The 72,089-nt window shown below is 43.5% G+C and overlaps 2 protein-coding genes and 1 pseudogene across 2 annotated transcripts; 2 read left to right on the top strand and 1 right to left on the bottom strand.

Moving 5' to 3' along the window:
* Positions 1-3,927: 3,927 nt before the first annotated feature.
* On the bottom strand, positions 3,928-5,026 carry LOC131916580 (olfactory receptor 2C1-like; annotated as a pseudogene).
* Positions 5,027-29,707: 24,681 nt separating this feature from the next.
* Positions 29,708-30,655, top strand: LOC131916073 (putative olfactory receptor 2W6). The gene has a single exon (XM_059269375.1). It carries the CDS (start codon positions 29,711-29,713, stop codon positions 30,653-30,655), a length of 945 nt encoding a protein of 314 aa, XP_059125358.1. The 5' UTR covers positions 29,708-29,710.
* A 12,283-nt stretch (positions 30,656-42,938) lies between these two features.
* LOC131916984 (putative olfactory receptor 2W6) lies at positions 42,939-43,941 on the top strand. The gene is given in 2 exon segments (XM_059270649.1): positions 42,939-43,874; positions 43,876-43,941. Coding segments are annotated over 2 exon segments (1,002 nt in total).
* The last annotated feature ends 28,148 nt before the right edge of the window (positions 43,942-72,089 follow it).

The following is a 72,089-nucleotide window of genomic DNA, read 5'->3' on the forward strand; positions in this document are numbered from 1 at the left end:
GTGTGTGGGCCCATGTGAGCCTTGGCGTGTGTGGGCACGAGTGAGCCTTGGCGTGTGTGGGCACGTGTGAGCCGTGGCGTGTGGGCATGTGTGAGCCGTGGCATGTGTGGGCACATGTGAGCTGTGGTGTGTGTGGGCATGTGTGAGCTGTGGTGTGTGTGGGCATGTGTGAGCCGTGGTGTGTGTGGGCACGTGTGAGCCGTGGCGTGTGCAGAGGTTAGAAGGCCCTTGAGGGTGCTGGTTCTCTCCTGCTGTGTTACTCCCAGGATGGAAGCAGGTTGTCGGGCTTGGCAGCAGGTGTCTAAACCCACGGAGCCATCTCATTGGTCCTGCACTGGCTTTCTTGAACAGTGTTCTCCGTGACCACAGAAGCACACAAGTATGTGTATGGAAAATACGTGTTTGCTTATGTGACACATTGCATTACATAATAGAATTACAAATGGTGTGTATGAAGATCTAACTGCTCTCCATTTCTCATTCCTCCACAGTGTCTGTTTTAGGATTAGAATCCAGACTCGAGGAGGAAATCACAGAGATTCATATTTAATATGCTTACTTAATAAACATGTAGCCGATTTTAAGATGAAAATTTCGTAATAAATAACTATATGTAACTATAAATATATATATGCACACATATATACACATATATGGACCCACCCTTTCCATTTCACAAAGTAGTTTTTTCTTTTGCTGAAAATCTAACCAAAAGTAAGTCTTTTGAAAGGCAAATTTGGATCTCTTTAGTAATAGTTTCCCAACTAAAGAAGAGTCACGGGGCTGGAGAGATGCTTTAATTAGTAAAGTGCTTCTGTGCAAGCCTGGGGACCTGAGTGTGGATTCCCAACACCCATGTAAAAGTTTGGTTATGGCAGCATGTTCCTGTAAACCTTGCTCTGGGAGGTGAGAAAGGGGACTCCCTGGGGCTCCTTGACCATTTCAAGTCATTCTGTAGGTAGAGACTATGGTGGCAGAAGAATGTTTTTGCTTTAGAACATTAGTAAATGTCCTACTGTGTCTTTGTTATAATGATCAAAAGTTGACAATACTGCCGGGTGGTGGTGGCGCACGCCTTTAATCCTAGCACTCGAGAGACAGAGGCAGGTGGATCGAGGCCAGCCTTGGCTACAGAGTGAGTTCCAGGAAAGGCACCAAAGCTACACAGAGAAACCCGTCTCGAAAAACAAACAAACAAACAAAAAAAGTTGACAATACCTATGATGATTAATGTCAATTGTCAGATTGATAGGATTTAGTCACCATGGAAACAAACCTCTGGGCATGTCTGGATATATCAGGGCATGATATAGAATTAAAGGCTCCACCTTTTGAAATTCAAATTCATTTGAAAGGGGAGAACCTAAACTGAAAACGCCCCTGGGTTCTTTGAGGGGTTCTTTGCTCAAAAACAGCGTCCAAGGAAAGTGTTTCCCTAGGGCAGCACACAGGCTGACGGAAACTGTGGTGCAAGGTAGGCAGATGCCATCCAGAGGAGGCAGCAGAACTTGGTGATGTCATCCATGTGGTAATGGGTTTTCAGATATGAAAGACGCAAGATTGAGAGCATCATGGATTTTTCTGCCAGGGTTTGAGAAAACCCCCAAAGCCAGGCAATACGTGACCGGGTTAGAATCATTCAAGGACCATATTGTGAAGGTGTGAAGGACAGTGTGAAACCCAAGTTGCAAGCAATGGAGACCTCAGGGTGTTGAAAAAGCAGAGAGACGCTGCAACTCTGGAGTAGCACTGGCCCAAGAGAGAAGTTATGTCATGCTGCAGGTGGCAGAGATGGAGGGAAAAGACTACCTAAGTCTTTTGAAGCCAAGAGGAGTCCATCATGATTCCCAGATGCTTGATATGGAGCTGCAGGATTTGATGTTCACCCTGCTGGGTTTCAGTCTTGGTCTCACCATTCATTGCTAGGTTCCCACTATTCTGGTTTGAAATGGGAGTGTTTATTTTGTACTATTATATATTGGAAGCATGTAATTTGCTATATTATTATTATTATTATTATTATTATTATTATTATTATACAGAGATTCACAGTTAAGAGATCATGCTGTGTTTCAGATGAAACTTAGATTTAGGACCTTTAAACAATGTTGAAACTGTTAAAGACTGAGATTTTTGAAGTTTGACTGAATGCATTCTGCTTTATAAGATGGCTAAGACAAGAGGTAGAAAGTTTTGGCTTACAAGTGGTGCGTTTGAAAGTCAAATGGGCAAGGGATGGAACTGGGATGGTTAAGCTTGACTGTCACCCTGGCAGTACATAGACTCACCAGGAACAAACCTCGGGCGTATCTGCGAGGGATTTCTAGATTGGGTTAATTGAGGTGGGAAGACCTATTTAAATATGAGATGTACCATCCCCTAGGCTGGGTCCCTGGACTGAATAAAAAGGAGAATGTGAGCTGAGCATCTGAATTCCTCTCTCTCTGCTTCTGCCTGTGGATGTAACATGGCTGGCTATCTCAAGTCCCTGTTGCCATGACTTCTCCACGGATTTCTGAGCAGAAGTAATCTTCTCCTTAAGACGCTTTTGTCAGGTGTTTTATTGCAGCCGCGAGACAAGTAATTAATACAACACCCCAAGGAAAGGAGTCATCCAACACGCTGGCATACAGCTGAAGCTAATTCACTAGGGGCACACCCATGCTCTCTCTTAGATCAAACCCCTGTCCAACTGCTGCTGCTCGGCAGGTATGTGTTAGGTGGGTGGGGCCTCATGGGTATCATATATGTACAAAAAAGGGCCTCTTTCTAGTCTGTGAAAGTATAGTGAAATAGAGAAATTAAGTGGGGCTAAGTGACAAAGTATAAATAGTGAAATGTCACATAAAGGCACTGAGTGATGTTTGTCGTAAATGATTTGAGGAAAGTGAAGCAAATGTATTTTTTAGATTTATTTATTTTATGTATATGATTGTTCTATCTGCACGTATGCCTGCAGCCACCATGTGGTTGCTGAGAATTGAACTCAGGACCTCTGGAAGAGCAGCTGGTTCTCTTAACCTCTGAGCCATCTCTCCAGTCTATGAAGTAAATTTATATTGATGACGTTATAATGATTATGTCACATAGACAATGACGTTTAATTGTGTTAGCATAGATGAGGTAAGGATATGATTACTTGTAGGTTGGCAAAATGTTTGAGGAAAAGGGGAGATATGGGATTCTCAGATAGGAGAGTTTAAAGTAGTTTGAGTAGGTGCCTGGAGAAATCTTATTAAAAAATCTGCTTAAAACTCTTACTTAGATCTTTTTCAAAAACTTTTAGTGCTTTATTACATATATTAATTACATATAATTATTATATATTATATATAATAATGGATTTCATACATGCATTTAATTTATTTTTAATAATATTCATGTCCTTATTACCCTATTTCTATCCCTCTCACTTCCCAATGGTCTTATTCTTCCCAACTGGTCCTCTTCTATTTTCGTGTGGTTTTTTGTTTGTTTGTTTGTTTGTTTTTTGGTGAATCAGTGAGTTCAGTAGGGTTACTAACAGGAACATAGACTATGGAGTATTGACAGGGGTATGGATGACTTACCAGTAGCTACATCACTGAAGAGAATGTATCTGTTCCAAATAATTTCAGAACACATTTTTTAGGGCATATGGTCAAAGAGAAATTACTAGAAGGGTTTATAGACAATGCTTTTCTTTCAGTATTCAGAAGATCTATAGACCATTTCTCCTCTGCAGATAGAAATGTCTGGGAAGGGTCCAGAAAAAGTACCATGACCTTGTCTGAGATTTTAGAAGACAAAGGTTTCTAGTCAAGAGTCTATGTTGTCCTCAGAATGATTTTGAGAGGTGAGAATTCCAACCTAGGCACTGATCTTTTTGGGGAAATAAATCTGCAGCACTAGCTTCAACATGTGGCTGTTCCAGGAGTCAGGCAGAGATCATCTGGCTTTCAAAGACTTCCCCCTACCCCGGGAGGATATGATCTTCCTCCACGTTTCTTTCACATCCTTGTTCCTCAGAGTGTAGATGAGTGGATTGAGCAGCAGCGTGAAGACACAGTAGAAGAAGGAGAGGAACTTGGACTGAGTGTTGTTGCCTGGAGGCTAGAGGTACGTGTACATACCTGGTCCAAAGAACATGGTGACGACTAGCAAGTGGGAACTGCGTGTTCCGAATGCTTTGCGCCTTCCCTCGGCTGAAGGTAACTTCAGCACAGCCCTGGCAATGAAGGTGTGGGAGATGAGCACTGTCAGAGGAGACACTATTCCAAAAGGAAGAGCTCCCAAGGCTAAGGACAGGTCATTTGTAGTGGTGTCACTACATGCCAGTTTAATCAAAGCAGCACCCCACAGAAGAAGTGGTCTAGTGTATTTTCTGCACAAAGGGTGAGGTAAAGGGTGAGTGTACCTTGAACCAGAGAATTGGCCAGGCCACTGGCCCAGCATACAGCTGCCAGCCACACACATGTCCAGAGAGGCATGATGAGAACATATCAGAGGGGACAGCAGATGGCCATATATCGATCAAAAGCCTTGACTGCCAGCAGGGCATATTCAGTGCAGCTGGTCCAATGGAAGAAGTAGGCCTGTGTCACGCAGCTCCAGGAGGCAACTGTCTTTTCTGGGCCCCAGAGATTGACTAGCAGTTGTGGGACAATGGTGCACATGGCACAGAGGTCCAGCACAGAGAGGTTGTCTAGGAAGAAGTACATGGGTGTTTGGAGTCTAGGCTCCACCAGGGAGAGGAAGACAATAGAGCTGTTTCCTATCAGGGTGAAGATGTAAGAGACCAGAAGCACTCCAAAGAGGGGGATCTCCAGCCGTGGATGATCGGATTCACAGAGCTACTGTGAATGTGGTTCTCCAAACGCCATTTTGAGGGTTAGCTTTTAATTCTTTTGAGTATGTGCTCAAAAGTAGAACTTCTGGATTTTATTATATTTTTTTCTGCTGTATTCCAGAATCTTGGTACAATTTTACTTTCCCACCACAAGACAAATGTGCCGGGGAAACTCACATTCCGCCCTTCCATCTGCATTCCATATGCCTACACGGAAAAAGAAACATTTGGAAGGTAAACAAGATGCTTCCTTTTTAATAAGCCCCAAGGCAACAGCTTTGAAACGCCCACTGTATTTGTGACACTGTATTAGTGAGATATTGTCCATAACAATTCCATATATTGCTCAGTAGTTGATTTTCAAGTCCTGTTAGAGTGAAAATATCCAAGATCTGATGAAAATATCTACCCAAAGCCTGACCGAGTCAACTAGGATTCGTGTAAATTTTTTACTCCGCCTCTTTCTCCCCTATTCCTTCTTTCCTCCTTTTAAAATTAACCTCAGCATTCTTCTGTCCTTCAGCACAGTCAGCAAACCCGGTGCTATAACTTCATCTGGAAAGGGTGATGCTTCCCTTTCATCTGGCATATCTCTTTCCCGACCATTTTCGAGGGAAATGCTATTGAACATTTCCTTTAAGTGCAGGTAAGCGAGGAAGGGTAACATATGCGCACAGCTCTGAGAACTCTTCCTACTGGAAGAGGTTATTACATTGGTTATTAAACTGAGTTTATTTTTAGGAAATCAGCTCTCATTTTTACCCCAAATTTTATCATGGCAACGTGAACTTGACACCAAATTCATTTCAGTACATTTCAATATATAATTTTGTTACATTAAATGCATTTATATTGTCATTTAGCTATTTCCACCACCCACCTCTAGAGTCACTACCACCATCAAATTCAATCAATACCGATTGAACAATACCTATCTTCCTGTCTACCACAGTCCCAGAACCCGTCATCAGCCGTTCTAGGTACTTTTTGTGTGATTCCAATTAGTCTAATTATCCTAGAGAAATTTCATTGTATTTGTAACTTCGTCATTGACTTACTTCACTCACACCATCTCATCCAGATTCATCTATGCTCTAGGCTAAGTCAGGACTTCCTACCTTTTAAAGGGCCAATTAACACTAATTATATGTGTTTGCTATACCGTCTTTTGTATTCACCCACACATTCTCCCTCGAGTGTGTCTATATCTTGCTCATTGGAAACAGAGCTACTGTGAATGTGGTTCTCCAAACACCATTTTGAGGGTTAGCTTTTAATTCTTTTGAGTATGTGCTCAAAAGTAGAACTTCTGGATTTTATTATATTTTTTTCTGCTGTATTCCAGAATCTTTGTACAATTTTACTTTCCCACCTCTAGGGACTCTTTTCCCACATTCTCATTAATACTTGTTATTCTCTCATAGCAAAAATATGATGTAAAATCTACCAATCTTTTATTCACAAGTGTCTGCTCTGCAGAGAAACGCCTAGCTGGACTCAGGAAGGAGGCCTCAGATGTCCCAGAGCAAGGTTCAGGAAGTTCCACAGCATGGAATGGAAACCACAGACACAAGGAGGAGGCCGGAGATGACCCAGAATAGTTCCTGACCCTAAGAGGAAGATTAAAGTTGAAGCCTCCAGCCCCAGTACCAGGCCAACAAAGGAAAATGATTTCTCAGCCCTCCAACTTAGTCCTCTCCTGAACATTGTAAATGCCTCTACTGAAGGAAGAGATAGGACTCAACCAGCCAGCTCCAAATGTATAAGCCCCAGTGCAGAAACAAGCAACATGAAACACCAAGATAACATGTCTTCCCCAAAAATTACTAACTCCACAGTAATGCTCCCAGTGAGAATGAAGTGGGAGAACTTCCAGATGAAGAACTCAAAAGAATGCTTGTAACCATGTGATGATATATTGTGTACCCTAATAAACTTGTCTGAGGATCAGAGGACAGAGCCAACCACTAGATTAGACATAGAGGCCAGGCAATGGTGGCCAGTATTGGGAAGCACACTTGCCTTTAATCCCAGGAAGTGACAGCAGGGCGGAGAAAGGTATAAGGTATAAGGCGTGAGGAAACAGGAACTAAGGCAGTTCAGCAGAGACCCTTTCGGGTGAGGACTCAGAGGCTTTCAAGTCTGAGGATTCCTGGAAATAGGCTCGGCTGAGGAGTTGGCGAGGTGAGGTTGGCTGTGGCTTGCTCTGCTTCTCTGATCTTTCAGCTTTCACCCTGATATCTGGCTCTGGGTTTTTTGTTAAAAGACCATCTAAGATTAGAATAACATAACTATGTTCAAAACACAAAAAGAAGCCATGAAAGTACTCTAAGAGAACAAAAACAAAGCTGAATGGAATTTAAAAAATCAACCCTAAATCTAAAAATAGAATCCAACAAAGAAAATTGCTGAAGAAAAATCAAGCTAAAATTATATATATTATATATATTATATATAATATATATATAATATATATGTATATCAGAATAAACGAAAGCTCATCAGAAAATCCTCACCAACAGGATGGACCAGGTGGAGAACAGAGTGTCAAGAGAGCTTGATGACAAGGTAGATCAGCATCCTTCGGCAAAGGTCAATGGTAAATGAAGGAAAACTAAGGTGGCACCAGGAATCAGATTCAACTTAAATCCTTTTCATCATGTATCCACATTAACCTATTTGAATACTCTTTAGAAATTCCAGTCCTCTATCATTCTATCAGTCCATTCTATAATTCCATTATTTTTAAGGTCACATGAACCTTTCAAACCTCAACATATGACACTGGGGCTGATTCTGGTCTGGCTTCTTTTCCCACAAATGAATAGGTAGGTTATATATGGGGATACTCAGATTGGGATCTATAATTAACTTCCATAATATCAGCCTAATTATTTCTCTAAACACCGCCCCACATAAGTGCTCAGGTTAGGATGACCTAGTCTACCTCTTCATAGTACGTGCAGTGACTGCTACCCAGATTGACTTCTAAGTAATACTTTTTTCTATACTCTAAACTTCTTTTTCTTTCTTTCTCTTCCTACAACTACCCAGCACTATCGACTTAGCCTAGATTTTGATTTTTTTGAAGTTATTTTCTGTATCACCATGAAATATATGTCAGAAATTTTATTTCATTGGCTTGTATATCCTAATACTTATTGTGCGGTGACTTAATTTTCCTTGAATGGTTACTGTTCTGTTTTGGTCTGTTATGCATGCTTATGTTTTTAAGTTGACATTTTATTTACCCTGGCTTCTTACAGTACACAAAATCCTACATCCTAACTTCTTGGATATGAAAACCGAATAAGGTCATAATTGGGTTGAAAAGCACAGCCTCCTAGATGTTCTTACATTGTTTTCCTTGATTAAAAAAAAATATATCATTTCCTATACTAGCCCACACTCAGTGAGTGAGAATGTTCTTTATGATCCATTGTGGGACTTGCTAGAGGATAGAAAAATTTACTACAGACAGAAGACCTCAGCTGGCCACTCTTACTTACCTTGAGGGTGAAGGAGGAAGAGGTGCAGAGGGCGGAACCAGCCGTGAGAAGATTGAGGACCGGGTCTAAGAATTCACTCTTAGACAATGAGGGGTTCAAGGAGTAGGAGGCAGACTAGGCAGAAGGCAGGAACGAGAGTGAATTTGACGACACTGGGGGTCTCCTGAGGTTTATCCCTGAGCTCTTCTGAGGCCTGAGTTGTCTCATGGAGATAATTAAGCCAGGGGCTGTGTTTGTACAGAGAAACATTTGGGAGGAGGGAGGGTTCTTTTCATTTATTTTCTTTAGAATCATCATTGCCCTGAAGAATACACCTGAGTAAGCTGCATGCAACAGGACTGAAAGTCTGTAGCCTCCTCACATTGATGGGTTTCCCATCAACGAATGTGACTTGGAAAGTCTGATGTCCACTATAGTGAAGCTCTCTGGAGATATTTCTTGATAGTCCCTATATCAGAAACATATTAGGAAGTTCTTTATTGGGTGAATTTTTATTTTGTCACCATGGGGTAATTTTCTGATATCTTGATGATATATTTTGTTTCACGGTTGTCCTGGATGGTATTTTTTATTTTTGGGCAACTTGACATAAGCTAGAATTGTATAAGGAGATGAACCTCAGCTGAGAAAATGCTTCCATCAGATTGCCTGGAGGCAAGTCTGCAGGGACATTTTCTTTGTTAATGATTGGTGTGGCAGAACAAAGTCTGTTGTGGGCAATGCCATGTCTGGGCAGGTGGTTCTGGGTTGTATATAAAGCAGGATGAGCAAGCCATGAGGAGTAAGTCAGTAAGCCCCATTTATCTGTGGCTCCTGCTTCAGTTTCTGCCTCCAGGCTCCTGTTTTGAGTTCCTGCCCTGACTTCCCTCTGTGATAGAGTGTGACTTGAGAGTTGTAAGAAGCAAGAAACCCTTTACTCCCCAAGTTTTTCATTTGTTTTGTTGGTTGTTTTTTTGTTTTGTTTTTTTTGGTCATGGTATTTTATCACAGCAACAGAAACCTAAGAAAGATAGAAATTGGTACTAGAGGGCTAACTACTGCTGTGGCAGACCTGACCATGTTGTTTTGGGGGAGGATTGTGGAAGGAGTTTGGAACTTTGAGCTAGAAAAGCCAGTGAGTGTTCAGAGCTTAATGAGCTGTCGTAGTAACTTGGAAGTTAATGAGAGCAGCGTGGACAATGGAGACCTGGCTTGTGAAGTTTCAGAGAGAAGCTTGAGAGTCCCCTAAAGATTCTATCAGTACCCTTTGATATTCTGAACTGAGAATCTGTGGTTTTGGTTGGCTATGGCTAAAGATTGTCTGTGATTTAAAAAGAGACCAGCATCATTTAGGCTAAATCTTCTGGGAAGGGTTTCTTCAGGGTCATCACACAGACGTTGTGGCCCAAACAACAACAACTAGCATGATGTGATGACCGTAAGGATGCAGTGGTAGCATGCACAGCTTGATGGTAACCAACAGCCCTCTAGTTGGACTTAAGGCCCACTCAACAAGAGGATAATCATACCTGATATTGGAAACCTAACCAACCACCCAGGACTAGTGAAGCCACTTTACTAGACCAGCACAATCCTTAACTATATTCACAATATTTGTCCTTCTACCCACAGATAACTGCAGTCTTCACCCATCAGGGAAACGTCTCTTTTCAACAGAAGGAGACCACTACAGAAAAACACAACCAATCAAAATGCAGAGGTGTGGAGCCCAAGTGCCAATGGATACATCTACAAAATGACTCCCGCGCCTAAGGCTCAGGTATCATTGCAGAAGAAGGGCTGGAAAGATTGTAAGAGGGAGAGAATCTTGGAGCTTGCTGTGAGTCTCCTGTTAATGTCTGGAGCTAAACACATAAAGTCTCACCAGCCTGACCACCGAGACAGGAGCTGAACAAGGACACCGATAGACATGCCAGAGCAGACAGGGCAAAGCCCACGAGGCCTCAACCCCAGACAGAGAACTACAGGTAACTAAGGAATGCTGAGAGCGGGAGAAATAGTCTTCCCCAGGGAAGAGCACAGCAATTGGCTATCCAAAACCAAATGGTCAGCCCTGAAAGCATATATATAAGTAACATTTTTTTTTTTTTTTGGTTTTTCGAGACAGGGTTTCTCTGTGTAGCTTTGCGCCTTTCCTGGAACTCACTTGGTAGCCCAGGCTGGCCTCGAACTCACAGAGATCCGCCTGGCTCTGCCTCCCGAGTGCTGGGATTAAAGGCGTGCACCACCACCGCCCAGCATAAGTAACATTTTTAAGGCTTATCACAAACAAGCAAATTCAATAAGATTTTTGGCCTATTTTTTTTTAGATTGTGTAATGTATACAGGAATTATTTTATTTTATTTGTAAATCCATCAGAGGACAAAATACTTCACCAAATAGTCTTGCATATTGTAGAATCTGCTTATTTTATTTACTTTTATTAAATTATTTATTGACAGACAATAACCACACGTTCTCATGGAATACAGTATGTTTTCATAAATGTATGTACTTTGTGTTGGTTTATTCAAGCTGAATAGGCTTGATTGAATCAATTTATGATTTAAAAAAATAATTACTTTAAAAAATGTTAAGTGTTTTGCCTGCATGTATGTGTATGTACCGCATGCATGCAGTGCTTCAGGAAGCCAGAAGAGGACAGTAGAGTCCATGGAGCTGGAGTTACAGATGGTTGTGGGCTGCCATGAAGATCCCAAGAACAGAACACAGGTCCTCTGCAGGAGCAGTAAGTGCTCTTAACCTCTGAGCCACCTCTCCGTTCCAATTTATGATTTTTTCCATGATAATATTCAAAATCCTTTTTAAATGATTTATTTATTTTTATTTTACGTGCATTGGTGTTTAGCCTGCACATATGTCTGTGTGAGGGTGTTGGATCTCCTGAAATTGGAGTTACAGACAGTTGTGAACTGCCATGTAGGTGCTGGGAATTAGAACCCAAGTCCTCTGGAAGAGCAGCTGGTGCTCTTAACCACTGAGCCATCTCTCTAGCCCCCTCAAAATCCTTTTTAATAGCTGTTTTGAATTGTAGGTTGCACTATTGCTGAAAATACATCCTCTGTGTTCTAGGATATCAATATTCCTCCCTTATCTCCAGCTGTAGCTACAAAGAGCGTCACGTTTCTTTCTTTTTCCCCAGTTTTCTCCTTTTTCTTGACTCTAGGAACCGCTGCTCATTAAGCCTACAAGCCCAGATTTTCTAACTTCCACATCTGAGTTGATTTATGTAGTTCTGCCTCTCTCTGTGCCTGCCTCATTTCACTTTTGAGTAGAATTTCCGGTCATACCCATGCTGTTCTCTCCATGGCTGAAGAGTACCCCATTGTTTGTATCTGCCCCACGTCCTCCTCTACATTGATCCATCAATGGGCACCTTGTTTGATGGTGAGTCTTGTTCATTGAAGGGAGTGCAGCAAGAAGCACCAGAGTGTTGGTACTTTTGATGTACTTAGTTTCTTTCTGGTAAGTACAGAATAATGGGATTGTTGTATTTTAAGGTACTTCCATTTAAATTTCCTTGGGAACATTTCCATAATTTCTGTGTTTATTTACATTTCTACCAACAGTCTATGAGTGTTTCCTTCTAGTGTTTGGGTCTGAAATGTTCCCTAAAGTTTGTATACAGAGAGTTTTTTTGTCCTCAATTCATCAATATTCAGATGTGAGGTCTTGAAATCTGATTGGATCATAAGGACGATAACCCACCAACGGACTGAATGGATTTTAACTAACAATGAACCAGAATGGACTTTTAGGAAGTTTGGTCTTTGGAGGAACTGGTGTATCTGAAAGTATATGTTGTTCCTGGCCCATCCTTTCTTGTTCTATTCCTCATTGTCATGAGGTAGGTGGCTTTGATCAAACATGCACTCTGCCAAAATGTTAAGAATCATTACAGGACCAAGGCAATGTAGTCAATAACTGTGGACCAATCATCTTTCACTTTAGCGCCTTTTCAATGTGTTTTATAATGTGATGAAAATCCATACAGCACATGCCCGTCTTCCCACCTTCGTCGTTTTTGTCTGTTTGAGGACATTCTTCCTCTTCCTGTGTAGCCCACATTGACCTGGAATCTTCTTGCCTCTGCTTTCTGAGTGTCTGGATTATAGGTAGGCATCATGTCCAGCCTTAGAGAGACATTTAAAGTACTTATTTAAATAAGAAGGTCTTCAGATGGAAAGTAAGTCTATGAGCCTGACTACTTGGAAGATGAGAACCAGATTTGCTTATGGGCTTTGCTAGAGAAATTCCCCTAAAATTGAATATACCCAAATTATGTTTCCTGAGTTTGATAACAATGTAGTAACACATACATGGTGCACAGTGGACCTTAAACTAATCAAGAGTGTCTCTCTAATTCAACCCAAGCTTGACAACTTTTCACAATTTCTCTAAGCTCAGGCATCTGGTGATGACTCGCACTGTTGATGAGCCTATTGTCTTACGTTCCAAACAATTAAGGACACAGTGTTTGCTTTTCTGTGTTTAGCTTATTTCACTTGACCTTGTGTTACCTAACTCCAGCCATGATGTCACAAATGGTAGAAATTCAGTTTTATGGGAGAATATTTACCCATTTTGTATCCTTACCACTTTTTCTTCTTCCCTCTATCCCTTGATGAATGCTTGCTGCCAACTGTGCTATTTTGAATAGTTTAGTAAAGAACAAGAGTGTGCAGGCATCTTTTCTACACATTGGTTTCTAACATTTTTGGCACGGTAAATAGAGCTGACTGTTGAGTAGAACGTGGCTTGAAGGGTCATCTCAGAGGTCTACATCATGAACTTTGCAAATGTTTGAGATGGTGAGTGGATTGTTTGAATCTTGTCATTCCACGATATATGCAGAAGTCATAACATCACTTTCTACACCATAAATATGTAGAGCTGCAATTACTATACATGAGATAAAATGTAAGAACCACATGGAATAACATGGCTTACTGGTTTCAACTGTGTCATTGAAAAGTGTGACTGAAGCTGATTGAAAAGTGGGCGAGTAGGCATCCTTTTCCCCCCAATTCTTTTAGATGTCTAATTTAAAACATACAAAGATTACTCTCTTGCTGCCCTCTGCTCTGATCATTTACTTCCATAAGATCATGGAGCTGGAAAAGAAATAGATGGGGGGGGTGTTGTTCTTCGTTATTTCTCTCTTTAGAGTTTATCACTCACCTTGTTTAAATGTTGACTCTAAGCTTAGCTATTGCTGTTTATTTACTGTGCCAAGAAAAATCTCCTGTCATCCGGCTCTAGTGCACACACAGTCTAATAAATTCTAGTGTCTGTAACCATCATGACAATCTCATGGAGCCAATTTATTACAATACCTATGACATGCCCCATTTATCTGTTTTCTTTGATCTTCATGCTAGCTTGGGTGTTTTTTTGTGCTTTTGGAACATTCCAGCTATTTATTTCTTCACAAAATTCAAAAGCACTTCAAAAGTTCAGCTCAGCGCTTGCTTCTCACCCCACTTCAATCCCCAGCTTTCTGTGGAAGGAAGACCGCCTCGAGGGTACCATTCTTCAACTCGCTGTGAACGCCCTTCAAGTTTAAAGCGTTACAGAGGATGTGTGGACACTGTTCTGTGAAGCTACAATCCCTGTCTCTACAAGGACACCTTCTTTACCTCCCACCAGTTGTGTTGAAGCCCAAGGGTCTCTGCATATTTGTTTTAGGAGCTTTAGGATTGCGAGCAGAAAATTCTATATTATCTTTTTCAAGACCCTATGTTGAATCTCTGTGTGTCTGGGGAGCGGTATTGTCTGTTTTTTGGGATGCAGAATGTAGATTTCAAAATTATAGGATGGTAAAGTGTGGTAGAAATGAGCAAAATCACTCAACACTAAGGCATCAAGGTTGCTGTTCAACGAATGAACTGATTTTATTTTGGCAGCATCTAAGAACTATGTAAAATGTGAAGTTATAATTTTTAAGATTTATTTATGTGTGTGTGTGTGTGTGTGTGTGTGTGTGTGTGTGTGTGTGTGTGTAAAACAAAAGTGCAGGGTGACTCTGGAAGAGCGTCAAGTGCTTTTAACCATTGAGCCAGTTCTCCAACTCCAGAGAGGTCATCGTTTTTCACAGTGTAGAGATTTGTATAAGGATTTCACAAACCCAAATGAGGTTTTGAACACAAGCATATTCACATGTCAAACTACAGACCATTATATATTACTTTGGTACATGTTGGTCACTGAGCCCCAGCTGAACCATACACTGGTACCCTATCTTCTCATCCGTCTGTTAGGGCTCATAGTGTCTCCTGATACACTGCTCAGTGTGCAAATAGTTCATTAAGGGATATTCATTCCTCTGTTATGGCTCACAGTGTCTCCTGATACATTCATTGCTCAGTGTGCAAATAGTTCATTATGAGATACGTATCAACTTGAAGACTCCTTATTATCCCAGTGAGGGCTGCATATCTTGCCTTCTCTGGGGTGGGACTACTGTGGAGACAAATCCTGTTGAATATGTTCCACACTTCAGTATACAGCAGGCTGCACTCCAACAATGAGGGTGTGGGAGACTAGCTCCCACCTCTTTAAGGGTTCTTATGAGGAGGAGAGAGGGATAAGAAAATATTGGATAGAAAGATAGCGAAGAGGAGAAAGACAGAAACACAGGATAGCTTTGGGACAACCTGGGTCAATAACCAACAGCCTTTTCCGTTTATTCAAAAGAGCTTTTTATAACAATGCCAAAGGGCGGGGCAAAAGACACCCCCCACACACACACACACACACAAGATCAAAGTACACTGCACAGCCAAGTGTAGACCTTTCCAAACACCTGGTAACCACGCCCGAGGTCAAATCATCCCCTTATGCAGCCCTGCTGGGTAAAGCAAGCTCAGGTTTTCGGACCCTGAGTAAGTTCCCACTAGGAAACCTCTGTGGGTGTCCACACGAGGGAAAGAGGCATTTCTGTGTAGTGTCTTCCTTCTCTCAGCTGTCATTACAAGTGCTACACACTTGGTAGTTTAAACAACGGGTGTTTATTTCTCATAATTCCAACAACTAGGAAGTCCTGTTGGCTTGGGAGAAGTGGTTTATTTTCACAACTCTTCTTTCTGGTTTACATATTTTTACTATTTCAAAAAATTAGATAGATAGATAGATAGATAGATAGATAGATAGATAGATAGATAGATAGACAGACAGATAGAGATAGATAGATAGACAGACAGACAGATATCACAGATACCTTATCTTTCTTGCTTCTCTTTCTTCAAGGGTCTTAATCTAATTATGGAGAATATGCTGTCAGGATCTAATTACTTATTTAAGACTCACTTACAAATGCCATCACACAGAGATGTGTGTCAGGTGGGAGAGAAGGAGGTAAATATTCAGTCCATAGCAGGTATCCAGAGCATAATCAAATTGTTTTCTAGATGAAGAGAGGTAAATCCAAAGAGCATTCTAGAAAATCCATTGACCTGTCTGTCTCAGCAGGTCTTTCTTCAATGACAGGTCACTGGGAGGAAGGATCACGGGAGGAGAAGAGAAAGAAGACAGTTAAGCTGGATTCAGGAGGTCTTACACAAGCTATATCTATGCCAAGCAAGCTTGTTAAGAAGTATAGAGTGTTATATACAGGCTTCAGGGTGGGGAATGAGACAGAATTAGCAGAAAACTATCATACAATGGAATGAAATCAGCAAGAAGCTAATCAAACAATATTGTACAAAAGGAACACAAGATATCTCAAGTGTGTCACAGACCAAGAACATAGCTGCCTTGGGACTGATAACCAACACCTTTTAGGGGAGTGTATTAGGGTTTCTATTGCTGTGAAGAGACACCATGACCATGACAAAATCTTATAAAGGTGGTCCTGGGTTCAATAAGAAAGCAGGGGCTGAGCAAGGCATGGGGAGCAAGCTAGTAAGCAGTACCCCTCCATGACCTCTGCATCAGTTCCTGCCTCCAGGTTTCTGCATTGTTTTAGTTCCTGTCCTGACCTCCTTCCTGTTAGGTCTCAAACTGAAGACAAATGGCTAATTGAGGACCCATTATCATATCAAAACATATGCTGGATTCCAGGTTCTCCCAGCATCCCTCAGTATCTACCTGTGCAGGGCCCTCCTGCCCACCCCCTACCCTGTGAACTCTTTCTACCTGGGGAGGTCATGAAGTAGAATTTTTTAATGTATGCTTACATTAAATTCCCTGTTAACTGTATATAACACAGAGTTTAATTGTATTAAGTGCATTTATATGCTTGTTCAGTTCTTGCTGCCATCTATATCTAGAATCTTTGGATTTATCAAACTCAAACTAGACCCAATAAATAATCTCTCCATGTCCACCCCAATCCTAGATCTTGGTACCCATCATTCTTGTTTTATGTGAACTTTGACTAGTTCCAATGCCTTAGAAAAATCCCATAAGCCAGTGTCCTAGGGTTTTATTACTGTGAAGAGACACTATGACCATGGCTAGCCTCATAAAGGAAAACATTTAATGAGGGCTGGCTTACAGTTGCAGAGGCTTAGTTCATTGTTATCATGGTGGGAAGCATGGGGGAGGGTGTGTGTGCATAGACATGGTGCTGGAGAAAGAGCTGAGAATTCTACATCCAGATCAGCATGCAGCAGGAAATGAAGTGACACACTGACCAGGCTTGAGCTTCTAAGACCTCAAAGCCCACCCCCCCCACCCCCATGATGCACTTCCTCCAACAAGGCCACTCCTACTCCAAAAAGGCCACACCTGCTCACAGTGCCACTCCCTATGGGGGGCCATTTAATCAAACCACCACACATAGTATTTAAAATTTTGTCATTGACTTGTTTCATGTACATTATGTCCTTATGTATCAGCTAAAATTAGAGAATCCATTTATCTACATTCTCAGTCAGGCTCTCTCTTTAAATACATTTTCATTTTCATCAGTTAGAGTCTTTGATGATGGTGTCTTGTCCCTAGATCTCCCTTTATAACCCTCTAATGCAGACCTTGATGTTTCTGTACTGATCTATCTATCAACTGCAGCTGTGAGACCACGGAAACTGTCTTTTTCTAAACATTTTAGTCAATTTCTTTTAAATTTAACCTCTCTCAAATTTTCAGGACATAGAAAAAATACAGCCAGAGTCTTCACCAGAACGTAGCATGAATGGCCTCCAGTCCTACTCTCCCAGAGTCATTTTTCCCTCTGAAACTTCATGCTTCAGACCTCTGTTATCTTCATTCCTCTTAGAATTCTGGTATTGTCCTTCCCCACCAGAAATGACAATTAAGTTCTGTTCACAGCAGTCTAAGACACCAAAAAGTAAACACACAGCTTTTACATCTTCTTTCAACAACCCAGTTTCAATAGCCTACAAATGGCCTACTTATCACAGCATCAGCCCCAGGCCTATGTAGGAATATTCTGCATCAGCTACTTTTCTCATTGCTTTGATAAAATGCCTATGAAAAGCTACTGACAGAGAAAGGGTTTACTGGGACTCACAATTTGAAGGTGCAGTCTAGCATAAGCAGAGAATGAATGACTACAAAAACGGTAATAGCTATAGCCACAGGAGTATAAAGCAGCTGGTCACATCGTGTTTAGAGTCAGGAAGCAGGGTGGTGAGGTGAGGGATGGGGGTGGAGTGACAGGGATTGGGGGACACGCTGGTCTTCCATTTTTTCTTTTTTTTTTTTTTTCCAGCCTAGTGTCTAGATCTTTGGATGGGACAAACCACTTTCAGAATGAGTCTTCCCCATGTCAACCTCTCTGGAAGGCCCATCACAGACAGGATTTAGGTAATTCCAAATCCATTTAAACTGACAATGAAGATTAATCACCACACCTTGAAAACACAATTCTTCCCCTTTTCCATTCTTCTGTGATTTTTCTTTCTGTGTGTTTACTTTTTGGTGTCATTTTGTCACCATGGAACACTGCTTCTTTGCTTGGTCTGCCTGAAGTGTAAACATAAGTACTTCTTTTGTATTTTCTGAGACTGACCCTTCTTCTGGGCATATACCCTGAATAACTTTTAAAATTTTTGTTTACATATATATTTATCTTTTAAGTAACACACCTATATTGCATATATTCCTGAGCCTGGCCTGGTATTTTGGTAAATGCTTATATTGTGTAATGTACTAATTAGAATAAAGGTATCTAGCTTCTCAATCACTGATTCCCTTTGAAAACACTCAAAATTTTACTATTATTATTGTTATTATTATTATAAATGCATCACTTAAGAAAGGACTTTCTAAATAAGGCTTCATTTGCCCGAGAATTAAGGCCAACAATAGACAAGCAAAACTTTAATAAAACTAAAAAGTTTTTGCACAGCTGAAGAAAAAATACTGTATGAAGTGGATGCCCAGTGAATGGGAAGGAATCTTTGTCAGTTATACATCTGACAGAATCTATAAAGAACTGAAAAACAAAAAAAATTAATCAGGCAAACAAAAAAACCCACCAACAACAAAAATCCAAACAAACAATAAAATACTCTGTATTAGTTAGGGTTATCTAGAGTAACAGAATTTATATATATATATATATATATATATAAAGGGGACTTATTAGAATGACCTATAGGCTATGGTCCAGCTAATCCAACAATGGCTGCCTGTGAACAGAAATTCCAAAAAAATCCAGTAGTTGTGCAATCCCTGAGGCTGGATGTCTCAGCTGGTCTTCAGTATGTGCTGGAATGCAAAAAAGTAAATCTTAATGCCAGTGAAGGAATGGATTTGCTAGTGAGAGTGAGGGTAAGCAGGCAAAGAGCTAGACTTCTTTCTTCTGTGTCCTTTATAGAGGCTTCAAGCAGGTGTGTGTCTTCCCACCTCAAAGATGTGGATTAGAAATGGATTTTCCCACTTCAAATTAAGCAAAAATCCCTCACAGGTATGCACCCTCCATTTTTTGGTTTTAATTAATTCCAGATGTCGTCAAGTTGACAACCAAGAATAGCCATTACGGACCCATTCAAAAAATAGGTTTGGGGACCCGAACAGAGAGTTCTCAAAAGAAGGGAAAAATGGTAAATAAATATCTGGGGAGATGGCTTAGAGGTTAAGAGCCCTGGCTGCTCTTCCAGGGGTCCTGAGTTCAATTCCCAGCAACCACATGGTGGCTCACAACCATCTGTAATGAGATCTGGTGCCCTCTTCTGACCTGCAGGGGTATGTGCAGATAGAACCCTGTATTCATAGTAAATAAATAAATATTAAAAATAAATAAATAAATAAATAAATATCTCAATTAATGGAAAAAGAGGACATGAATTTGAAAGAGAGCAAGGAGGGCTACATGGGAGAGTTTGGAGGAAGGAAAAGAAAGGAAGCAATATTGTAAATGCATTATAATCCCCCCAAAATTCTCTAACCAAAAGGTAAGTATCTCAAAAATGTTCATAATCTCTTAAAAAATAAGGAAATTCAAGTGAAAACAACTTTGAGGTTTCATCTTACTCCAGTCAGAAGGGCAAAGGTCAACTGGCAACAAATGCTGGAGAAGATGTGGAGAAAGGGAGCCCTCATTCATTGTTGGTGGGATTGCAAACTGCCTCAGTCACTATAGAAATCAGTGTGGAGAATCCTCAAAAAGATAGTAATATAATAATCTATCATATGACCTAGTAATACCACTCCCTGGCATATGTCTACAGGACTTGACATCCCACTTCACAGATACTTGCTCAGCCATATTCATTGCTGCTCTATTCATAGTGGCTGGAAAATGCAAACAAACAAATGTCTTTCAACCAATGAATGGATAATGATATATATACATATACATATATATATATTATGAAATACTATTCAGGTATAAAGGAAAATGAAGTCATGAACTTTGCAGGTAAATGGATGGAACTAGAAAGGATCATATTGAGTGAGGTAACCCAGACTCAGAAGGACAAATGTCACATGTTCTCTTTCATTGGAGGCTTTCTAGCTCCAAATTTTCAGTACATACCCTGTAGCAATCACAGAAAGTAAAATGGATCATTGCCAGTGCAGGAGTGTGGGGAGCAATAGAGAGGGGAATAGAAGGGTACAAATGATCTGATAGGGGAAATGGGAAAAGGGGGGCTCTCATTAGGGAGGGGAAGGAGATAAATATAGGAGGGCAAACAACAGTAAGGATGTCTGAAAAGAAAACATAACGAATCATACTATTAACTATCTACCTTAAAAAAAAAACCTATAATAGACTTAAGTCTATATGTAAACATACACAGTTAAATGAAAATTTCCCATCCAGACTGACAACGCTTCTTCCAGGAGCCGAAGACCTCTTAGCAAAAACCCCAACACTAGGCACAAGAAACCTTTTGAGTTGTTGATCAGGGTTGTCCAAGAGACTCCCAAAACATTACAAATTATTTTGCTTTTGTCCTTGGTTGCCCTCCAGAGATGGAAGGTAAGTTCTTTTTTGTTGTTGTTGTTCTTTTTTTTTCAAGACAGGGTTTCTCAGTGTAGTTTTGGTGCCTGTCCTGGATCTGGCTCTGTAGACCAGGCTGGCCTCAAACTCACAGAGATCCACCTGGCTCTGCCTTCCAAGTGCTGGGATTAAAGGCGTGCACCACCACTACCTGGTGGAAGATAAATTCTTATTGCTGAAGACACCATGAACACAAGATACAAGGCCCAGAGGCACTTGAACTGGAACTGACCTGAATGCCTCCTCCCTGAAGACTTTCATGGTACCAGAAGACTCAGGCAAGCTTCCAAAGGATGAAGCAACCAATAGTCCTACCCAGCTATGAGACCTGTCAACCAAAAAAAAAGACCAGCATGACACAATAACCCCAGGAGTGCAGCGGTGGCACCCATACCTTGGCTGCAACCAATAGCTCTCTTATTGTACTTAAGGCCTGTTCAGCAAAAGGAGAATAATGCCTGAAAATCTAGCTACCTACTCAGTGCCGGTGAAGTTATGGTTCCTGGAGGAGAACCTACAATGGCCGCTTTACTAAACCAGCGTGGTCCCCGACTACATGCTGAATATTTATCCTAATGCCCTGATCAGTGTAGCCCTCACCCCTCATCAAGGGAGACCATGACAGAAAACCACCACTAAGAGAAATGCAGAGTTGTGGAGCCCAAACACCGATGAATACATCTACAATACATTCCTGCATCTATCCAGCCTAGGGAACATTTTGGAAGAGGGGATGTAAAGGTTGTAAGAGTCAGAAGATCAGAGGGTTTGCTATGAGACTGTGTCTCTTAGGAGTGTCAGAAGCACACACAGAAAGTCTCCCCAACATGCTGCCTAAATATCAGCTGAACAAGGACAAGAACAATGGACATGCCAAAGTTGATGGGGGAGAGCCCTGGAGGCCTCCACTCTACACAAAGAATTATAGGCAACTCAGGAACGCTGAGATTGGGAGAGCTAGTCTTCCCCAGGGAAGAGCACACCAATTAGAAGTGACTAGGTTTAGTGGTGTGGTGGTACAAACAGAAGAATCCTTCATGAACTCCAGGAATAAGTTAATGGTCCAGTCAAGAAGTCACTTGTTATCTATCACCTCGATGACCCTGCTTGCACAGGCGCCAGCCTAATGCCTTATCCACACTAATCTGCTTGAGCAGGCCTCAGAAGCTGCAGTCCTTATCTTACCACTCCTTGTGAAGGCCCGTAAGGACCCTCAGAGCATCACCAGGGCCCGTGTGCTACCCCTTACCTCCTCTCTCATCAGTTACTCTCTCCATCTCTGTCAAAACCTCAGAACAAACCACTGACTTCCACCTGCCTCCTTTGCTTGTGTTTCTGTCTTTTTTTTTTTTTTTCACATTTGCTGGGTGTGGACTCTTGACCTTTGTGGTTCCTAGGTCAAGTATCATTTTCTCTGTGAAATTTCCTATCATCTGCCCTTGTTTATATATTTTTTGGGGTTCTTCTGCCATGCCAGTTACTCTCAGGCTGTCCCTATGCCTTAAGAGCGTGTTGGGAGTTTGCACTTCCCTGAGACTTAGTTTTGGCCGGTAGCAGCTTTTTAGCGAATGCACGAATAAATCGTTATATCCCAGGATTAACCAGAGTGGAATATCCAATTAGTGCCTATCATATTAATGTAATTATTTCTCTAAGCATTGTTTCACACAAATGTTGACATAATGATGATCTTGCCAGCCTTTCTTTCTTTCTTTCTTTCTTTCTTTCTTTCTTTCTTTCTTTCTTCCTTCCTTCCTTCCTTCCTTCCTTCCTTCCTTTCTTTCTTTCTTAATTATTTCTTCTTGCCTTCCTTCCTCTCTTTCTCTTTCCCTCTCCCTCCTTCCCTCCCCCCCACTCTCTTTGCTACAATACATGTAGTTGTTGCTACCCACAATCATTTTCAAGTGATATTTCTTTTACTTATAATTTAAATTTCTTTCCATTTGTTTTCTCAAATACTACCCATCATTTTAGACTTGGTTCATACTTTTTTTCTAGATGGGGTTTCTCTGTCTGTTCTGGAACTCTCTCTGTAGACCAGACTGACCTCAAACTCAGAGATCTGCCTGCCTCTGCCTCCCGAGTCCTGGGGTTAAAGGCATGCACCACCACCACCTGGCCAGGTTTTTTTTTTTAAATGAAACTATTTTCCTGTATCATCATGAAATACGAGATGACAGAAATTTTAGTTTGTTTCCTTACAGTTTTTATATAAATATGTGGCCTAAGACATAAGAACTAGAGACTTAACATGTCCTGAATTCATTGTACATGAAAGGAGAGAATGATTAGTGGAAGGGCAGTCTCACAAGAGTGTTTATTTTTATAATTTTTTTATATCCTATTGCTAGAGTGGCCCCCACTCAGTGACCGAGAGAATGTTCTTTTTGTTCCTTTGTGAGATTCACTAGGGAAGAGGTAGTCTTGTTACACACTGCTGAGCTGGCCATCCACTTACCCCAGGCTGAAGAAGGAAGGGATGTCGAGTAAGGAGCCAGCAGTGGGAAAGTTGAGAGCTTAGTCAAAGAGCTGTAATTCTTTTTCAGAGGATCGGAAGGTAGAGTCACCACAGTCCAGCCAGGAGAGAGGATTTGGTGATCCTGACGGTGGGGGGTAGGGTGGGGGCTTCTGAGGCTTGTTCCTTGCCTCCTCTGAGACCTAAGCTAACCGTCGTGTGTAGATCATTAAGTCTAAGGGTTTGTTTGTAGAGAAGAGTGTGCTAGTGGGATTTGGGCTTCCTTTAATTTATTGTGTCTAGAATCATCTTTGCTCTGGGGAATATGCCTGAGTGAACTACACACACAACACCAACCAAAAATATATCATAAGACAGGATCGAGATAGTCTGTGACCTCATTATGTTCCGGGGATTCACAACAAAGAGTGTGACACGGACAGTCTGATGTCTACCTTAATAAAGACGGTGTATTTTAAACATAACCAAATCACTTCAACATCACACTGAGAAGGATTTTTTTTGGTTGGGTAGATTTTTATTTTCTTGCTGTAGGGGCAACTTTTTGACATCTGGATGAAATATACTTTGTAATATCTCTTTCCTAGAAATGTCCTTTCTCTACATTGTAAACTCTATTTGCTCCAGTCTTCCACTATTTCTCTCTCATCAACCTTCAAAGAACTTTGAAGGTCAGCTGCCTGGTCTCTTTTTAAAAATACCTTGGACACCATGACTATCCTACCCAGGTGGGCTGGTGCTGAGCGATGAGAGTCCCACTCCCAATAAGAGGGCACGACCCTTTCTCTCAAGCCTCAGGCCACCTTTGAAGCACATCCATCTCTTCTTCTATATTCTTCCTGTTTCCTTAAAGCATAAGATAGATTTTCTTCACCGCAAAGTCCAGTACATTCCTGTGCCCTGCAGGTCTACCCCCCACCTTTCCAATATTCTCTGCATCATACTAGATTGGCTGGTTATAGAGACAGCGAAGGTCTAGAGTTTTCGGGTAGAGGAGTGTGTATTCCAATGGTAGAACCAGTTCTATCAAGTTTAGGGATGATGGGTGGGAAATAGCATATGGTAGAAAGTTGAAATCGAAAGAATGTAGAAAGAACAAAAACTGTCAATGAAGCATATCTCTTTAACAAGAGAAGTGGCCATTCTTGTTACAATAAAATAATTTATTGGCTTATACTACTCTTTATATACTGCTACACGTACCAAGTTTCTTTAAATGTGGGTTTCCTGTATCTCGAGGGTCACTATTTTGTAGGATCACAACTTCTGTATGTGATTAAAATATTGTCCTATTTAGAAAGACATGAGCAAGCTTGTTTTTCTTAATTTTTTAAAAAGGATTTATTTATTTATTTATTTATTTATTTATTTATTTATTTATTTATTTATTTATTTATTTTTACTTTCTGTGGGTATGTGTTTTGCCTGCACATCTGATGTGCATTGTATGTATGCCTGGTAACTGTGGAGGTTGAAAGAGGACATCAGGTGCATTGACACTGGAGTTAGGGACAGTTGTAAGCTCCCACTTGGGTTCTAGGAAATGAATCCAGGCTCTCTCAAGACTGCTGAGCAGTCTCTCCAGTGCCCAAGCTTGCTTAGATATATTAAAAATGAAAATGTGGGCGGCAGTGGTGGTGCACGACTTTAATCTCAGCACTCAGGAGGCAGAGGCAGGCAGATCTCTGAGTTTGAGGCTAGCCTGGTTTACAAAGTGAGTTCCAGGACAGCTAGGGCTACACAAGGAAACCCTGTCGCAGAAAAGAAAGAAAGAAAGAAAGAAAGAAAGAAAGAAAGAAAGAAAGAAAGAAAGAAAGAAAGAAAGAAAGAAAGGAAGGAAGGAAGGAAGAAAGAAGGAAGGAAGGAAGGAAGGAAGATATTTACCAGGGTGTGGTGGCACACACTATAATCTCAATGACATAGGGTATTATAGTAGAATCCTAAGTTGAAAGTCAGCCAGAGTTGTTTAGTAAATTCCAGACCACCTGGGGTATATATGTAGGTTTATTGAAAAAAACATAAAGTCAATATGTTTGGCCCTATTTTTTTGTTTGTTTGTTTGGTTGGTTGGTTTTTCGAGACAGGGTTTCTCTGTGTAGTTTTGGTGCCTGTCCTGGATCTTGCTATGTAAACCAGGCTAGCCTTAAACTCACAGAGATCTACCTACTCTGCCTCCTGAGTGCTGGGATTAAAGTTGTGCACCACCACCGCCCAGCTGGCACTATTTTAGATTGTGTATTCTGCATAGATTTTATTTTACTTACTTTGTAAGGTTATCAGTGTTGGTTAAACGGCGCGCTGCTCGTGGCTGCTCGGCCATGCCAGTGGAGGAGAGTGCTATCAGAAGAATCACAGCCATGGTTACCTTTTTAGACCTTTATTAGGAGGGGGGAGAGGGGGGAGAGAGAGAGGGAGAGAGAGGGAGAGAGGGAGAGAGGGAGAGAGGGAGAGGACAGATGGAAGGAAGGAGCGGAAAGGAAAGAGAGGGATGCACAGAGGGCCCACCCGCTGTTGTAGGCTGATGACATAATTCAGGACAGAATCCTTACAATCAGGATACAAAATATTTTGTTCAATATTTTATATACTGTATAGTTCATATTTTATTAAAATATTTATGTCATAAATTTGTGCATTTTGTGATATTAATTCTAAGTGCTTAGGTTACTGGTTCGGTCAATTCATATTTTAAATCATTTAATCAGAGCAAATAGACATAGACTAAGGTTTCATAGAGCAGGGTTGTCCAAATGGTAAGCTTTTCATTTAAATGATACTGATTAAAAGTAGCAGAAACATTAAAAGCATTTCACTGACCATTTTATGTGCTGGTGGTCTAGAAGCATTTTGAAGAAATGCCTCACTGTGAGGAAAATACTCGAATACATCTACAGACCTTTCCGGAGACACTGTCTACGCTCTGAAGGAATATACATAAAGCAGAGGTCTGAATCATTTTTGGTAAAAACATATTTTTTTCTTTTTCTTTTTTAGTTTTTTCAAGATAGGGTTTCTCTGTGTAGCTTTGCACCTGTCCTGGATCTCGCTCTGTAGCTCAGGCTGGCCTCGAACTCACAGAGATCCACCTGCCTCTGACTCCCGAGTGCTGGGATTAAAGGCATACGCCACCACTGCCTGGCCCTGTTTCTCCGGTCCTGTTTTTCTTGAAAAAAGGGCTTAACTTGGTTATTATAGCCTGGAAGATAGTAGTTTGAATTATTCCTTAGTTATTTTCCATTTCAGTAAGTTTCAGTTCTGTTTTATCTAATTTAATGGGAAGTGTAAAAAAGATAGTCTAAGGACTGGTTCTACTTTGGACAACCAATTGGCCACTAGCTATTTGACCTTAAGCATGTCAGTATCACTGGAAACTAGTTTCTTCATGTGTAAAACATTGCAAGTCAGTTGTGGTGGCACACACCTGTAATTCCAGTACTCGAGAGGCAGAGGCATGTAAATCTCTGTGAATTCAAGGCCAGCCTGGTCTACATAGTGAGTTCCAAGTAAGACAGGCTGCATAGTGAGATTTCATTTCAAAACGCCCCAAACCAAGCCAAGAAAAAAATTAAACATGACTTGCAATCAAGTTAATTTTTTGGCACCTGTGTGGAGAGCCAGGGCTCCCATATGATGACTGCCTTGTCAAAGTTGAGACTAGTCCATTTTGGTCCCTGGAATTCACACACTGTGAGTGGAAGGGAGGTGGGGTACCTTGTATGGTGGCTTGTGGTCATTGCACCAACTGTGAAGCATACTCTTGGTTGGTACTGTTCAAGCAGGAAGGAGTTAAATACTATCCAGTGTACAGAGAAGGAAGTGTCCCCTCAGCTTCTCTGGAGTACCCCATGCCTGTCGCCCTCACCCCATCCTTCCTATGGTGGGGGGTATATGTCCAACTCACTACTCTACTTGTCTCCCCACACTTAAAAATTATTTTATTATTATTATTATCCCTTACATGCCTGATTGTTTTCTAATGAGAGACAGAAAGGGGGTGGATCTGGTAAATAAGAACTGGGAGGAGTTAAGGGAGGGGAAACTATAATCAGGATATATATACATAATATATATAAATTTATATATAATATATATTATACATACATAATATATACATAAAAATTTTCATATATATGAAAAATTCTGTTTTCAATAAAAGGTGAAAAATTTGTGAATTCAGGCCATTTTTTTTTTTTTTTTGGTTTTTCAAGACAGGGTTTCTCTGTGTAGCTTTGTGCCTCTCCTGGAACTCACTTGGTAGCCCAGGCTGGCCTCGAACTCACAGAGATCCGCCTGGATCTGCCTCCCGAGTGCTGGGATTAAAGGCGTGTGCCACCACTGCCCGGCCAGGCCGATATTTTTTACATACAACCCAGAAATCAGTTTTCTCTTATGGAGCCCCCTGAGACACATGCTGAGGACTTGCCACCACTGTTAACTTGGGAGTTCTGTCTTTGAAGGGAGGAGGGATGGGGTGAATCTCCACAGGAGAACATAATTCCCCTAGGACTTCACTCTGTAGACAAACAGGTGCTGATTTTCCTTGTGTCTCCAGACTGCTCCAAATCTCCAAATCAGCAGGTTATTAAAATTTCCTCCTATTTACCTCATATGAACCAATAAAATGATGTTGTTTATATTCTCCAAGCTGTTAGAACTAAGCATGTCTCCCTTTATCCCTGGGCCAGTCTTCTGGCTTCTAAGCTTAAGGTGTCTGTGCCCAGTGGTGATTTGAACAATGCCATGCTGCCCACACAGCCATAGTAGAAGATGCCATCCCTGGCCATGCCTGCCCATAGCTAGTCATTTCTTTTCCAAACTTCACTACTGAGTTGTCCAGCATGTCAATGGGTTGGTGAGTCCCATAACGATTCTGTGCTTATTCTTCTATCAAAATTCACTGGAATTTCCAAAAATTAAAAGTGTCCAGAACTGGCTGCCTTATTTCTAGGAAAACTCCTGGCTGGCCTCTGGAATTGAGTAAGGAGAGAGAACAGGATCTTAGGTATTCTACTGTGGGAAGAACAAGGATGGAGACTTTGGCATGAGTTTGGCTGTGTTGATGAGTCTAGTAGCTGAAGTTTTGGACCATCATATGTAGATATACAATTACTGCTACAATTTCCCGTTGTTGGAACACCAGGGAGGAAGGTCCCAGCACCAACTTGCAATCTGGAATTCTGTCTTGGAAGACAGCAGCAGTATCCAGCTCAGAAACAAGCAAGTGCATTGAGCTGAGCACAGTGAGTCTGAGGTACATTAGTTTGTGTCTTTTTAATGCCCGTTTCTTTATTCCTGCTGAGACACACAACACACTACTCCTCTTCCTCTCTTAAATAAAAATAAAACTATCCAATTTGAACAGTAAACCTGTGTATGGGTCTGTCTGAGCCCAGGGACCCATCAAGTGTTCTACATCAGTAGATTTTGAGATTTGGCTTTTTTTCATTGATGGTTTTACTGAAAGGTTGCAAAGTGCAGTCAGTGGAAATGAGATGCTAACGGTCAGTGTTTACCACCGTCCTGACGGGTGAGAGTTAGACAGGGCTACTGAAAGAATAGAGGGAATTAACCCTGAGCTAGTGGTTCTAATCGGTGCATGAATCTTCCTTTATATGGAGTTGTCATTACATGCTCACTTTTCCTCAACTTTTTTTTTTTTTTTTTTTATCTTGGAGGATGCTCTTCTCTCATAGGAAAGAGTTGTGATGACTCTGTAAGTGACGGGTCTGTAAGTGTCTGGCTTGCAGTTTAGCTCACTTCTGGGCTGACTTTTCTTCATGTAAGCTCTTGTAAGATAAATAAATTCTGTCTTAAGCAAATGACACACCCTTAAGGAGTTTCCTGATGTGTACTTCCCCTGGCTTTAATCATCATCTGTGACTGATAGGAATTTTATATGACTGATAGGAATTTTATATCTCTTAGCATCACCCATGAAATAATTGGTCCTTTATGCCCTTGTACATACTACTTCATTTATATATATATATTTCTCATGTCTAGAATTCTATAATGCTTTAATGCTTTCTCTTTCCTGGGATCTCCTGATCCATTGGGAGTGAATTTTCAAACAGCATTTTAGTGAATATTATTATTTTTGTTTTGTTTTATTTTTTGAGTCAAGGTTTCTCTGTGTAACAGCCCTGGCAGTCCTGGAACTCACTCTGTAGACCAGGCTGGCCTCAAACTCACAGAGATCCACCTGGCTCTGCCTCCCGAGTGCTGGGATTAAAGGCGTGCACCACCACTGCCCAGCTAATGAATATTATTTTAATGGACTTTATCTTTTTCCTCCTCTCTTTGTCATTATTTATACACTTTTTTTTCCTCCAAAGAGGGCAACTGCAGAGTCCTCTCTCCCTCAAGGGCTTCTGTTACACAACTTTGCATATTAGTTAAGCTCGTGCTACAGAAGAAAGGAGGGTCAGATAACTGTCTTATCTCATTCTTGTGTGTTTCTCCACAACAGCTGGTAAAGGTGATGGGAAAGAACAATGAGAGCTACCATCAGGCCTTCATCCTGGTGGGGTTTTCCGACCGGCCTAGACTGGAGATGATTCTCTTTGCTTTTATCTTAGTCTTTTATGTCCTGACTCTGGTGGGCAACACTGCCATCATCTTCTTGTCAGTCATAGACTCCAGGCTCCACATGCCTATGTACTTCTTCCTCGGGAACCTGTCTTTCCTGGATCTTTGCTTTACTACAAGCATTGTTCCCCAGCTGCTGTGGAACCTCTGGGGACCAGACAAGAGCATCACCTACCATGGCTGTGCAGCTCAGCTCTACATCTATATGGTCCTGGGCTCCACTGAATGTGTTCTCTTGGCTGTCATGTCCTATGACCGCTATGTGGCTGTCTGCCGGCCCCTGCACTACACAGTGGTCATGCATCCACGTCTCTGCCTACAGCTGGTGAGTGTTGCCTGGTGTTGTGGCTTCCTAAACTCATTTGTCATGTGTCCTCAGACGATGCAGCTCTCCCGCTGTGGACATCAAAGGGTGGACCACTTTCTCTGTGAGATGCCTGCCCTTATTGCCATGTCCTGTGAAGACACTATGCTTGTGGAAGCTTGTGCTTTTGTCCTGGGGGTGGTCCTTCTCCTGGTGCCCCTCTCTCTCATCCTTCTCTCTTATGGTATGATTGCTGCCGCGGTGCTGCGGATTAAGTCAACGGCAGGGCGCTGGAAGGCCTTCAACACCTGCTCATCCCACCTGATTGTGGTCTCTCTCTTCTATGGGACCATCATCTACATGTACTTGCAGCCAGCCAACAGCTACTCCCAAGATCAAGGCAAATTTCTCACTCTCTTCTACACCATCGTCACACCCAGTGTCAACCCCCTGATCTATACTCTGAGGAACAAGGATGTGAAGGGGGCAGTGAGGAAGTTCCTGGGACGGGAGAAAGGGGCTGGAGACTCTTAAGTGAGAGGGACACTTGACCAGCACAAGGTGGCCATAGCAGCCTTGTCCAAAGTCCTTGAGACTAGAACTGCCTTGGATCGTTGTTATAATGTGTTTACATGTATGTGATGAAATAACTTGGGGAAGAACCTCTAAGCTAAAATGAAGTTCATTTATATTTCATAAATATCCTTTATACATAATCTAAAAATAATTTTATACAGTATTTTTAGTGCACCTGTGCTTTGCCTATGGTCTATTTCATGAGGTCAGAGGTGAAATTTTCCACTTACGGTGAGTGTCATGTTGGTGCTCAAAAAGCTTGGGATTTTGGAAATTTAGATTTTGGATTTTTCAGATAGAGGATGCTCAACCTGAAGAGGTGATTTGACTTACATTGCTATCTTGGGTGTGTAGGTAACTGTGTGAAGAACTTGTCATCAAGGAGAGATGACAAGCATAATGCCTTTAAGTTTGAGACTGAGCTGACCCTGCATCTTCAGATGGGAAGTTTCTTTCCCCATCTGTAGGCATTGCTCTGGGATGCCTTTATGCTTATCAACTATCCTCAACTGCAGGGCACCTACAGACCTATTTTAGTCATAGTAAGACACTAAACAGCCTGCACACAATGTAGTGGACATAAAAAAAGTGACACAACACATGTGGCCTTTGCTCAAAGCTGTCATATTTATGACTGGTATTTTTCAGATTGGAAGACATCAACATCAGTAAAAATCATAGCCTTTTGTTCTGGGCATGGGTAGGCTCCCCATAAGAGGGGCTCGCCTTTTAAGCTATTGTCTGAATAGGAATTGCTGAGTCAGTCACCTGCACCTTCCCCCTTGATGTTTTCCATAGCAGAGTGCCTTTAAGAAGGCTGACCACAGCAAAGGACACACACTCGGAACTGATAACTTTGGTTTTTGTAAGCAGGTGATCATAAACAGCTGTGAATCTCCCTCTCCAAAGTGAGTTCTCCTGTGTTTGCATTAATTATCACCCTCATCAAAAATTACTGAGGACCAAGCTTGTAAAAATCAGTGCATCCTAGAAGTAGAACTTACTATGAGTCACAGACTTTCCAAAACTTGGCTGGGGATCAGAATTCTTTTTCGTTTTTTTGAGACAGAGTTTCTCTGTGTAACCACCCTGGCTCTCCTGGAACGTGTGCCACCACTACTACCAGGAGAGGTCAGTATTTTTAACATACACTTTTCCAAGAATTCCCAAACTTTCTACATCAACCACGCCTCCTGAGTACTGACATTACAGGTGTGTACCACCATGTTCAGCAAAAGCAACAATCTCTCTTTTTTTAATTGAAAAAAATTGAATCCAGTATATTTTGATCACATTTTCCCTCCACATCCAAATTCTCCCCACCTCCACCCACTGAACTTTGTTTGCTCTCTCTGTCTCTGTCTATGTCTCTGTCTCTCTTTTAAAACAAAGGAACAACAACAAATAACCCACAAAACAAAACCAAAAATAAATAAGTATCACTGCCTGGGGACCAGCCTCTAAGCAGCACAGGGCTCAAATGGAAATCCACAGCATCAGCTCATACTAGACTTTTTTATCTGAGGGGGTTAGGGAAAAAGACACTCACATTCTTTTGATGTTTTCCTTTTTTATTCTTTTCTGTTTTTCTCTTTTCTTCTCATTTCTTCTACTGCATACTTTTTTCTACAGCTTATATACCCCAACAAAATCTTTCAGGCAATGCAGGAATCACAATGTGGTTACATTCTATTTTTCAAGTGAATGATTATAATGAATATAGGTAAAGACATATTTTTCATCTCCCTTATATGATTAAAAACAAAGTCACCCCCCCATAACCCACATACATTTACATCTAAGTAATTTGTTACAGATTAACAGAACATGAGTAAGCAAGGAGCATTTTTTCTTAGCCAACTCTTTTGTTGGCAGGCTTCATATTGTGGTTACAAAGAAAGAATCAATCATTTTATTATTTATCTTGAAGGGTAATCTTATAAAAGAAGGGATCTTAAAGGAATCACAAACCTAAACTTTTATACATAAAAACAATCAGTCAGCTCTACTTTAAATCTTTGAGGTGCATATCTACTCATCAATAGTTTCTTATATCAGGAGATTGAGGGCAGGAATGGATATAAGCAATTAATCATCACCTTTGATCACTAATCAAACCTAGCAAGGAAAGTAAGTCAGCTAACAACAATTGGGTTGCTTTGTATTTTTGACCCTAATCTAATGAATCTATAACTCAGCTATGTGTCTTGGTGAAGTTCAGATTGTTTCCTGGGGTTTTACATCTCAAAGCTGTTATCCAAACATCTAATCTAACCTGAAGTTATTTTAAGGCTTTATTTCAGCTAATGATGCACTCTGAAATCTGTGAACACAACTCTCATCATTAAGATAAAAGGAATTTGAGCCAGCTTGGCTCTTGGGACTCAACTGTTTTCCTTAATCATTAGCCTAAGCCACAATCTATATGGCTCCTCAATAGAAACCCATGTGTTGCAGCAGTATGACACTTCCTTGTTCATATTTTTATTCATCAAAAATCTGTATAAACCAACATTATTATTATCCATTAGGCAGTAAAATCATCTTCATAATAATCTGCAGGTAAAAATGCCCAGTAGAATGGTATGTTTCCCTGAGATAAACATACTACATTACAGGCAGTGGGGAGCTCCACACACACATTCACACCACGCCAGATAACAGAGAAAAATGGCAGCAGCAAACATGGAAAGGCACAGTAGAAGCAAAAAGACACTCCAGGGTCTGTGGTCTCGGGGCCTTGCCTAACCAAGATTGACCCATCAGAGAGTTTCCTCCTGGTGGGTTGACATCTTGAACTTTAATTGACACTTGCTGCTCCTCTGACAATGGCCACTGGCAAATAAGCAAAAGACCAATAAAACAGAAAATGTCCAAACAAAGCAAAATGAGACAGAGAGTCAACAAATGAACCACTGAGTTCATTTTGTGTTGGCCAACTACTCCTGAGAATAGGCCTGCCCTGAATTGTGATTGATATACCCTGTGAGACTCCATTGGAGAAAACAGGTTTTTCCCATGCCAGGAGATATCAGTAGCAGATAGCTTCTTGGTTAGGGATGGGAGCCTGTGTCCACTGCCCCATCTCAGTGCTAGAACCACTATAGGTTTGAACCTGTGCAGATCTTGTGCATGTTGCTACAGTCTCTGTGAATTCCTATATGTATCAGCCCTATTGTGTCTAGAAGACACCGTTTCCTTGGAATCATCCATCACCTCTGGCTCTTGCAATCTTTCTGCTTTCTCTTCTGCACAGCTCCCTGTAGCCTTGAGGGGAGGGGTTTGATGAAGACATCCCACTTAGGACTGAGGGCTCCAAGGTCTCTTACACTCTTTGCATTGTCCAGTTGTGGTTTTCTGCGTGAATCCATCTACCACAAGAAGAAGCTTCTCTTCTTGATACAACCTTCTTGAGAGTTGATTGAGGCAGCCTTCATTTAATGCCATGTTCTTTTAACAGAATAATAGCGATGGGTTTTTCCCTCGGCCTCTGACCAATCTAATCTCAAGTTTTTGGCCCTAACAGCAGTGTCAGGTATGGGTCACATCTCATGGCGCGGGCCTCAAATCCAATGAAAAAGTGATTGGTGGCTCCCATCACATTTGTGTCATGATTGCATCAGCTTATCTTCCAGGATGGTCACTGTTGTAGGTCACGGAGTTGTGGCTGGTGATGTTGATGATTACCTTTCTCCTCTGGTAGCAGGCAGAGTTCTTTCAAGAATCATAAATACTAGACAGCAGGCGTGAAGCTTCTAGGCACCAACTCAACTTATTTGCGTTTGATGCCATAAGGAAGTGCTGGATTTGGCAATAGGGCCTTACCATCAAGTTGTGGAGAGTAACCAACAGCCAGGGCAATAACATGTGATGTTTGGGTTTCCATGGGGCCCCTTTGGTCAATGACTCAAGGAGATGTAACCTATTTTTGGCACTGGATGTCTTACTTGATGGCAAGATATCTAGTTGAAGCACTGTCTCCCATAAGTATATGGTGATTCCATTTAGATTCCTTTTATATAAGTATGTATGTTAGGAAGCGTCTACAGTAGTAGGTTTCCATATGGTTTTTCAAATGGCCTTTAGTGTTAATTTTCCCTCCCCATATTTCCTCCTTTACCCCTCTTTTCCGTCCCTTCTCTAATACTTCTTTCCTAGTTTCCCCTTTATCTCTCCAAAGCAAACTATTCTATTTCCCTTTCCTTGGGAGTTCCTCTTCCCCTCCACCATCCTTTACTAGGTACCTAACCTCTGTGCTTATTTTAGTTGTGGCACACATACTGAAGATTTAAAAGATAATATCCACATGTAAGAGAAAACATACAATATTTGTCTTTTTGTGTCTGGGTTATACCTTACTCAGGATGATTTTTTTTACTAGCTCCACCCACTTACCTGCAAATTTCAGTTTCATTTTTCTTAGCGCTGAATAATATTCCGTTGTGTAAATGTACCACATTTTCATTATTCATTCATCTGTTGATGTACATCTAGGTTGTTTCCAATTTCTGCCTATTATACATAGAGTAGCAATGAACATGGATGAGCAAGTATCTCAGTAGAAGAGTGTAGAGTCCTTTGGATATATGCCCAAGAGTGGTATAGCTTGATCTTGAGGTAGATCTATTCCTAGCTTCCCAAGGAACTGCTACACTGATTTCCATAGTGGCTGTACAATTTTGCACTCCCACCAGCAATAGATAAATGTTCCCCTTTCCCCATATCCTCTCTTGTACGTGCTGCCATTTGTTTTATTGATCTTGGCCATTCTGAATGGCATAAGATGAAATCTCATAGTAGCTTTTTTGCTTGTTTGTTGGTTTGTTTGTTTTGAGACAGGGTTTCTCTGTGTAGCCCTGGCTGTCTGGAACTCACTCTGTAGACCAGGCTGGATCTGAAATCACAGAGATCCTCCTGCCTCTGCTTCCTGAGTACTAGGATTAAAGGTGTGCATCACCATCGCCTGGCCTCAAAGTAGTTTTAATTTGTATTTCTCTGATGGCTAAAGACACTGTATATTTAAGTATTTCTCAGCCATTTGTGTTTCATCTTTTGAGAACCCTCTACTTAGTTCTGTACCCCAGTTTTTACTGGGGTGTCTTCTTGATGTTCAGTTTCTTATGTATTATAGATAACATAACCCTCTATCAGATGTATAATTGGTAAAGATCTTTTTCCATTCTGTAGGCTGCTGATTTGCCAGAATTATGGTGTTCTTCACCATACAGAAACTTCTTGGCTACATGAGGTTCATCCTATTCATTAATTGTTGTTCTTAGTGTGTGTGCTATTGGTTTCCTGTTCTGAAAAGTCTTTTCCTGTGCCATGAGTTCAAGACTAGTCCCCATTTCTCATCTATAAGATTCAGGATGTGTGGTCTTATGTTGAGGTCCTTGATACATTTGGAGTTGAGTTTTGTTCAGGGTAATAGAATGTGGATCTATTTTCATTCTTCTACATGCAGCCATCCAGTTTGGCCAGTACCATTTGTTGAAGATGTTGTCTTTTCTCCACTGTGTGTTTTTTGTTTCTTTGGAAAAACAAACAAACAAACAGGTGTCTTTAGGTTTGTGGACATATGTCTGGCTTTAAATTCAACTCCATTGATCAGTATGTCTGTTAGTGTGACTATACCATGCTGGTTTTATTACTATAGCTCAGTAATACAACTTGAAATCTGGGATAGTGATACCTCCAGCAGATCTTTTTATTATTCAATATTCTTTTAGGCTATCCTGAATTTTGGTGTGCATTTCTATATGAAATTGAATTTTTTCAAATTATGTGACAAATTATGTTGGAATTTTGGAATTTTGATGAGGATTAAATTGAATCTGTAAATTTCTTTAGGTAAAATGGCCATTTTCACAATTTTAATTCTACTGATCCATGAGCATGGGAGATTTTTCCACATTGTGGTGTCTTCCTCAATTTTTTTCTTCAATGTCTTAATTTTTTATTATATAAATCTTTCACTTCATTGGATATATCCAGGAATATCTATAACATGTATGTCATATCATATATAGAGATATAGATAGACAGGTGAATAGATAGATGATAGATAGATAGATAGATAGATAGATAGATAGATAGATAGAGGTACTGTTGTGAAAGGTACTATTTCCCTGATTTCTTTTTCAGTATGTTTATCATTTATACATAGGAAAGCTATTAAGGATGAGATTTTTCTTTAAATTTCAAAGTATTGACTTATTAAATATAATTAATGTAGTTCAAAAAAGTAGTAGAAATAACAATCTAAGTTTTTCTTTGTTATTGTTAACAATTTTTGCCAATGGTGCTTTTTACAATCTGATTTTCTGATTATCTTTCTACTATATATAGTCAAGGCATCATAATGTACTCCAGAAACATGCATAACAAATATTTATCAATTAAAACAAATTAATACAGTTGTACAAATACTGTAGTATGTTTCTGTGCAAGTCAGATCATTTTAAGGTTTATTTACATTGTTTACTAAGTGATACACTCTTTTTCTTTCCAGAAACAGCTCGATGTTTTCTATCTAATGAACCTCTCTTATCAATTTTTACTACTTTCTTCAGGATCCAGTTAAAAGTTAGTTCTGACTAGGAAACTTCCTCCTTGTTGGCTGTCTTTTACATTACCAGAGGTGTTATGCAGATTGCTGGGGGAGAAAAGTCCACAACATTCTTTTTCTTTAAAAAAAAAAAAAAAAAGAACTTTTATTATGTATACAGTGTTCTGCCTGCATGTATGCCTGCAGGCCAGAAGAGGGCACCAGATCTCATTACAGATGGTTGTGAGCCACCATGTGGTTGCTGGGAATTGACCTCAGGACCTCTGGGAGAGCAGCCAGTGCTCTTAACTGCTGAGCTGTCTCTCCAGCCCTCAACAACATTCTTAAACATCTGTGAACCCTGTGAGGTACAGTGTGCACTATCTTGACAAGATATTCACATGGTGTAATAGTGTAGGAATGTTATGGGGCTAACCAACTGATTCGTTATTGGATTAAAGCTCACTCCACAGAGGAACATAAGCCAGATAAGATACTGTGAATCTGACCAGGAATCCATGGCTGGGAAGCTAATAGACACCAGACCAAAGTAGTAAACATTTCAGAATGGAGTGGGGAGGGACACATGAGGCCCACCCTACCTGAGTAGCTATTGATAATTGATGGCTGCTGGCGGGGGGTGGGGGGGGTCAGTTTTCCTTAAGGGTATGACCTCTTGTAGGGCAATCATGTTCCTGAGGATGGCTCCACACCCATGTGCATATGGGCAACACTAATTGGACTCAGTGGTGAGAGAGAGAGAGAGAGAGAGAGAGAGAGAGAGAGAGAGAGAGAGAGAGAGAGAACACAAATTGAGAGGGGTGGAAGGAAATAGATGTGAATCTGGAGGGAGTTAGGAGGAGAGAGGAGGTGAATCTGATCAAAATGCATTGTAAGTATATGTATAAGTGTATGTATATGGGATTCTCAAGAAACTAACAAAAATGCTATATTAAAACTAGAAAAGGGCCGGGTGGCAATGACACATGCCTTTGATCCCAGCACTCGGGAGGCAGAGGCAGGAGGATCTCTGTGAGTTCAAGGCCAGCCTGGTCTACAGAGTGAGATCCAGGATATCCAGGGCTACACAGAGAAACCCTGTCTCAAAAAAACAAAACAAAACAAAACAAAAAACCTAGTATTCCAGGCAGTGGTGGTGCACACCTTTAATCCCAGCACTCAGGAGGCAGAGGCAAGTGAATCTCTATGAGTTTGAGGCCAACCTGGTCTACATAGTTCCAGGACAGCCAGGGCTACACGATGAAAGCCTATCTTGAAAAACAAAAACAAACAACACCAAAAACATAGAAAACAAAAATATGCATTTTGATGTATGTAACACCTCAACAAAAAAAAAATTTAAAAAGCATCAAACCTTTACAGATTTCCTACCCGACAAGAATGAACTACACACACACTGGGGTTCGACTTCTTCCTCTTTACTCCCTGATCTCCATACCTGAGAGCAGACGTTGATGTGAAAGATGCTGTCAAGGCTGGGGGCACTGATGTTAATGAACTATTTTGGAAGGAGTCTTTGAAATGTATTTTTTTAAAATGTATTGATTTTCTTTTAAAGTCTTTTAATAGTTAAATACCATGTAGCAGGCTTCATTATGGCATTTGCTGGCCATAATGAACTCTGCATCCTACCCTAGAGATTCTTGTACCTCCACATTAATCGTTCAATATTCACAAAAGCAAGGAGAGAAAATCAGCCTAAGTGTCCATCAATGGTCAGATGGATAATGAAGACATGGCACATATACACAACTGAATTTTATTCAGCTATGAAGAAAACCAAAATTACAAAATTTCAGGAAAATTGATGTATATAGAAATTATTACATTAAGCAAGGTAATTCAGACTCAGAAAAAACAATTAATGCATGTTCTCGCTCATATGTGTCTGAGCTTCTAATTATTCCGTGTGTGCATTTATGTAGGAGTGAGTGGGTTTATGTCATGAAAGCAGAAGGGGACCATGAGAGATGATGTGGAGGTTTTAAGGAAGGGGTGGGGAGGGGAAATGTGGGAGCCAGGAGAAGTTACAACCAAACAAAGTATGTATGAATACGTCATAATGAAACCTACTACTTTGTATGCTAATCAAGTCTCTTTGGAACAACAAAACGTTGCTGAATCATTGACAGTTTTTGTTTTATGTTAGGTGAAAATTGTGAGGTCTGAAGGAAACTAAAGGCATCACTTATGTCCAGAAGTGACAGGTTTGGCTCCGCTCAAGTTGGACTATAGAAGAGTTGCTAAGTGCTACAACCAGCATTTCTCAGGAACCTGTGAAATGGGTTTCTGCCAGCCAGAAAGGGCCACTTGGAGTAACACCTGTGGTTCCATATCAAAGCCCATGCTGGCCTCCGGACACCTGCAGTCCTTAGTCACACTTTCTCCAGTAGCCCTGGCCATGTCCAGTCGGCTTCTTCTTCCCTGTGCTCTGGACTCTCCCACATGCCTCTGGCCGTTCTCTCTCTCTCTTACCTACAATAAGACCTCTCTAATCATGCAGCAGACATTTTAGTGACTTCTTTCTTAGGCTCTCGCTTATAGAAATGATTTTTGTAATGAAATTCACATTTATTCGACATTTTAACCTTTATCATTTGTATTATACTCACTATATTATGTTGATACCTCATTTATTTCTAATTTTACTAGAAAAATACATATATTTATTCATTTTAAAAAATCTATCTTTTCATGGCACTGTTTGGCTCAAACTATGCTCACATTTTCTCGATCATTTCAACAATATGGACAAGTTTGCAAAATGTAATTTGTTTATTCTGTCAGTCTTCTTTCTAACTGTTGCCAGTATTTGAGTGATATAGGTAAGAATCTTCCACAAGCATTTCTGCCCTGTGAGTTTCTTAAAATCATAGTTTGAGGAGGATTGGGTTGAAATTAAGGATCATTATGTAAACAGTTTGTAATCTGAAATGTAGCATATTTTAAAGATAGGAGAAACTAAAAACAATGTCTTAACAACTCAAAAAAAGTGCTCAGCCAATCTACTATTATCAAACAATTAATACTCTTAGGAGAAATGATTTCTCCTCTCATTTCGGAGTTTGGCTCATTTCAAGGGATGTGTCTTAAGTGAACTTACTGTTGAGACTAATTAATTACCTTTTTCTATACCCACTACAAAAAAATCTCCCGAGAGTTGTTTCTCTGAGTTAGTCCTTCCAACTCTTGGGAATGGGAGGAAGGGACCCAGGGAATTCAGTATTGTAAATAACTTATCGTCTTATGAAGAACTCCATAGGAGCTTCCTGATTTCCTAAGAGTCTGAACCCTTTAAAAGTCTCCCTAGTTCAGTATGGGAAAGAAATACTAGGGTGGGGACAGGGTATCTGTGTCGCCCCCTTTCCAGGGAGCAAGTGGAAGGTGATTGTTTCTGTAGTGGGGGAAGGTTGCTTGTTGCAGTTAACACAGTGTGTTCACCATGTCCTGAACAGCTGAATACCTACTTCCAGGTCAGTCTTTGGGAGAAAATCAATGTTTCTCTCTCTCCTCATTTTTAAGTTTTACCGGGCAAGAGATAGCAAACACCAAGTCAATGTTTGATCAAGCAGCTCCTTGGACCATTCTTGTCTTTGTTCTGTAGATATTCGCTGTTTAGCTAGGTTTCCAATCAACAGAGAATCATTTTTCTCTTCAGAAAACCCTCTTTAATTTTGTCACCCACAAAGCTACTGCTATAATTTGACTCTGCTTCCCAAAGTTCACGTATTGGACACTGACTGCCTGGTGCAGAGGTGTTGAGAGTAGGTACTGTTGAAAGGTGAGTAGGTCACGAAGTCTCTCCTGAGGCACTGGGTTAGCGCTGCTATTATCACGGGGTTGGGTAAGCTATCATATAGGTGAGTTCTGAATAAAATAATGACTGACCGCTCTTTCTCTCTGTTGTCCTTCTACTATGGGATGGCAAAGCAAAAAGGTACTCACCAAATATGTCCTCAGGATCCCAAGCCTCCACACTGGAAAGAACTGTAAACCAGACACATTTCTGTTTGTTACAGATCACCGGTTCTTAGGTATTTAGTTGTAGCAGCATGGAACAGACTATAGATATGTCCCCGCCTTTTCCTGAACACTTAAGGGCTGTGCAGCCCTCAGCTTACGCTACATACTGCTATAAGCATTATCAGAATATGAGATTTTACTACTGGTAGTGAATTAAACCTATTAATTTATTTATATCACAAGTATTCTGAGAGTGCCTTGGAAAATTGACAAATTGTTATAAAAACCTGTCTCCAGTGATTTTGAAGCCGGGTTTTCACCAGTGAGCCGTAGACCAAGGCATTTCTTTGGCCAAGAAAACAGCCTTTGACCTTCAGTTAAAGAATGTGGTCAAAAGAGCTTTCTTTTTGCATCTTTGAACACGTGATATTTAATTTCTACTGCATCTACTTTTCATTTATTAGATTACTGGGTTCCCTTCTCTAAAACTGGAACCAAGGCACGGTTATAGTGTAAACACAAGACAGATAACAGACTATTGGCTTGCAACATCTGGGGAGTGTGGGAAGACAAGCACTGGCTTCTGTAGCCCAAGGACATGGCTGCAACTCTTCTCGGGTGAAAGGCCAAGCACTGAGAGCCAGCTCTGGGAGTATTTCAACCTTTGGGAATTGTTTTTCTCTTGGGAAAATGCCCTGGCTCACCTTTCATCATCTTTAACAAGGGAGATGACTCTGAAGGGCCCCATCTGGTTGCAATAGCTCAATCCCAGACTCAGTTTCTTCTGACAGCTCTTCCAGATGCAGGTCGTTATGAGTAGAGGGAGCTGCTGCAGGGAGGGGGTATTCCTAAGCAGACTGCCGGCAGGTGAATTCTGGGCTTGCAGAACACTAATGCTTCAGGAAGCTTGAAAATCCAACTAGTCTCATTTATGAGATATTTTGCTCTTTTTTTTCTGTGTGCCATGATTTCATAAAAACTCTACATAATGAAAGCTGTTTTGGGTCTCTTAGGCAATGTCACTTGAATTGCTAGGTCAAGAGATGAGACCAAATCATTAACTTCATGGAGGCCAGAACGTTTAGGGCCATGGGCTCTTAATTTCCTGGAGCATAGTTATTGTGAGTAACTGGTAATGTTATGCTGTGCTTTGTTCCTGTCTAACCTGTAATTCATAGCACAAGATTGTAAGAACAAGAGACAATGTTTTTTGTTTTGTTTTTTGTTTTTGGGGTTTTATTTTGCCATTGATCTATGATAATTGAAACACAGACATGAAATGAGGAAACGGGAGACCCAAGCAAATTATTTGAAACAATTTTTTTTTTCACAAAGTTCAGGTGATTGTATCAAATTTTTGAAAAGCGCTGCAATGTTAGAAGGCAGACAAAAGTGACTTTTTAAAATGTGACCTTATTTCTGAAAATATTGATAAAAGCTTCTCTTCAAAATAAAAGTTTTTTGAATGGTTATCTAGTTACCTTAATTGGCACTATATAGGGGAGAGTTTGAGCTTCCATCCATGGCAAACACACATCTTCTCCCAGGACTTCACATCACAGGCAAGCATTAAGCAAGTCGCTATAGTTAACATCTGGATGGTATGGTGCAAGGTGTCCCTGCTGGGGACCGTTTGTGTCCAGATCAACTTGGCTATTTTCTAATACTTGTGTGTCATGCTTTCTAAACAGGTATGTGAGGTCACGGCTGATGGAGAACAATGAGAGCTCTGGGGACTTTATCCTCCTGGGCTTCTCCGACCGGCCCAGGCTGGAGATGGTCCTCTTTGTTGTCAATATGGTCTTTTACTTTCTGGCCGTCACAGGCAACTCAACCATCATCTTCCTTTCCCTGGTGGACCTTCGGCTGCACACACCCATGTATTTCTTCCTCGGCAACCTGTCCCTTCTCGACCTCTGCTACACAACAAGTAGCATTCCCCAGCTGCAGGTTAACCTCTGGGGCCCTCGGAAGACCATCAGCTTCGTAGGGTGTGTCATTCAGCTCTTTGCTTTCCTGTCTGTGGGGGGCATTGAGTGCATTCTCCTGTCGGTGATGGCCTACGACCGCTTCATAGCTGTCTGCAAACCTCTGCACTACCTGACCATCATGCACCCACAGCTATGCCTGAAGCTGGCAGCCTTTGCCTGGCTCAGTGGTATTGCCAATTCCATACTGATGTCCCCATTGACCATGTCTCTGGGGCGATGTGGGCATCGCCGTATCAACCACTTTGTGTGTGAGATGCCAGCCATCATCCGAATCTCTTGTGTGGACACAAGCCGGGTAGAAGGCCTAGCTTTCTTCCTGGCCATCCCCATTGTCCTCGTGCCCCTCACCATGATCCTGGTCTCCTACGGCTACATTGCCGCTGCCGTGTTGCGAATCAAGTCTGCAGCTGGTCGGCGCAAGGCCTTCAACACCTGCTCTTCACACATGGTGGTGGTGTCTCTTTTCTACAGTACCATTATCTACATGTACATGCAGCCTGGGAACGTGGCAAGTCAGGACCAGGGCAAGTTTCTCACCCTGTTCTACTGCCTGGTGACGCCCACACTGAACCCTTTCATCTACTCGCTCAGAAACAAAGACATGAAGGCGGCCATGTTGAAGGTCCTTGGGAAAGATAGAAGCCTGCTGGATGCTGGAGGGCACTGATGGGGCGTGGAGCTCACCTCAGTTGTTCATCTGTTTCAGAACCACAGTGATATAATAATAAGCTGACGGTGGTGAGGAAGCGGGGTCTTGTAGCCCAGTGGTCCTAAATCAGTGATATTCTATTCACTGCCTTCAGTGAATAGAGCCTTCATGTCAAAAGACAATAACCTGACAGAAAGAGACACTGGCTTTCTCTCCGCACACAGCGGAGATACTGACTGATTTGCAGCTAACCCGTGGTGCTGTGATGCTAAAGAGCAGTCAGATACAAGGGGCAGGAGACACCGCATGGCAGAATGTGTGTGCACAGGTGCTGTGTATTGGCGAGGGGACGGCAGAACCTTTGCTCTTCCCCATAAGACATCGTTCCTTCTCACTTTCCCAGCTCTATTGCTCCACCCTGTGGAAACTACACAGCACTCCCTCAGGCTGTCACCAGCCAACCCTCCTCCCTGCACGGCACCTTACAACTTAACCGTTTGACTAAAAGCACTGCTTATTTTAGATCTGAGGTCACGGGCCAGGCATAGGTCACAGAATGAGTTTAACAAATGCAGCAAGCGTTTCAAAGTGTGCTAGAGTCGCACAAAACAGAGCGGGCTGATTCGGGCTGGGGTGAGTCGGCACGGTATTTTGACGTGACAAATGTGCTTTTGGTTTTTTTCTCGTTTGTCGCTTTTGAGGCAGGGTCTCCCTGTGTAGTGAGTGCCTCTCCTGCCTTAGTCTCTCAAGTGTTGGGATTGCAAATATTTGGATTACCGTGTTTAGCTTTGCTGCTTTGTCTTGGGTTTTGGTTTGGTTTGTTTGTCTGTTTATTTGTTTTTTTTTCTTTTTCTCTTATTTCTTTTCTATCTTTTGTGGTGCTGACATGGAAGCCAGGGTCTTGCACACCCTAGACAAGCACTTGACCTCTGCACTCTACCCTCTTCACTAACATATTTCTAATGGAGGATACAAAAACTTGAAGCCCCTGTTCTAGAGTTCCCATTGGAACACGCTGCCGAGAACCGGTGCTTCTGCATCAGGGAAAGACCCGGTGGCGGAACTCTGAGGACAGCAGTAACGTGGGGGCATGTGGGCAGGAAATGTACAGGAGCAAGGTCACAGCTGCTTATGCAGGAAGGTCAGCTAGGATGAACAAAGATGGAAGTATCAATGGCAGTGATGATGATGACAATGATGCTAATCACGGGGGAAATAAAACCATTTTCAACTCATCTCTCACCTTTGGACAATTATGAAGTAGAGCTGTCTTAAGACCGAATAACAAGTCACAGTTTACTTCACATTTCTCCTTAAATTGACAGTGCAGAACAGAAAGAGAATCTTGGACTTTGTTGTGAGTGCAAATAAACTGTCTTTTATTCTTTTCTTTTTAACATTTTACGTGAACACGAGTTGTTCCCATCAGTGGCGTTTACTATGCTATCTGCACACTGTCCATGAATTCAGTGTGTACTGATCAAATCCAGACTCCCCTCCTCCTCCTCCTCATGCTCTTATATTGTAAAATAAATGAACAGTTAAGTATTTATGGTTTCTGGAAATGACGTTGTCTCTGAGATGGTTAACTTTGCATGTCCATTTGGTGAGGACATATGGTGTAGATGTTTGATCAAACATCCAGCCGGGTTTTGCTGTGAGGGCAGCCTTGCAGCTAATACTGGGATTTCACTCATCAGCCTTTAGGTAAAGCCAATTATACTTTTACAGTGTGTGGGCCTCTTCCAAAAGAGGAAACCCCCTGAAGGAAGAGGGAAATTCTGCAGTCTTCTTTTGGACTTAGATGTAGACTTACCTCATTTCTAGTCTCCGTCCTGTTCCATGGATTTTGAACTGAATCAGCTCTTAAGGTCTGTCTGTCTCCTCTCTTTGTCTCGGTTCTGTTTGGATACCTCTGACTAGTAGTCGTTAATCTTCCTTACCAATTTCCAAAAAGTTGTCGAGATTCACCTGTTTGAATATTTATGCAGGTGTTTGTTTGCGGTGCTGGGGAATTGACCCAAGGTCCTGTGCATGCTGGTTAAGAGCTGTACCACGAGCTGTGCTCCAGCACTGTTTGTTTTTTTTCAAAATCCCTAAACTCCTTAGGTTATACAGTTCTCATATCTCTTTCTCATGTTCAAATGGCTTTTTCTTCAAACAGTGTGACCTTTGCTGCTTGCCCAGTTAAGATCTTGCCACTAGTCTGTTACAGGTTGAAATTTGTGGGTAGTGTCGTGGGGAGCAGTCAGGTCACCGACACACTGCTCTGCTGTTTGGTCTCCTAGAGCTATTTATTGTTCTCAACCTTCCTAATGATGCGACCACCTCATGTCGTGGTGACTCCCCCAACCATAAAATTATTTTCGCTGCTACTTTATAACTGTAATTTTGCTACTGTTATGAATCATAGTGTAAACATTTGTGTTTTTCAGTGGGGTCTTAGGCGACCCCTGTGAAAGAGTCATTGGACCCCAAAGGAGTCGAGACCCACAGGTTGAGAACTACTGCTAAAGAAAGGCAAACTGGCAGGGTCCTTTCTCTTTATGTTCCTTTTGCTTTTCTTTCCACTTATGGTTTTGCTGCCTTTGTTCTGTATCCACTGGGCATCGTGAGCTGCTGTTCAGGTACCTGCTCACCATCTCCTCTAAGCGGCTTTTCACTTACCTGTCTCTGCGGACTGGGTCAACTGGCTGCGTCACAGTGCATTTCACATTATGTTGAAATAAATCCTTTAGCATTAGAATTTTTCTCTTACAGTTTTTTTTCCAAAGTGGGGGACAACTTTCTAACTCTTCATGGAATTCTTCCAATTTCTGTATGCTTGGAGTATTCATTATAACAATATCGGTAAGACTGTCACAAAATTGCAAGCAGTTTCCACTGTGTAAAATTTAATTTACAACTTTTAATGCATACACTTAAATCTTCTAATAAAATTTCTGAAGCTGTAGCTTCTGTAGCTGACCCAGAAAGCCTAGCTTTAGGAGATGTATATGAACTGATTGGTTTAAAAAGAAGTGCTTTTTTTCAGTGAATAAATATAACTGTTACAATAACACAGAAAAGAAGAATAGGTGAGGGGCTTAATGGCTCTGCCTCAAGGTTCTCTCTACCCCTTTGCTTTCCGAACAAAGGGAACCATTAATTCCACCCTTTTCCACCATAAAGGCTTTATGCTTCATAATTTTATTAAGATTAACTCTTAAATATGATTGAAGTTTCTGGATGTGTTCCAAATGGAATTTTAGCGAAAGATGTATACTGATTTTACTACATGTAAGTTCATCATCCTCTTTTTTTTGTTTTACTTTAAAAAAATATTTTGTGTGTGTGAGTGTTTTATCTGCTTGTGTATCAGTGCGTGTCTGTTGCCTGTGGAGGTCAGAGATGGCACTGATCCCCTGGAACTGCAGTTACATATGCTTTTGAGCCACCATGTGGGTGCTGGGAACTGAACCTGGGTCCTCTAGATGAGCAGCCAGTGCTCTTCACTGTGGAGCCATCTCCCAGCTTCTGTTTGTTTTCTTAAGGTTATAAACTTGTCTGAATTTTTTAACTCCACTCCACTTGTTTAATAGATACAGTGCTGTTCAGATGATCTCCAATATTTTTAAAATGTGTTATGGTATTTTGGGATACCCCCATATATTTTTGTCTCTATATAAATCATTATTTTTATGGGTAAATATTCTTTTTAAAAAAAGACTTTATTTTTAATTAAAATATAATTACATCATTTCCCCCCTTCCTCTTCTCCTTCCAATTCCTCCTCTTCTCCCTCTCAATCCGTTTAAGAGAACTAGCCCCTGGTGAAAAATAGAAAGGCAACTTCACAGAGAAAAAGTCTAAGTATCTGTTATGCTTGTGGACACCTTTCCAGGGTGGAGAAGAGCCTTTGGTACCCCGAGGGAGACTACTCTGAAAGTGGACAGAACTCTATTACATCAGATTGTTCCTAGGTTCCGGCTGCCCTGTCAACTGAGTCAGATAATGGACCTGCCTTTACCTCATCTATAGCCCAAAGCGTCAGTAGGTCTTAGATGTAACCTGAAAGTCGCACTGCATGTACAGACCTCAGAGCTCTGGACAGGCTAATGTGTGAACTTGACTATAAGCCCACCCCCTCTAAATTAATTTTAAATACTGGTGGAAATTGGTCCAACCTTTTTTTTTGTTTGTTTGTTTTGTTTTGTTTTTGTTTTTGTTTTTGTTTTTGTTTTTGTTTTTCGAGACAGGGTTTCTCTGTGTAGCTTTGCGCCTTTCCTGGATCTCTCTCTCTCTGTAGACCAGGCTGGCCTCGAACTCACAAAGATCCACCTGCCTCTGCTTCCCAAGTGCTGGGATTAAAGGCGTGTGCCACCACCGCCCGGCCTGGTCCAACCTTTTACCCCTGGCCCTTCTTAGGGCAAGCTATAACTCCTTGGAAGGGAGGATTCCTCCCTATGAGATTATATTTAAGAGCCCTCCCCTCACCCCTCACCCTGTTTAAGAGACCATCATTGGCAACATTACTAACTAGTTTTTCTGAAGTATCACCAGCCTCTTCAACAGGTCCAGACTGTAGTTCATTCTAGGGTTCGGGACACCATTCCGGTGCCTTCCTTGGTGCCTTGTCATTCATTCTGACCTGGGGACCAAGCATACATCAAAAAGTTTCAGAAGAAAGAACTGACACCTTCCTGGACCTCACACTATCATCCTGACGACAATGCTGACTGACTGCAGTCCAGGTTGACAGGATCCCTGCGTGGATTCACCACTCCCATGACAAGCCAGTTGCAGACCAGAAATGGAAACCAGCTCACCTGGACTAGGTCCTCTCAAACTAAGACTGTCTTGCAAACAGGACTCCTGGTTGGTTATATATTCCCTCTCAGTAAGGCTAGACCATTTACTTATTCCTTTACTCTTACTGCCTTCCACACTGTGAAAATCCTGACAGAGACTACATTTACACTTAAAATATAGACTGTTTTTAAAATGAGCCTATGTTTAAAATTGATCTCATAAAACTTTCTTCTGTTTCTTTGTTTTGTTTTTTTTTGTTTTTTGAGTGAGGGTTTCTCTGTGTATCTCTGGCTGTCCTGGAACTCACTCTGTAGACCAGGCTGGCCTCAAACTCAGAGAACCGGGCCTCTGCCTCACGAGTGCTGGGATTAAAGGCACGCAAGGTGTGTGCCACCACCGCCCAGCATAAAACTCTTAAACCTTCTCACAATCAAGGCTAAAGTTACCTTCCGACAGGCTTGGGGAGAATGCTTTCTAAAAACTCACAGGATTATAAAAACATTAAAAAGAAACTTTACAAAAGATTAAAGATAATTTAGATAAGAGACAACAATAATTCCTGGTACCACAAAATGTTTGACTTAAACCCATGGTTTACAACCCTCCTCGCAGGCCTGAATGGCCCTTACTCCTCCTTTTTATAGGGCTTGGATAGTAAATTGCCTTTTAAAGTTCATCAAAGAATTGCCTCAGTTAAGCTAATGATCCTCAGGACCCAATATTCACCCCTTAGCCAAGATTGGAAGATTTGAAAGTAACAAAAAATGGGGTGGGGAGGGATGAAATGACTAAGAAAATGCCATCTCATGTCTGTGCCAACTTTATTTTGTGTCTGCCTAGATGCTTCTCAGCCTTCCATCCCCCAACGACCTTGGCAATGCTTTTGGAGACAGTCCATGAACTTGACCATGGTCCAAACATATTATGTAGTGTCTGGAATATACTACTGAGCGTTGTAAAGAAAGGAGATGTTTCTAGGCCACTCCAAAGCCCTCACTAATGTAACCCCCACATCAAGCACTGATGTAATTGTGGCTTTGTCTTTTAAAATGCTGTACAGCTGACCTTGGGCACCAAGAGACTTTGCAGTGGCACAGGCTGCTCTTGGTCTGGCCATTAATAAAAAAGGACTCCAAACTTTTAATTAACTTAATCACCATGGTTGTGAATAATTATCTCACCTGGATGATTTCATGGTAACAGTATATCAGTGTATAGGTGTTCTCCTCCAGTGTGTTCAGATGTGCTTGTAGATGCTTGGTCTCACAGATCACAGGATAACAGTTTGAATTGTTCTACCTCTGAACTGGTTCTTCAACATCCAGGTGTGCTGCTATAATAATATTCTTATGTGTGTTGCTTTCTCATAAATCGCTTATCAGTTTGGTTCCAGTGTATGTGTGTGGTGTATAACTAGTACAGCCGTTCTTGCTGCTGTAGCTTGACTTTCTTTTTTTTTTTTTCCCGTGTACAGGTCCATCTCAATGCTCTGCTGTAGTCCTAATAACATATGGCCTGCTGTTCTAGTTCAGCATGATCAGAGCAGTGCAAGTACCTCTGTCTGCTTTGTTGCAAATGCACATCCATGTATGCTGCAGCAATGGGTTTTGAAAACTTGTAAATGTGTAATTTTTTTTTCTACAGAAAGGGGTACAAGCTGTCCTGTTAGCACATTGATATGCATTGGTGTGGCAGCACAGCCTTGTGTCTCCTGTGCAGCAAGTCCATGAGTGCAGACGTCCAGCATCCCTGAGCTCGGCTTTACTTTTACATTTGTGTGCGTTTCTGTAACAGGCATCTATGCATGGCTGTTCTCATATGACACATTCAGATGCACTTGAAAATGCTTGGTCTCACAGATGCCAGGACATCAGTTTGAATTACTTGACCTCTGAACTATTCTTAAATGTCCAGTGCACTGATGTAATAAAATTCACAAGAATGCTGCTTTTTAGTGAATGTCTTATCTCTTTTGTTGTAGGGCGTCTGTGTTTGCTCTGTGAATACTATAACTGTTCTTCATGCTCTAGGGTTAGTTATTTTTCCTATGTATGTGTCTGTCTTGGTGTGCTGCTGCACTCCTCAAAATGCATGTGCTGTGGCTCTAGTTCGGGCGTGCTTAGAGCTTGCAGCTTACAGCGTTCCTGTAAATGCACCTCTGTTTACTCTCTACTAGGAGGACTTCAGTTTTTGCAAACATTCGACTGTGTAATCTTTCCATGAGAAGAGGATATGAGCTGCTAGGACATTCATGTCCATTGATGTGGTAGAACATCCTTGTATGTGCTATACAGTAGCTGCAAGCCTGCAGATGTCTTACATCCATGAGACCTGCTTTAGGATTACATTTCTGTGTATTTCTGTAACAATACATGTGTGGATGGCTGTCCTCATACAAAGCATTGGGATGTGCTTGTAAATACTTGGTCTCACAGATATGAGGACATCTCACAGATATGAGGACATTAGTTTGAACTGCTCAACCTGTGAACCAGTTTTTCTTTTTAACACCAACGTACGCTGCTGTACTAAGATTATCATGTGTGACTCTTTTTGGTAAATCTGTGATCACTTAGAGTACATCTGGGTGTGGTGCGTGGCTAGGACAACCACACTTGCTGCTGGAGCGTTACTGATTTTTCCTGTGTATCTGTCTATCTCAGTGCACTGCTGTACTCCTAAAACCGAATGTGTTGCTGTGTTAGTCCAGGACATTCAGCGCAGTACAAGTACTCCATCTGCTCTGCTGTGAGTGCACATCTGTTTATGCTGCAGCAATGGAACATCGGGCTTTGCAAAGACTCAAATGTGTAGGGTTTTTGTTTGTTTGTTTTGTACTAAGAGGGTGTAAGCTGTTCGGCTAGTATATTTATGTCCAATGATGTGGTGGAGCAGCCTTTTGTCTCCTGTACAATAGTACGATATGAATGCAGATGTCCTACCTCCATGAGGCCTGGTTTATCACTACATGTGTGTGCTGCTTTCTAGTAAATCTTTTATTGCTTCTGTTACTGTACATCTGTGTGTGGTATATGACTGGAACACCCAGGCTTTCTGCTGGAGCATCCCTTGTTTTTCCTATATACATGTCCATCTCAGTGTACTGCTGTACTTCTAAAGATGTAGGCTCTGTTGTTCCAGTTCTGTTGTGTACAGAGCAATATACAGATCTTCATCTGCTTTGTTGTAACTGTGCATCTGTTTAGGCTGCTGCCGTAGGACATCGGTTTTTGCAAACACGCAACTGTGTAGTGTTTTCATACAATGAGGGCATGATCTGCTCTGCTAGTACATCCGTGCACAGTGGTGTGGCAGTACAACTTTGTGTCTTTTGTGTAGTGCTTTCATGAGTACAGATGTCATACATCTGTGGGTCCTGCTTTAATATTACATTTACGTCTGTGTCTGTAACAGTACATGTGTATACCGCTGTTCTCACCCAGTGCATTCGGGTTTGCTTGTAAATAATTGGTCTCACATATACTAGGATATCAGTTTCGATCATGCTACCTCTGAAATAGTTCTTCAGTGTCCAGGCAGTTTAGCACCAGCATAGTGCCACACTCTACCAACCCCATGGCTGCAACAACATGCAATTTTTTGTTTGTTTGTTTGGTTTTTGTTTTTTCGAGACAGGGTTTCTCTTCATAGTTTTGGTGCCTGTCCTGGATCTTGCTCTGTAGACCAGGCTGGCCTCAAACTCACAGAGATCCGCCTGGCTCTGCCTCCTGAGTGCTGGGATTAAAGGTGTGCGCCACTGCCACCCGAGCATGCAACTTTTAAGGTTTGGATTAAAACTTTCTTCTAGGATGATGTGATTTTTATTTTCACCAGGAAAAAGGAAAGTGACAAGGTATAGGAAGCAAGACTGAAAAACTGTGGCCGTTCTGACACCAGATGACGGGTTCATCTAACCCTAACCCTAACCCAAGGTGTTCATTATTGTCCCAGTCTCTTCAATTTGTGCATCTGAACTTCTACATCATAAAAGATTTTAAAGATATTGTTTCCCTCTAATTAGTAAAATTCATGTTGAAGTACTTGGAGAAATACATGTTGATGGTCTTAACCTATTCTGAAATTTGTGGAAATGATATGATGGAGGGTAGAGAGGGAAGGGGCTGGGTACCAGTTGCTCAGGTAGAGAGAGAAAGAGGCCAAGGCACAGTTGCTCAGGAGGGATAAGATCCAGTATTCTGCAGCATAGAAAGGTGATTGCAGTTCACCATTTATTATGCTTTTTTCTTTTCTTATTTAAAAAGTTACATACAATGTATTTTCATCACATTATTCCCCTCCCCTCAACTCCTATCAGATCCTTCCCAGCTCCCTACCCTCCCAACTTCATGTTCTTTTTCTCTCTCAAAATAAAAAGAAAAACGCCTTCCCAAAGGTCAAAACAAAACAAACAACAACAAAAAAAATACAAAACAAAACAAAAAGCACACAATACAAAAACATAGTCAGCTTTGAGTTAGCAAGCTCCTCCTGGGCATGGGGCCTGCTCTGGAGTATGGTCCATACACCTGGTGATACTGCATTAAAGGAAACCGATTTTCCCTCCAAACCCCTCCATTCAAGGCTTACAGGTCTATGTGGAAGAGGTGACAGAAAGACTGTAAGAGGCAGAGATGATGAGGACTCCGAGGAAACATCATCCAGACATAACAGGACTGACACACATGAACTCCCAGACACTGTGACAGCATGCACAAATCCTACCCAAGTTCAAACCACTCAAAATCCCAGCACTGAGAAGGGTGGGTGGCCCCAAAGTCCCACCCCTAACCAGGAAACTATTCATGATTTATCATGTGTTTCAAAAAAGAGAAGAGAATGGGGCTGGAGTGGTGGCTCAGTGGTTAAGAGCACTTGCTCTTTCAGAGGACTTGGGTTCAGTTTCCAGCACCACACGGGGACAGTTCATAGCTAAACTACCTGTAACTTCAAGAGAGTCAATGGCTTTCACAGGCTTCTGCATGTATATATACTCAGGTACATACATGTTGTTGTTTGTTTTTGCTCTTTTGGGGGGGCCCATCACCCAGCTCCCAAATAAATCACACACGGAGGCTTATTCTTACTTATAAATGCCTGGCCTTAGCTCAGCTTGTTTCTTGCCAGCTTTCCTTAACTTTAAATTAGCCCCATCTGTCGTTTACCTCTGGGCTTTTCCCATTCTCTTACTTCTGTAAATCTTACTCTTATTCCATGGCTTGCTGTGTAGCTGGGTGGCTGGCCCCTGGGTCCTCCTCCTTCTCTGGCTACTTCTTCTTTTCCTCCAAGATTTCTCCTATATATTCTCTCTGCCTGCCAGGCCCACCTATCCTTTCTCCTGCCTTGCCATTGGCCTTTCAGTTCTTTATTAGACCATCAGGTGTTTTAGACAGGCAGAGTAACACAGCTTCACAGAGTTAAACAAATGCAACATAAACAAAAGTAACAACACCTTAAAATAATATTGTACAACACATGCACATAAAATAGGTAAGAAATAAATAAACCTTTTTTTAAAAAAAAATTGGAGAGTTCACAGGCTCCCAACACAAGGAACCGACGTGTGTGTAAGGAGACAGAGTACCAAGCACTCTTTTGTCACTGTGCTTCGTGTGCATCAAGCCATTGCATTGCTCTTTGGGCACAGGAGAAAAACAAGTCAACGGTGAGCAGAGTCCTGCAGAGATGGACAAAGCTGGGGGCCACAGAGGGAGAACGGGAGTCTTCCGGGATCTAGACAATGTAATGGGAATTCTCTGTACAATTCCTTCAACTGTTCTCTATGTTTGAAATTTGTTCTAAAATGTTGGGGAGAAGGTGAGTATTTCTAAGTGACGGGCTATCTCCCTGTGTATTTTTCTGTGTTTCTAAAACTTCTATGAGGAACGTAAGCCACTTTGTTTCCTATTTCTGTTGTATGTTCAGGAGTTCAGGGGCTCTATGGCTGCCCAAGTGTCCTGCCCTGTGGAGAGAGGCAGGGATCCTCTTGGTGGCTCTGTGGATGGCCCTGGGCCTGGGGAAAAGCATTACATCCTGGAGTATTGAAAACTAGTTTCCACAGACAAGAAGACAGAAGGTTTCCCTGGAACTGAGGACAGACACACTGTTGATGAGGACTGACCCCTTCTTCCTCCATTTATCCCACCACAGTAGCCCGTATCTCTTCTTGGTAGAGACATCCTCAACTCGTTGGGCCAAGTTTGGGGGTACTGTGTGCACCCATTGTCCAGCATGCTCAGTGCCAGCCCATGGAGCCTTTCAGAGGTAAGGCCTACAAAAAGGACATTAGGAATTGGGGGGGGGGCTACCCTTGAAAGGGACAGTAGGACCTCAGCCTGTTCTTCTTCTCTTTCCTTCTTTGTCGTAAGTTGAGTAGCTCTGCTCCACCACACATCCCAACACAGAGTCCTGAAAAATGATGGCATGCTGGTCTCCTCCAAGGGCAACTGGACAAGTGATCTCTAAGACTGTGAACCAGCCTGGTCTACAGAGGGAGATCCAGGACAGGCACCAAAACTACACAGAGAAACCCTGTCTCGGAAAACCAAAAAAAAAAAAAAAAAAAAAAAAAAAAAAAAAAAAAAAAAGACTGTGAACCAGAGCCAATCTTTTCTTTCCTAGATTGTTCCTATCACACTAAGGAAAGGCTAACCAGTGCACTTCAGTTAACCCATCTGGAAAATGGGCCTTCTGAGAGCTAACCCATAAAACCCTCACAAAGGGCTTCCCATGGCTCCTTCTCAGTGCTTGCTGAGGTCCTAGTGCCAAGGACTGCAGGACAGAAACACTGCATAGTCCACGCATATCAGTGGGCAGGTTTTGCTGTCATCAAATGCAGTTAGCTCCTGAACTGCTCCCATGTTTGGGGACTAATAGGTAGCCCAGGAGCGACAATGGGGACAGTCAAAAGTGGCCCAGAGCCATCTGATTTCAAGCCACAGCTCGGGTGGATGCAGGGGACTTGTACCCTAGAGCTCATCACAAGGACGCTGAAGACAGATTCCTCCTAGGATCCACACAGTTGGCCAGGCCTTGAGGAGATGGAATAGTCCAAGTTCAAGTTCAGGCTCATCCCCTGGAGAGCTGACATCCCCACAGGGTCTCCAGTAAAATACAGCTGCTTCTTCCTCTTCTTTCTTGAACCTCTCTCCACCCCGGTTTGTTCTGAGTGGGCTTTGTTTTCCCTCGCTGTCTTGAGAGGGTCTCAGATTCCACTGCTGCCCCACAGAGCAGAGGCATTGAGTGGTCAGTCCACAGTGACAGGCCTCTTGAAGAGAGCCTGCTGTGAGTGGTGGAGGCTTCTGGATGATTGGTTAGCAAGGCCAGTCGGGAAGGCAGGGCCGAAAAGGAGCTGTGCAGTTGGCCCCTTTCCTAGCTTTCTCGTGAATTCAGAGGCAGGCAGAACCCGGAGCTGTTAGCGCTTGAGTCTCAGGGAACCTACAAGGTCTCTCGCCGTGGTTTTCAAGGTCATAGACTGCAGTTCTACTGCGCATGCGGTTGACATCCACTGAGCTGGCTTGAGACCCCAGCCCCTTCCCACCCTGTTGTAGGGGGTTCCAGGTTTTGTGGAGGTGTACCAGAGCTGGTGTGTGGTATAGGCTGGGAAGGCCACACTTGCTCGGTCTTCAGGCTCTTCCTTTCACAGATGGGTTGTTTCCAGGTAGTGACCCCAGGTGGGACTGGCTTCACAGAATCTTCCTTTCCTTGGTCAGCTGGACACCAGGACACACATGCTGGGCTAGGAATGAGGGGCGGGGTCATACAGCAAGTGGAAGAGGATAGGATTGAAAGGCAGTCTGTCTTTCCTATGATCCGTACCTGTGCCCCCCAGCCATCCACAGTTCTAACCCTGATGGAGAGCCCAGCAGCTGAGGAGGCTGAGCCAAGTGGGCGTTCCCAAAGCGGTACAGAAGCAAAGCCAGAAGCAGGTTCCTTCCCATTCCCCCAGGGCGCTGCTGCTCCCGAGGCTCAGCTCTCCTCCGGGCCCACTTCTAGTCCCAGGAGTCATCCAAAAGTGGGATGTGTGCTTGTGAAGAGATGGTTGCAAAGGAGAATCTTTTAGAAAAGTCGACGATCTTCCCTTCCTTGGCCTGCTCTGAAGATTCCCTTGTTCCTCGTTCTTGGAGCGTTCCTCTTCTGTGAGTATGAGTTTGACACGGAGCTGGTCTCTCCGGTAATGGAATCATCCACCACTTATTTTTTTCATGTGCATTTGCATTTTGCCTGCATGTATGTCTGTGTGGAGGTGTCAGATCCCCTGAAACTGGTTACAAGCAGTTATGAGCTGCCATGTGGGTGCTGGGAATTGAACCCTGGTCTTCTGGAAGAGCAGCCAGTGCTCTTAACTACTGAGCCATCTCTCCAGCCCTCATCATCCACCACTTCTAACTGATCCTCACTGAGCCTCTGTTCCCTCACCCAATTGGTAAGACTGACTATGCCCAGCCCTGCCTTACGCCTGCACTCAGAACCTGCTTGCAGGTTGGAGCAATGGGGATGGGAGAGGCCGTAGCTCATTTCCTTTCCTCCTCTTCTCTGAATTTGTATTTAGAGAGGGGCTCTCGCTTTCTTCCATGGAACTAATTGGGCCAAGAGTTTGTTGGGCTCTATGCTGCGGAAAGCAGACATTGGATCTCTCTTGAAATTATAACAGAATTTGTGAGGCAGCAACTCCTTAAGGATGTATGCCCAAGGAAACAGGCAAGAGAATGAAGATCCAGTGGGAGAGGGGCCACACAAGACACAGTCCTGCAGAACAGGGCTCCATTGCTCCCTGGGGTGGCCCTAGAGGGCAAGTCCCACGGCAGGACCCCAGCCTGAGCTACTGGGTTTCCATCCTCCTCTCCTGGCCTGTCATCAAGCAAGGGTCCGTCTGGGGATGGTGGCCCTGCCCAGCCCTGCAGGTAGTAGAATCAAGGGAGCCTGGGAGGACGGTGACCATCCTGGAGAGTCATTGGTGTGCACGGTGGAAGCAAAAGCATATTTAGGCCAGAAGCACACAGGGAGTGGCATAAGGACTCAGAATGCACCCAGCAAGGACAGTAGCCACAGACAGATGGGAATAGTCCCAACAAAAGACACGGCACCGAGGCTTTAAGCAACGTGTACATGTAGTTAGTCTTCTGTCCTTTCCATTTAATAGTACATCTAGGCTATTTCAGGCCCCAGATTATAAACCTTCCTCTTTCTATTTGGCTTTTATTCAGCGTTCATCACTGGATACGTTATCGTGAATATTACCCACCTCTGTTGGTGGGTGTTTGTCCTCACCAATTTTCTCACTATTACAAGAAAATCATTCTGTAATAAATATCCATATACTAGCTTGTCACAGGCAATATGCAAAGCGTCCTTGTGGGATAAATGCTTTTTTCGATCAAAAGGCATGTGTATTAATTTTTTTTGTCTCCAGTAGGTGGCGCTGTCTGAGAAGGCTTCTGTGGTGCAGCCTTGCTGGAGGAAAGTGTGTCGCTGGAGGTGGGCTTTGAGATGAAAAGCCTTGAGCAATTTCCAGTTCACATTCTCTGCTTTATACTCGTGGTTGAGACGTGAGCTCTTAGCTTCTCGCTCCCGCCACTGTGCCTGTCACTTGCTGCCGTGTTTCCGCCATGATAGACCCTTGTCTTTCTGGAACCGTAAGCACAAATGAACTCTTCCTTCTAGGAAGTTGCTTTTGGTCAGGCTGTGTTATCAAAGAAATGGAAAAGTAACTAATACACCATGTTAAAGATACAAACGGGCTGAGAACTGGCAAGTGCCCACACATTCTTTCAGCAAGATTTCCTCATGGTGGGAAACCATGAGCGCGCGCGTGCGCGCGCGCGCGCGCACACACACACACACACACAAACACACACACACACACACAGCTGTACAGGAGGGGCTCAGGGTGGAGAATGCTACCAGGAAAAATGAGAAAGAAGGTCCCCAGGAGGCCCTGTGTTCACTAGCTCGCTCCTGCACTGCTGTCTCCTTGTCTTCCTGTCACCTTCCTGGTCACCCCTGTCAGTCTCTGGACCCTAGACTTTCCCAACCCACCTAGGCTTGGGCTGGGAAAACTGCTGTCTGGACAAGTTCTACCAGGTGCACCCCACCCCACTCTTCAGCCCCTTCCCGACTACCAGACAGTCTAACAGCAGCTTGCAGAAGGCTGGGACCCCAAGCAAGCGCTCTGTGCACAGATGTGGCAGGAATGGTTGCATAAATGTCTCATAGAGACAGCCAAGGGGCCCTTATTTGGATCCACTAGGCTTTATATGGTAGGTAGCCCACAAGTGTCCTGACAGACTTCTCTGCCACAGAGGCTGAGTACTGTCCCAGCAATCCTGCCCAGCCAGCTGGGAAACCTGTCCAGCCAGTGCAGAGCCTGGGGGACCACAATCCTCACTCAGAGGCAGGTAGTATCAGGCAAGGGCCACAGTGACTTTCCCAATCCAGATGCCTCAATATACAGAGTTCCTTCCAGGTCTGTCCTAGGCCACACCCAGGGAGGGAGGAAATCCTTGCTTGGCCTTTGTAAGATGCCAAGCTGGATTCCAGAATTCATTCGTAAATCTGGAACAGGCTGGTATGTAGCATATCAGGCTAGGGCTGAGAACACGGGACACAGAGGGATCTACTGTCCATAGTCAAGCTCTGGCTTTACAGAGGAAGGGCAATTAGAAGCAAGTGAATTGTGAGGGATATGGGGCTACAAGGGGCTAGAACGTGAAGAAGTGATGGGGAATGCAGCAACTGGGCCAAGAACAGAGGGGCAAATGGTCAGGGGAGGAAGCACTGAGGAATAGCCAAAGGATCGCCATGAATTCAAAGCCTGTCCAGGCTGCAGATTGAATTCAAGGCTACCTTGGGCTACAGGGTTAGACGGGGCTGAGGATGTAGCTAAGCTGGTAGAGCACTTGCCCCAGCATGAATGAAGTCCTGGGTTTCATCACTAGTACTGCATAAAATGATGCATACCTCTAACCCAGCATCCAAGAGGTGGACACAAGATGAGGACCTCAGGGGCCATTCATTCACTCAGCCACATAGTGAGTTCCAGGCTAGCTTGGGACACATGATACATTATATCCATAAGAAGGAAGGAAGTGGAGTAGGAAAATGAGAAAAAGAGAAAAATTTCCCCCGAAACGATGTCTGTGTTAAATACAAGAGACTTTTTATGCCATCACTTCCTAAATGATACAGCGATTTACATTATACTGGGTGTCATGCACAGCCTAGGGGAACTTTCAAGTCCACGAGAGCATGTGCATGGGGTCTTTGAGCATCTGTGAGTTTGAATGTCTGCATGGGGCGCTACAGCCAGTCCCACAAGCACTAAAGGACTGCAGTGTTCAGTCATCGCCTACCTCCAGGTCTCTCCGACTCTAGACATCAGCCAACGGCAGGACGTCGTAGAACTGAAGAGGGAGGGGCGGAACAAACAGCTGAGCTGAGTCTCTTCTGCAGCCACTGTGCCCCCTGTCTCCCAGGCTGTGTGGTATGACCTTGGGGCTGATGCCTCCCTCTGATCTCAGCTCCTTCCTCCTGCTCCCCAGCAGCCACCCAGCTGGCTTGTTTAACCTGTGGGTGTTCCTGCACTGAAACTAAACAGTCCTCGGAGTTCTTCCTAACAAGCCCCAGCAAGCAGAGGTCAGAGCCTGACCTGCAGCTCCTTAGCCAGGGTTCTGTCACCTCCAGTGCAGCGCCACAAGGAGAGGGGCCGCGGCGTCCTAGGTTCAAGTGTGGGCTCTACCCTTTCGTAGAGACAGGCTGAGAGCAGTGTCACAACCTGCCGATTCCCAGCCTGCATCTGGCCCACAGATGTGCTTCATCTGGCTGAAAATTTGAGTTTTTAAAAATTTGAATTCATTGCCAACATTTGAAAATCAGTAGTTTTCCCATAGAAATACAGATTTAAATTTTTTTTTAATTTATTTTTGCATCTTTGGAAAAATGGGTCTGGTGTCCCACAGGGCACCTCTGTTAGGAAGGGCTGAGACAATGAAGAACATAGTCCTGCTTACTAGGCCACTCCATCTCTTGATGCTATATGCCCAGTTCTTAGGTGTCTGAGTGATTCAGATCTCGAACTTCCTTCTCATTGGTAAGGGAATCCGGGAAGCAGAAATGGTAAGAAGACCCTAAATGACTCTCCATGCACACTAACAGAACAGTTAGGAACTGAGCTGTGTCCCAGCCCCACTATAGGTCTCAAATCACTTCAGCAGGGAGATGAATGAGAATTCCATACAGCTGGGACAGCTGGAATTTGGGGCGGCAAAGATGCATTCCCAGAATCCCCCAGAGTCTTGAGGACGCCCACACCCTTTGTCCCAGCCACCGTAAGAAAGGCCACACTGATAAGGCCCTGGGCGAACAGATGACAACATTCTTGGGACTCAGATTAAGTGGGAAGGGCCACCTGCTCAGCACATAGCTCAGGGCTGCCAGGAGGCGGGCAGTGGCTGTTAGGCCACTAGCAGCAGGGGTGCCAGCCCTTCCTGGCATTTCAACAATGCCACAAGCACCCAAGCTGTAGCAGGGAAGCTACATAGTCTCATTCTGCAAAGACTGTAGGAAAAAATACCAGTCTTGTAGGCAAGGAGTCTGGGTCTGCCACACACCCCAATCTTGGCTGCTTCTGAACATTGTTACAGAGAAGGGCATACCTCCATATACACCCAAGGCACAGACAGGACTGGCTGGTGCAGTGCCAGGCAGGGCCTTGGGGAAGATGGTCCAAGGCTGGCATGGCCCAGGCAGTAAATAGTGTGAGAAAGCCTGCTCTCCACATTTCCAGCCCATAGAGAAATCTGAAATGGCTTCTTCTCTAGACTAACGTTGCGTTGTGGCTACAGTGCTCCAAATGGCATCAGCAGGGCACAGTCCTTGACAGCTAAGTCATTGTCATAGATGACAGCAGGGGGAAGTCCACAGGGGCTGGGAGAAAACAGATATCTGCCTCTCTGCTGATGGCCTACAAAAAAAAACAGATATCTGCCTCTCTGCTGATGGCCTACCGACATGCCAAGCAAACTCATATATACAGGGGCCCGTGAACTAGTCAGTCAGAAGGTGCCTTCCACACAGCCTCACAGGTAACAGAAACATGATGACTCTGGGTCACAGCAAGCCCCACAGTCCAAGAATATTGTCAAGTTTACCAGGAGGGTGTCAGCAGCAGTTGCAGAACGTGTCCAAGTTCAGGTCTTGGGACCTTTGGCCCGTGTTTTACCTCTCTGAGCTCCACCCTTTGGTAGGAATGACTCATGGTCCCCTTTCTGTAGCTGTCTGGAGGACTGAACACAATTCTGAATACAAAGCACAGGTCCACACAGTGGATAAATGGAGGTGACAGCTTAGCCCACACATGTTTAACCTCTGAGCTTTTGGGTAGGCACCAAGCTATCTATCTCTCAAGCGAGAGGTGACTCAAACACCCATCCCAGCGGTTAACATGGGAGGGAGGGAGTTCCTCTTCAGTCTATGTGGCAGGTCACCAAAGTCAGTCTAAGAGGATCCTGTGGTTGGCTGCAGTGGCTGGGGACAGCGGTTAGGCTAAGGGGGAGCGGTGCAGACCCTCTGCTCTCAGGAAACATCCCATACCTTAGCTAAGCATTGGCCTACTGGGAATATAGACAAGAAGGCATCAGACAGAATGCAGCCTCACAGACCAAGGCTTGGGAAATGTCCCTGCTTATATGGCTCTCTCAGGAGAACAGGAAGTCGGGGGAAGAAGACTCTGGAATCTTTTTCCCCCCTCTCTTTGGTACTAGGCCCATCTCCTCCTTTTGCATGTCAACAACTCATTATCTCCCTTCAATGTCTCGATATGCATTCTGTCTGCTCCGATGTCTAGTATCATTTTTTTTTTAATTTTGAAAAATTTTTTTCAGGCGGGGTCTTATTTTCTTGCCCAGGCTGATCTGAAACTTACTCAGTGCATCTCTCCAACCTCAGCATTCTGAGTGCTGGGATTACAGGTGGATGCCACCGTGCCTGGAGTCCTTCAACATACATTTGGAAATATATTTGCTAACATTAAAATATGAAATCTGCCAGGTGTGATGACAAACAGCTTTAACCCTAACGCTCAGGAGGAGGCAGAGGCAGGTGGACCTCTGAGTTGGAGGCTAGCCTGGTCTAGTCTACATAGTGAGCTACATATTAGCCAGAGCTACATAGTGAGACCCTATCTCAACATATTTATGTGTGTATATATGTGTACATAAGTATATATATATGTGTGTGTGTACATATATGTGTGTGTATATATGTGTACATATGTATATATATATGTGTGTGTGTGTATACATATATGTGTGTGTGTGTATACAGCAAGTAATGAATAAGTAAAATGTGTTACACTCGTAGCCAGAAGCAGGGTCTTGCGAGCATTCTTGGCTGTTAAACCCCAGCCTGCAGTGTCTTCCCTCCCTCTGATGGTCCTCTGTCACCTGCTCCCCAGATCCTGATTTGACCCAGCTCTGTATCTTTTTTTTTTTTTTTTTTTTTTTTTTTTTGGTGTTTAGAGACAGGGTTTCTCTGTGTAGCTTTGGAGCCTGTCCTGGAACTCACTCTGTAGACAAGGCTGGCCTCGAACTCACAGAGATCTACCTGCCTCTGCCTGCCTTCCACGTGCTGGGATTAAAGGCATAAGCCACCACCACCGGGCCCAGCTCTGTGTCTTATAGTTCCCAGGGCCACATTTCATAAAAGCCTGTATGGCCCTTGGAGGCCATAAGAACAGGCCTGGGGGGATGTCAGTAACTACCTACAATAGCTCCTGGAAGGGCCACTCAGCTCAGAGCTTCAGTTCGCTGCCTAGAGGCAGTTAGCCTCTGTAGGGCTAGAAGTGGAAAGGGTACTCACGGCAGGCAGGAGAAGCAACACCAGATGCATAGGTCTACCAAGGAGTCTCAGGTGAGTGGGTCTCCTCTCTCCAAGGTGACTGTCCACTCAGGACTGAGAGGGCAGCCAGGAGTGTCTTGGAGATCCAGGGTACAATGAAGTCCAAGGCACCCTTTGCTGCTCCTGCACCTCCGGAGCATAGCAGGCTTCCCACCCTACATGGGCCTGTGCCCTCATTGCCCTCCCCACTGCCCCTAGACCATGCTTGCCCAGTGCCAACTGTCTCAGGTGAGGGCTCCTTGAATCAAATGTTGAGACAAAGATGCTGGTGTTGAGCACGTTGTCGGAGTGGGACAATCCTAGGAAGCACCAGTCCAATGAGAGAATGGCAGAAGGAAAGCTTAACTTTCTGGGCATTGGGGAGGGGGTGTGGGTGTGGCCAGGACCTCTGAATCCTCACGAGAGGACAGACAGCCTGAGGAGAAGCAGTCCGGGCCCCAGCCAAGGTGTCTACCAGATGTGCAGCTTTGGGTTTGTCCTGGTGAACATTTGCTGGTGGAGAGGAGGAGCTAGAAGGTCAACCCTGCAGGCAAAGGATCCAGGGCTGTTTGCTCTCTAGAGCCCAGCAGGGTATCTGGCACACAGAGTGCTTAGCAAATATTTGTGGTTCCCAGCGTCACTCTTTCATTAGCGACAGCAGCTGTCAATTATTGAAGAATCCCGTGCTCTGGACTTGGTGCTAAGTGCTAGATGTCCTGCCCTTCCTCTCCACAGTCCTCTTGCTGTTCTTATGGTACTACCATTCCCACTCACACCCGCCATTCCCACTCACACCCGCCATTCCCACTCACACCCGCCATTCCCACTCACACTTGCCTTTCCCACTCACACCTGTCATACCCACTCAAACCTGCCATACCCACTCACACCCGCCTTTCCCACTCACCCACCATACCCATTCACCCATTTCCCACTCATGCCTGTGTTTTTTCTAGACATCCTCATTTAAAAACGGTGTTTGGTCTCACACAAGCCTACGCTTGAAGTGTAGTGCTCACGAAGACTCTGACCATGTGATGGAGACAGAACACATCCATCATCCCACATCCCCAAAGTGGCCATGGTGGCTGGCATGGAGTCCCAGACATTGCTCTCCCTTGAAGCTCTCGTCTGTGTATTAATGGTGCCCTTTGGTGTCTGGCCTGAGCTTCCTCTCTGTGGTTGTACTGACTTTTCTTGCTTTTCTTCCTTTGCAGGGCCTCTCACAGGCTGGTTTCTACCACAGAGCCACACCCTAGGAGGAAAAAAAATTATTTTGAGATCAGGACCGGCCTCAAACTTACAGACTATGTAGCTCTGGCTAGCCTCGAACTCACAGAGATCCACCTGCCTCTGCCTTCTGAGTGCTGGGCCTAAGGCATACGACACCATGCCTGGCTTGATAAAGACTGTTTTGAGAAAGGAGTTGGAACTATAAGGACGACAGAGGAGCAGATCATTTCTGTCATGGTCTCTTACATGACAGGAGCTTCTAATGGAGCGGAAGAGATGAGCGTATACCATGCAGAATAGACATGTAGGGCAGACACACCAAAGGTGCAGGGCCTGACGCTTTCAGCCAGGACTTGGCTTTACTCCTGTCCCAGTGTAGCCTGTGGGGCTGGAATGGATATGTGCCACCATCCCCCCTTTTACAGAGATGAAAATGAAACCCAGTGAGACCAGGTGACTCAGCCAAGGTCACTGCAAGAGTCAGACCCAGCTGGAGCACGACCCAGATGCCTCTATCCTTCCGCTCAGTATCCATCTACGACTCTGTGAGCTGCTGGGTGTGCTTAAGAACTAGGATGTCATGCGACCAAGCTAACTGTGACTCCTAGCTCCTGACAGCTGACTCTATGTATGGGGACACGTTCCTCTAGCTTCCACTTCTTCTCTGCATACTGAAGGTAATGCCACTGCTTCCTAGCCAGAAAGTCACAGTGAGGACAAAATGGCTTGGTGCTTAGCGCAGGCCTGAAATGGACACACAGGACAGAGGTTGTCTTTGTCGTATGTAGTGGTGAAAGTCATGCCCATGCACTCGTGGCAGTGAGGTTCTATGGAGACTTGTACTCTGGTGGTTATTCCTGGAGCCCCTCACTCTACCAGCAGCTATGAGGGGCAGCTGGATTGACTCCCACTCAGCATTGCTCAACCTGAGCTGACTCACCTCTGGGTGGGGCCAGTCAGGAAGAAGTCCTCACCAGCCAGGCAGCAAGGCTTTTCTCTCCAGATGCCCAAGTACACCCAGCTGATGTCAGCCCAGGCATGACAAAAATCACCTAGAAGGGCAGGTCCGAAGGCCCCACCTGGGTGGAGCCACATGTGTGCCCAGGGCTGGGCCCAGCTGAGGCCACCACCAATATGTTTTCCAGCTGTCTTTGGTTCCTTCACTCCCTCTGTGGCTCTGGGTAGCAGGGCCTGTTCCTGTTCCAAACAGGTAAATGTTCTTAAGCAGGCTGTGCCTGAGCAGGTGCAGATACGAAGGTGGGACTGGCAGAGGACACCAAAACCTGTACGTGGACTGGAGAGCTGGTGTGTAGAAATGCGGTGTGCCTACAGACTATATGGAAACTCGGGTCCTCTAGAGTCCCTTCTGAGTCTGCCATATGCAGCTGGCACTCATGAGTAAGTGTCCTTACGTACCTGCCTTGGGGTGGGTCTCCATGCAAGGCCCTCTTCATCTGGGATGCTGGAGAGTACCATGCAGTCAGATTGGTGAGGCTGGTGTGTCCTCGCCACTGTGTGAGGGCAGATGCCCACCTACTCCACCGAAGCCTTATGGAGCCTCTAGCATATACCAGGTTCCAGCCAGACGCCAGGGGACGGAATAACCATCCTGTCCTTGTAGAGCTGGCATTCAGGGGGCAAACAAGGTGATTTTAGAGTGAGATGTAATGCATAGGCCAACTCTGCCACCTCCGAGGAAGGGACTTGGGTGAGGAGAAAGCTCTCCCCTTGGGGTGCCAGGAAAAGAATCCTCTAGGTTTGCGGCAGCAGGCTTCAGCTGTGCCTCTCAAGGAGTGGGTCATCACATTCTTGGGGGCTTTAGAGGACCCCCTCATTGCTGGAGTGTCAGCTTTTTGGTTTTGGTTTCAGTGCTGGGGATTGGGCCAAGTATACGCTAAGCAAGTGCTCTACCACTGGGCTCCATCAACATGCTTTGTTTGTTTGTTTGTTTTTAAAGAAATGACCATCCTTAGCACAAACCAAGATCCTCTCAGTGCAGCTGAAGTAATTCATCTCTTTTAGTGTTCCCCAATGCCAGAGCAACCTAGTTGTGTTCCTCTCCCTCCTTCCCACAAGCTCCCAGAAAAGCGTCCTAGTGGGCAAAGCTAACAAAATACCAAATGGCCTATGATATCTTCCCATTAACCAAAAGCAACTAGTCAGGACTGTCTTAGGCCCAAAAGAGCATAAGGGCCAGGCCCTGGGAAAGACACCAGACCAGAGCAGCGCGTGAAGCCTGACAACCACTCTATGTGATCTGGCAGGCACTGGCAGCGACAGGTTGGTGTACTAAGGAAAAGGTGCTCAGATTAGTGCCTAGTCACCAAGAGAAGAAGGGACGGAGTGTCGGGGTCAGACGAGTGAGCCTCACGCACAGCCTGATTCATGATCCTGAGGTTTGGGTATGCATGACTGGTGTCTCTCTTACTGTAAAACCCAAATCTCAGCCATGTTCCTTTCTGTAGTCCAACCTCATCATTACAGGTCTCGTCTTCCTTTCATCCCTGCCCCACAACATCTATCTATCCTACACAGATGCTAAAAGCCACACCTGTGTGTAACAGCCCCACACACGGATTCTAGATGCTCTTAAAAATAAAGCAGAGCCTCCTATTAAGGCCTAAAGGCCTCCTCCCCTGAGTGACCCTCTGTCCTTGAGCTCACCTGCTCATCTCTACCTCACACCCTTTGCTTGTGCTCTGACTCTGCTGGCACACTGTGCTGGTGTCACTCAGCAGGGCTGCTCAGATGCTGTCATCTTCAGCCATCAGACCAGCCCTCAACACGGCACACCACCTTCCTATAGCAGGACAGTCTGCAAATGTAGAGTCCATGGACTTTTGTGAGAACTGCAAACTCTCATATTTTAGAAATGGTGCAGAACACTCGGGTGTTTGGAGAATGATAAGGAGCATTCAGATACTTTGGGAGCAGTGCAGAGTGCTCAGGCACTTGGGGAACTGTTAAGAACACTTAGGTATTTTGAGCAACTATGCATAGCTCTCGAGTATTTGGGGAACTTTTCAGGGTACTCAGGAATTTTGGGAAACTTTGTAAAGCATTTGGGTATTTTGAGAACTATAAAGAGTGCTCAAGCATTCGGGAGAACTGTGTACAGCAATCGAGTATTTGAGAAACTATGTGGAGTTCTAAGACATTTTTGGAAAATGATAGAGGGTGCTCAGGTAGTTCAGGGAACTGTGCACACCTCTCATGCAACTGGGGAACTGTGTACACCTCGTGCATCTGGGGAACTGTGTATACCTCTCATGTAACTAGGGAACTGTGTACACCTCTCATGTATCTGGGAAACTGTGTACACCTCTAATGCATCTGGGGAACTATGCACACCTCTCATGCATCTGGGGAACTGTGCAGACCTCTCATGTAACTAGGGAACTGTGTACACCTCTCATGTATCTGGGGAACTGTGCACACCTCATGCATCTGGGGAACTGTGCAGACCTCTAATCCATCTGGGGAACTGTGCAGACCTCTCATGCATCTGGGGAACTGTGCAGACCTCTCATGCATCTGGGGAACTGTGCAGACCTCTCATGCATCTGGGGAACTGTGTACACCTCTCATGCATCTGGGGAACTGTGTACACCTCTCATGCATCTGGTGAACTGTGCAGACCTCTCATGTATCCAGAGAACTGTGCACACCCCTCACTCATCCGGGGAACTGTGCACACCTCACATGTATACAGGGAACTGTGCACACCTCTCATGCATCTGGGGAACTGTGTAGACCTCTCATGCATCTGGGGAACTGTGCAGACCTCTCATGCATCTGGGGAACTGTGCACACCTCTCATGCATCTGGGGAACTGTGCACACCTCTCATGTATCCAGAGAACTGTGCAGACCTCTCATGAATCTGAGGACCTGTGCACACCTCTCATGTATCCGGGGAACTGTGCACACCTCTCATGTATACAGGGAACTGTGCAGACCTCTCATGCATCTGGGGAACTGTGCAGACCTCTCATGCATCTGGGGAACTGTGTACACCTCTCATGCATCTGGGGAACTGTGCACACTTTTCATGCATCTAGGGAACCGTGCACACCTCTCATGTATCTGGGGAACTATGAAGAATACTCAGGGAACAGTGCAGAGTACTCAAGTAGTTTGTGAATGTCCCTCATTTGTGCTGGGCTGACGTTTGTCTCACGAGGCTGAGATTATGGGTTTGGGACAGAAGACCATCACGGTGAGGTAATCCTTGTCATTATGCACATCACAGATAAGTGACAGCTTACCGGACTTGAGCTCTCTGTCCTTTCTCCATTCTGTAAAGGACTTCCATCTCTACCCTTGGTGCACCCCAGTCTCTACAGCATCAATAACAGGCTCCCATTTTTAATGGCAAAGCAGTGTTCCGACTAGGGATCTATCTTGTTGCTGAGTTAGACACTCCTCTACTTCTAGTTTTTCTTTTACAGACAAAGTCACAACCTACAGCGCTGTAACTCATCTCCTGCAAATTTGGTTCAAGCACCTTCTTCATATGCAGTGTGGTACAGTGGGTACTCAGCTGAGCTATGCTTTTGGGCCTCTTTTTGTTCATATAAATTCCTGGGATGGCATAGTCAGGGCAAAAGATAAGCATTTGTGAAGGCTTTTGATAGTATCACTAAACAAAGCCCCAAGGAAGTTACACCAATTTACTCCCTAGACTAACAGTTTCCTTATTTTTTCAAGTATATTTTTTCCTAGACAAAAATAATTCATGTTTTTTTATGAGATAACTGGAAGTTACTTATGGAAATTTGGTATGGGTGATTATGTTGGAGGTGTTTTTAGGCATGGTGGTCGTATTGTTACTACTCTTTTTTACCGAGTCTTTATCTTTGACAGGCGTCCTAGAATATTTGTGGAAGCAATTGCATTGGCTTTGAACTTGCTGTAGTGAGACAGGGGAGCGAAGATAAGGCTAAGCACAAACAAGACTATCGCTTGCTGCTGCTGCCCTTCGCTGTGTGATTCCTATTCATGCAAAAGCATGAATGTGCCTTAAAAACCACTTAAGCACAATATAAATCTACAGAATCGGTGCAAGCACCTGCTCTTTTACCTCCTGAAGTTAACTGCAAAAAACTGTCTTAGCCAGGCGGTGGTGGCGCACACCTTTAATCCCAGCACTCCAGAGGCAGAGACAGGTGGATCTCTGTGAGTTCGAGGCCAGCCTGGTCTACAGAGTGCATTCCAGGGCAGCGAGGGCTACACAGAGAAACCCTGTCTTTTTTTTTTTTTTTTTTTGGTTTTTCGAGACAGGGTTTCTCTGTGTAGCTTTGCGCCTTTTCCTGGAACTCACTTGGTAGCCCAGGCTGGCCTCGAACTCACAGAGATCCGCCTGGCTCTGCCTCCCGAGTGCTGGGATTAAAGGCGTGCGCCACCACCGCCCGGCTGAAACCCTGTCTTGAAGGGGGGAAAAAGAACTGTTTTGTGTATGAGCAGGTATATGTGCCCTTGACCTTATCTATTTTTCAAGCATACATGTTCTTCAAGAAGAAATGAGCTGCCATGATGCACTTATGCATCATTTCCCAATAGAAGCCTCCCCAAGTCTTCCTTTCCATCCCCCTCTTCTCCCTTCTCCTGCTCTTTTTCTATTATTCTTATTTTTATTACATGTGTGTGAGTGTTTTACCTGAACCACATCTGTGCCTGGTGTCCATGAGGTCAGAAGAGGGCACTGGATCCCCTGGAACTGGAGTTACAGACAGTTGTGAGCTGCCATGTGAGTCCTGGAATTGAACCTGGGTCCTTTGGAAGAGCAGCCAGTGAGTGCTCTTAATTGTGGAGCCAACTCTCCAGCTCCACTGATTCTAATTTTTTATGTGTGTAAGTATTTTGCTTGCATATGTGTCTGTGTAACACGTATGCATCTGGTGCCCTGGAAGGCCAGAAGAGGGCATTGCATCTCCCAGAACTGGAGTCACAGACCGTTGTGAGCTGCTGAGAATGTGGGTGCTGGGAATCAAACCCAGGTCCTCTGGAAGAGCAGCCAGTGCTCTCTGCCACTGAGCCGTCTCTCCAGCCCTCTACTCTTCTTGAAATGAGATTTCTTTGTGTTGCCCCAGCTGCTTCCAAACTCTCAGGGTCAAGTGATCCTCCTTGTTGGGAGCCGGGTTGACCCAAGACTTCCTCAGAGGCCCTGATGGAAGGACAAAGGGAGCTTTAGATTTGTGTCCTTGTCCATGAATGGACTTGGCAAGGCTGGGCTAGAACTGGGGCCAGTTCCTCCTCAGAAAAGTCAAGACTGCAGCTTCTGGGATCCCTGGGCCGTTGTTATTAGTTCTGCTGCATCTTGTGCATCTTGTGTTCTCTTGTGGTACCTTGAGGTATCTTGTGTTCTCTTGTGGTATCTTGAGGTATCTTGTGTTCTCTTGTGGTATCTTGAGGTATCTTGTGCTCTCTTTGCCAGCACTGCCTAATGTAGCTAGCTCTCTGCTGACTTCGACCATCCTCCTCCCTGCAAACACTGTATAGTATGCTGTACCTCTCAGTGAACTTGCTTGGCATGAGTCATCAGCTGAGGCAAGATTTTCTGGTCCTAGCTATTGCTTTTGTCCTCTTTACTTCCTGTCATCTATTTCTCACCTCCATCCTCTTACTCAACACCCCACTGTTCAGGACCCTTATTCCTGCGGGTTTGGGTCACCTCCTGATTTACCTTCCCAAGCAACTATAGATGTATGCCACCGTGCGTGCGTGCGTGCGTGCGTGCGTGCGGTTACTGGAGATTCACCCTAGGACCTTGAGCATGCTGGTATGAGAAAAGTTTGGTTTGGTTTGTCTATCAAAAGTAATTAGCCTATCAGGGCCCATAGTCCCTAAACCTCCCCTTTCTTCTTTGTGCTGATTAGCCAGTCATGCCAGATTGTGAAGTTAAGTTCCCACCAATAGCATGAGACACAATCCTATGTCAGGGATTAAAGACAGAGGCCGTTTGGGGTAAGTGTGTTTGCTAGGCCAGTTTGGGTTCCGGCACATCCATTTTGCATCATCGGCCTTGTTGAATTACTTTCACCTTATTCATGTGTTCCTTTATGAGACACCAAGATTATTCTTTCCCCAACAATTTGGGGGCTCTCTGGAATTTCAAATCCATCCGGGCAAGTATTTAGATCCTCTCCTTTGGAGGAGGCTTGCTCCATCCCAGTGATGGTGGCCCCCAGGATCCCAGATGAATGATGCTCTTTCAGATCAATAATGATACTAGAGCTGGGCGGTGGTGGCGCACGCCTTTAATCCCAGCACTTGGGAGGCAGAGACAGGCGGGTCTTTGTGAGTTCAAGGCCAGCCTGGGCTACAG

Source organism: Peromyscus eremicus, chromosome 8a (genome assembly GCF_949786415.1).
Source record: "Peromyscus eremicus chromosome 8a, PerEre_H2_v1, whole genome shotgun sequence".
NCBI classification, from domain to species: Eukaryota; Metazoa; Chordata; class Mammalia; order Rodentia; family Cricetidae; genus Peromyscus; species Peromyscus eremicus.

Bases quoted from the DNA above. Each gene is read 5' to 3' on its own strand.
- LOC131916073 (XM_059269375.1), top strand. From the start codon at position 29,711: ATGGGAAAGAACAATGAGAGCTACCATCAGGCCTTCATCCTGGTGGGG.